The 72,089-nt window shown below is 38.9% G+C and overlaps 4 protein-coding genes across 5 annotated transcripts in view; all 4 read left to right on the top strand.

Moving 5' to 3' along the window:
• Positions 1–41,831: 41,831 nt before the first annotated feature.
• Positions 41,832–42,365, top strand: LOC129238263 (uncharacterized). The gene has a single exon (XM_054873305.1). The coding sequence runs from the start codon at positions 41,832–41,834 to the stop codon at positions 42,363–42,365; it is 534 nt and encodes a 177-aa protein (XP_054729280.1).
• A 26-nt stretch (positions 42,366–42,391) lies between these two features.
• On the top strand, positions 42,392–44,356 carry LOC129238251 (uncharacterized). Its single transcript, XM_054873294.1, has 3 exons — positions 42,392–42,722; positions 42,840–43,811; positions 43,902–44,356. Exons 1-3 carry the CDS (start codon positions 42,392–42,394, stop codon positions 44,354–44,356), a joined length of 1,758 nt encoding a protein of 585 aa, XP_054729269.1.
• Positions 44,357–55,787: 11,431 nt separating this feature from the next.
• LOC129253434 (serine protease gd-like) lies at positions 55,788–64,757 on the top strand. Its single transcript, XM_054891804.1, has 4 exons — positions 55,788–55,994; positions 56,069–56,222; positions 56,333–56,939; positions 64,284–64,757. Exons 1-4 carry the CDS (start codon positions 55,794–55,796, stop codon positions 64,696–64,698), a joined length of 1,377 nt encoding a protein of 458 aa, XP_054747779.1. The 5' UTR covers positions 55,788–55,793; the 3' UTR covers positions 64,699–64,757.
• Positions 64,758–69,953: 5,196 nt separating this feature from the next.
• LOC129253433 (serine protease gd-like) overlaps positions 69,954–72,089 on the top strand; it is a 5,331-nt gene continuing 3,195 nt past the window's right edge. The window contains exons 1-2 of one of the 2 annotated variants that reach the window (XM_054891802.1): positions 69,954–70,581; positions 71,059–71,224. In XM_054891802.1, the coding sequence (XP_054747777.1) occupies positions 70,372–70,581; positions 71,059–71,224 (376 nt within the window). In that variant the 5' untranslated portion in view covers positions 69,954–70,371. The remainder of the gene's footprint in view (positions 70,582–71,058; positions 71,225–72,089) is intronic. The other variant, XM_054891803.1, reaches the window with a different exon arrangement.

Below are 72,089 nucleotides of genomic sequence, written 5' to 3'. Positions count from 1 at the left end.
ATCTTATCAATTAGTGTGCCTTGAAAACTCTGTATCTGTAATCAAAAGCCTCAAATTTTGGAACCTCAGAATACATTTGAGACTTATTTCGTAATTTTTTATTCGTAATCACAATAAACTTACGACTTAAACAACTTACTTAAAAGCTAACGAAACTTCGACGACGCGGTATCGAAAAATTGCCTTACACATCGCTCCGGCCTAATTACTATATATTTTATGAATAGGCACATGAAAGCAAATTAAGTCGTTCAAAAATACAGATGAATACATACATATCGTTCAATTCCTGTAGAAGTGTCAAAATCCACAATAATTATTTTTAGATAAATATGCATAAATGGTCACCAGCTCTTCGTTTATGATGTGAAAAAATTCATGGCGATATCTATTAGCGGCATCTTATTAGGGGAAAGTGTATCTTCACTTTGACTTAGGGAGGCATGGTAAATTGAGATAGTAACTTTGAAAACGCCCTCCTCGACATTTTGGCTGTTTTTATTTATGATGATATATATGAACATACGCGCACTCAAAAAAAACAGAAAGTCAATCGTTATGTTGTGCATATGAATGTTGTTTGTAAATACATAAAAATATACATATATACCTATTTGCATTCATATTTTTAATGGTAATTGTTGATCCCGATATTTCGTGATTTTTTTAATCGTCTCAAGGCAAGATTTTTGTAAATTCAGTGCAAATTTTTATATACATTTTTTTTTTTATAAAAACTAGTTCAACACACCATTTTACACATTAAACGCGCTTTGCTGAAAACTAAGTACTCATGGGTTTGAATATGGCTATGCCGATTCAATATGGCTACGCCGATTTAAAGAAAATACCTCCCTTTAATGCAGAAATCCTAACCCCGATATAAAGGGTGGTTACATTTCAAGGGCCGATGTTGAATGTAAACCACACCTAAACGTCAAGCTTTTTCTTCATTTCATTTAATACTTTTCAATTTCAGACTAACTCAGTTAGAACCATGGTGCAAGAAGAAACCAACCAAAGGTGCAAGAAGAAAAATGTTTGGATTTCACCGACACATATACAATTACATTTTTATACATTGCATTTGCACATTCCAGGCTTGAATACGTTCTTTGTCTAGTGCAAAAATTTTGGGTGGGATATTTCCTGGATGGATTGTTTACTCTTTTTGTTTCCTTGTTCACTCCTCTCAGGAATATAGGGCCTCTACAAGACTCTTTCATCGTACACGTTTCCGTGCTTTTGCACCGTCATCAACCTTCTCCAAGTGTGTTTGGTCGACCGCGACCCCTGCTCCCTTGCGGGTTCCAGTCCAGTGCCATTCTCGTGATGCTATCTGCTGGTTTTCTCAATGTGTGACCTATCTATCGGCACTTTCTGCATTTGATTTACCATTAAATGGGTTCCTCGTTTATTAATCTCCACATTGCCTCGTTACTGATTGTGTTTGGCCAGAATATTCCGCTGATGATGCGGAAGCATTTGCTGATGAAGGATTGTAGACTCTGTGTGATGGTGTAAGAGACCAGCCATGTTTCGCTTCCCCACAACAATGCGGACTTTACGTATGAGCCGAATATACGTAGTTTAGGCGCCTGAAGATTTGCGAACTCCCCCATACTGTATGCCCGAATGCCACCCAGCTTTGTCTACCTTGCAGTTGACATCTTCATCTTTTTCACCATCTGCCGTGATGATACAGCCGAGGTAGCAGAAGATTTCGACGAGTTTCACCGGGCATCCGTCAACCAATATCTATCTACCTTACGTTGTTGTGGTTAACTCTCATGGCCTTGGTCTTGGCGATGTTGACCTCCAGTCCGACAGTGCGTGCCAGTGCAACTAGTTTGTCCGCCTTCGCTTGCATGTCAGAGAGTTTGTGAGAGAGGAGGCAGATGTCATCGGCTAAGTCCAGGTCCTAAAGATGTCTGTTGAAACTTCGTACGATGTATTTTTTGTACATGACGTTATCAAGGACGATGGCGAAGAGAAGGGGCGACAGGGGATAACCTTGCCTTACTCCAGCGTTGGTAGTGAATGGATAGCTGATATCGTTTTTGTGAAGTACTGCCAGTTCAGAGTTCTCGTAGAGGGCTTTGATGCGGCGTATTATCTTGGCAGGAACTCCCTTTCTACTCAGTGTCAGTCATACTGCGTCTCGTTTGTTTACTCTAATTACTATTAATTTTAAACAGTATTCTACTATTCCTTCAGCGGGATAGGGAGTTTAAAATTTGCAAAGAGGAGACCAAAACCCAAACAAGCGCCACCAGTGCCATATGGAAGCTCAACTGGTACGAGCTCTCAGTGAAGGCTTAAATGCAGTGCGACGGGGTAGAAGAGTCCTCGGGGTTCGATCCGAACTGTTCTTTGGACGGTCCTTCGGGGAGTTTCGTTATGGCTGTGGTTCAATACCTAAATGCGGGTAGAGTCGTTCTGGTTCAGTATGGGTTGTCATTGCAATCTGGTGCCGGAACCCAAGTCTTAGATTGGACTCGTGCCCTACCAAGGTGGTTCGTGTTTTCACTACCAATAGGCACCATAAATCGTGTGACTGATGATCAACATATTTCATCCGCTGTGCTTTTTAGTACTGTCGGGTGAGGCCGTCGCCGGCAGGTGTCCAGGTGAAACATATCAGATGTTACATCAACTTTCTTCCAATGAGTTTTATTCTATTGTACAGTTTTCTTTAAATTTATCTTAAAATATATTAATAAATTATTCGTCACTCGTATCAACTAATACCGGGATTTTCGGTACTTTTCGGCACACTGAGGTAAGCAACCTCAATATATACAAATGTGCGTTACTAATATGGAAATGTGCATAAATCATATAACCACGCCATCTACACATGCATACGTACATTCGTGCGAATGTATGCGCACAAAACAGTTATGTATGCTAAATTCGCATGATGACAATATAATAAATCGATTTGCATTGCTAACGAATGCATGCATTTTGGGTTGAAAAAAGGTGCCTCCCAGCCTTCTTCAACAAAAAGAAAACATGATAGGAAAAAATTATGTGTTTGCGTAGTCCATACATACTCATTCATATTCTGGCCTTGTGGTGTTCAGCTGGCGGCGTTGGATGCGTTGAAAAGGTTAACAAGATCAACAGACAGATGATAAATGAAATTCGTACGCGAATATGTCGGCGCTGTTTGCTCTTCTACAAAAAAGTTTCTTCAAGCTTCGTTTACTTTTTGTTGTTCACATACGAATATATGTATGTGCATATGTATTCATGCATATGAAAAGCATATAAACAAATTTATATATTTTTAAAATTCAATTCAGTCTTTTGATTTAAATTTAAAGGTAAAAGTATTGACTGAAAATTGCTGCTGATTTAATAAAATATTTACGTACGGATTACTTATGTTGATATATACATAAAAAATATACATATATAAGTAAGTACACGTGTATGCTGATTTATTGAAAACGTTTTATATTTGAAAATCGTGAGGATAGTTACAGAAGCTTGGGAGAGTTTTAAAGGGTGATTTCTTAGCTATTATCTTTTTAAACAGTTGGTTTAAATAGCTGACGCACGTTTCGTGTTTTGTTTCACTGTCAAACATCTTCAGTTTGGTCTATAATTTAACCACGAATCGTCTTACAAACAACCAACGCTTGCAAATCATTGAATTTTATTATAAAAATGCGTCTTCTGTTAAGAAAGTTTATCGCGCGCTTCTTCCATTTTATGGTCAGTGTAATCGACCCACTGAAGCGGCTATTCCAGCTATTGTGACTAAATTTAAAACCAAATTTACATTATTGGACACCAAACCACCAACACGCTTACGTAGAGTGCGACCTGAAGAAAATATCGTAGCTGTATCGGCCAGTGTTAATGATGACCATCAATTCGTCCATATCGATTCGTCGCCGTTCGCAGCAATTGGGCCTCCGTTACTCAACAACGTGGAAAATTTTGCGAAAGGATTTAGGTGTGAAGACTTTCAAAATACAGGTGGTGCAAGAATTGAAGCCGAACGACCTACCGCAACGCAGAATTTTTGGTGAATGGGCTCTGGGAAAGTTGGCCGAAGATTCACTTTTTTATCGAAAAATTGTGTTCAGCGAGGAAGCTCATTTTTGGATCAATGAGTATGTAAATAAGCAGAATTGTCGATTTTGGAGTGAAGATCAGCCAGAAGAATTGCAAGAGCTACCAATGTATCCAGAAAAGGTCACAGTTTGGTGCGGTTTATGGGCTGGAGGTATCATTGGGCCGTACTTCTTCAAAGATGTTGCGAATCGCAACGTAACTGTGAATGGTGAGCGCTACCGTGAAATGAACATGTGGTTTCAGCAAGACGGTGCCACATGCCACACAGCACGAGTAACAATGAACTGGTTGAGAGGCGAGTTCGGTGAACATTTTATTTCACGTTCGGGACCTGTCAATTGGTCACCCAGATCGTGCTATATAACGCCTTTAGATTATTTTTTGTGGGGCTATGTTAAAGCTCATGTCTATTCAGACAAGCCTGCTTCAATTAACGTATTGTAAGACAACATTAAAGTATTTATGTGTGAGATACCGGCCGAAACATTGGAAAGAGTACGCCAAAATTGGGCTACCCGGATGGATCATTTGAAGCGCAGTCGCGGTCAACATTTGCATAAAATAATCTTCAAACATTAAATTATGTGGACAGTCCACACTATCGATTTAAATAAAAATTTTATGCATTTTTCTGAATTTTACGTGTGTTTTTTTTGAAAAAGATTGCTATAGCTCTTAAAAAATCACCCTTTAGAAGTAAACTAGGCGGTTTAAGTACTTTTTGAAAGAGCCCTTTTCCGCCAGAGACTTAATAATTTGAAAGTTCATCCTTCAAGTTTTCTTTTATATGACTTTTTAAAGCGCTCCGAGATGTAAATTCTTCCTCTGGGCCAGCTATTATCGCTAGGCGTCTGCCATAACCGAATCACTTGGTGCGTGACTACCATTCGCTAGAGCACGGTTTCAGAACCCACTGTGTGCATGAACCGTTAAATGAAAGAAACAGTTTTTTCTAATAGAGACCACCCCTCGGCAGGAAATGGCAGACCTCCAAGTATTTTTCATGACAGAGGATTGCACGCGGAGGATACCTTCGACCTCGTTTTTATGAATCCTGCCAAAGATAGCTAAAGACCTCTGGTAGAACTTATTCCTCGAACACTTGTTTCCAGGCTTTAGCCCTACGGCTATGGCGGATGTTGTAGCCACAGCTTTGCCCTCAACTGTCTCTTGGCTAGATACTAAGAGCACATCCTCTAGGCGAGACCCGATCATTCTCCGTTCGTCCTTGCCCGTACGTTTTGTCCATTTGTCCATCTGTTTGTTTAGTGCGTCTATCCGTTTGTCCTGTCTGTCCTGCCCTACCCATGAAGCTGCGTATGTTGTCATGCGCGGGGATCAACGAGGATTAAGCGGAAATATCCCTTCGAGAATGGCAGCGCCCACACCATGGCAAGGCCACTGTTACAACATGAAGTGGATGGAATCAGGAGGGCTCGGTTTGAAGATAACCTTATTTAATTTCCCGGCTACCCACGTAAAGCGCGGTCCTCGCCTTCTTCCAAATATACTTACTTTCTCTGTTTCTAAAAACAAAAAAAAAAAAAAAATAAAAAATTATCATTCCTCAAACCCAAAAACTTATCCTTTCCATCCATACTCCCGCACAAAAGTCCGCGCATTATTTACATTGTGGCTGCTAAAACAAGCAAAAATTAAACGCACAGTTACACATTGCATCAGTGGCGCCAACGATAGGAAGCGGACAATCGCGCTAATAGCGCATACACACCAAATTTAGCGAAGTCCTTAACGAATTGTGCATTTCTTCTGACAGAAAAATGTGAAACACAGATGGCACTCATAGCAGTAAGAAGGCGTTTTTCCTAAGCAACGACAGGTGGACATTCCCACTATTTAGGACTGATAACGGCAAGCTAATCATCTACCCGGTCACGAATCAAATAGATTAATGAAACTAATGCAAGACACGTCTTATTGAAGCCCTATGCTGCCGAGAGAAGAGAACAAAGAAACAAAAAATCTCCCGGCTGCCAAACCTACCTCATAATTTTTGCTTCGGTAGGAATCAAAAGCACACAATCCTTTACTATTTTTTATATCTTTGGGCCAATCACTGATAGTTCTGTGACAAACGTCTAATGTCGAAGTGGACACATGTTGGGATGTGTTTATATGGACTGTAGTAGTCATGCCAGCTTCTTATAATTTCAGATGTGGAGAAAAATGGAGAGTTCGAACTGTAAGACTCATACTAGCAGCCGACAACGAGACATGGGTACTTAAAACATCGAACAAATGCTGAGGTTTGAAAGAAAGATACTGATTTTGTTCACATGATCCCATTCCGCAAGATTACGGAGCATTTCGGATAAGATACAACTACGAGCTCGACGCATTGGTTCATAATGGAAACGCTACACGCTTTATAGAAAGTCAACGAATCAAATGGCTCCTGAGCAATAGCCCCAAATGGAGAGCTGCCAGTATAGCGAACCATAAACAACCAATTGGATTGAGAGATCGAGAGAGGCAAAATAAACGCTGGGTTGATGAGGCCATAGCCGATCTGCCGAAATGCGGATTATATACAATACTAGAAAGGCGAAGTAGGGGATCGATCAAAGTGGAGAAACGTAGTTGTGTTTTGTAGTGCTAATGATGATGATGACGCAGTAAAAATGACTCCCTATTCAATATAATTAAAGACATTTTGAACATCCAAGTAAAAAATTACACAGTCGAGCTTAGTCTTTCTTCGGTACGATGTGTCAACATACGAGACAAAAGTAATTGATATACTATAGTTCTCCTTGTTGTAGCTTCTGTTCCTGTTGTTTTTTGTTTTTTTTTTTTGTTTGTTTGGTGGGTGAGATAGGGTTCAAAATGTCTTCGCATTTACAGTGACCATCGTCTACTGCGTCTAATGTGGCCACTAAAACGATCCTTACTCTCCTTCTGGGGAGACACCCGTCTCGGGACTGCTTTCTGTATTACTTCGGGAGGGCCCAGAATGGCATTCATAAGGGACCAATTCTATTCACCCACGTCTGGGTGCACAATATTTGTAGCCAGTTTTCATGCTATAGGCTCGTCTTCTTGTGTCTCTATCTGTCCGGCTTCACTTTGTTGCACTGCGCCGAGGTCAATCTTTTTTTCCGTAGTACGATCTCGATGTATTTCTTTACCGCGTTCCAGCTGTCCTCGCGTTCGACCACTTTGCTGATTATGTTGCTCGGTGCGATGTCATCAATCTGCTCCCTCAGAGCATTTCTTTCCGCGGGCCATCTGTTACAACTTAAAAACGTGTATTCAGCGTCATCGCTCAGTGCTTCGCAGTATATGCACTTGGAATCGTTACTTTGCCCATGCGGTATAGGTATATCCGGAAGTATCCGTGGCCCGAGAGGAACTGAGTTAAGAAATATATTAGTTCATTTCGCCAAAGTGTCTTTGGGTCCATTTGCCTATTAATGGAATGAGTTCCGCCATCTATCTGCCACTCGGTTCAGTGTCCCATCGGCTTTGCCACCGCAGCATGGTTTGGCATCTGCGTTCAGAGAAGCTAGTGATGACGTGTTTCTTCTTGGAGTTCCACGTATCCATTCGTTCACGGACCATGAGGATATCTGCCCACTGATAACGAAAATTTCTGCGCCTGACACAGTGCGGTAGGCTGAGGCAACTCTGAGGGCCGCCGTTCGTTACATAGCCTTCAGTGCTTTGCGCTTGGCTTTGCAGTTTAGTACATGTCCCCATACTTCGCTGCCGTACTCGAGAATTGAGATTGTGGCCGCCATAATTAGCTTCCTATTATTAATGTACTTAGCATACCCGTGATCTTTGCTGCTTTGGTAGCCGCATGCCGTATCTGGGCCCAGAAAGTAAGCCTGAAGTCAAGTTGATTACCTAAGTATTCCACTACTTTTGGGATCGCCAAGGACGTGTCGCCTATTTGCATGCTGACCTCGAGTGGCATGCGACATCCTGTCATAAGGATGACTGCGGTTTTATGTTTGGCGATTTCCAGGCCGTGGTCCTCAAGCCATAAAAAAAAAAAAATAAATAATTGGCGCGTACACTTCTGTTAGGTGTTTGGCCGAGCTCCTCCTCCTATTTGTGGTGTGCGTCTCGATGTTGTTCCACAGATGGAGGGACCTACAGTTTCAAGCCGACTCCGAACGGCAGATATTTTTATGAGGAGCTTTTTCATGGCAGAAATACACTCGGAGGTTTGCCATTGCCTGCCGAGGGGCGACCGCTATTAGAAAAATGTTTTTATTAATTTTGCTTTCACCGAGATTCGAACCAACGACCTCTCAGTGAATTCCGAATGGTGATCACGCACCAACCCATTCGGCTACGGCGGCCGCCTATTTATAACTTGGTTCAGCTTCCTTCAAGCGTCCTTAGTGTCCCGAGCTGGTATGACCGCCGCTATATCGTCCGCGTATAGATGTATCTTCTGGCATTTCTATGCTCAATATCTCGTTGTTCCAGAGATCGGGGCTGAGAATAGATCTTTGAGCCAGACGTTAGCGCTTTTGTTTTCTGGCTATTTGGTGTGTTGTACAGCAGTTCATGCAGTTCTGTTTCGATTTCGTACCACACACTTTGGCATTAATCCTGCTTAGCCGTTGGTGAGTGATCACATTTGGCTTAATCTTGACCCGTTTTGTATTGATTCGTGGCGTAACCGTCTAAGTGTTTTTGCCTACTCCCAATTAATTTTGATTCTCACAAATGCTCGGAAGTTTACCATAGTGGAGGAAAGTGTGTGCGCAATAAAAACGAGTTGTTGAAATTCCGAAACAAAAATCGCATTTGCGTTCATAAATCTCAAAAAGTGCAAGTTGTGCCGAAATGAATAATGGCTTATTAAATTTCATTTTTCAAGTATGCGAAAATAAAAAAGCTTAAGGCGTATCTACGAATTTTTTAGCGCAAAAAATATATTCGCACTCGATCAACTCGCTTTGTGTTAGTATCAGCATTGTAAGAAAACTCGTTTAGTCATACAAAAAATGTAAGAAATTTTTTTCACCCATCTCCAAAAATTCATCGCCCCGCAACATTTATGCATTGCTTTTAACTGGAGCAGCTTTTGGCTAGTAAATCTGCCAAATGAAGCGGTAAATTTAATCCCATTCTAGGCATTACAAAGAAACTGCCACTAAGCACCCAGCACTTGAGCAACCAACTAACGCGCGTTTCTATTGAAAACCACTTAATTTATGCGAGCGTGCATTGTTCGCACTGTCAAATCACTGCCATTGAAAAATTCTCGGATATTTTATTTGGTAATTAACTACTAACAGAGAAATTCCTAGAAATTCGCACACGGCATGCGAAAATTCAAAGCGACAGCATAAATTGCTGCAACTCAGCAGCGTGCGCACTCACACATACACACGCGCCTATACAACAACATGCAGAATTGCATGGACCACCATGAAGTGGGCACTGATTCAATATTCCAGTCCACCAGCTTATGTCAGCGACATGCACGCAGAATTGTGGCGGAAGTGTAGTGGTTATGGAAGCTCGACATAGCAACAGACGCACACAAGCATAAATTGTGATTTGAAACGCGCAAGCGGCTTTCATGATTCTTGTTGTTGTTGGTCTTGTTGCTGTTGTGCTTAGTATAAGTAGCCATCCATTAAGATTGCGACCAAATTTGCTAATTGCAGCTGGCTACATATGGCCATCAGTGCTTTGCTGTTGCATGCAGATGTTTGCACAAATCAGGAGGGAAGGGCGTGGCGCTAGAGCAATCGAGTTATTATGACTAAGCTGGTGGATGTGTAATCAGTCACCTTGTGACGTTTCTAAAGCGTCGGATCTATCAAAATGTCTGGCTTGCACTAATTTCGCTTTAAAACTTTTGAAGGAAATTAATATTGCCAAATCAAGGCACAAAGTGCGGCACAGAGACCACAAATCTGAAAATTACGGTGAATGGCGAATATACGACTTTGGAATTTCAATTAATCACTGAAATGTCATAAGAATTGGGTGTGAATTCCATAAACACGAAATACAGTGCGTTAAATAACTAAAGCTCCGTTCTCTTATTCAGAGCTGAACTGTGGCGGTAAATGCGGTAAAGGTAAATCACCGATGCAAGTCCTTATCATCGGTACATCGAACGGCAGCTCTGAGCGTTGTGCCCGCCTATTGCACAGTATCAGGGCCGATAGGCTTACTATGTAGCTTTTGAGAGGAAAAAGTTATGGGCATTAAAGAAAGAGAGAATGGAAGAAAGAGTTTGCAAACCTGCAGCGCGCGAAGTAAGGGATGAAACTCAAGACCGCTGGATTAACGAAATACGCAGCTGATGGGCGGCTAGGCTAAAAAAAAGAAGTCGCTGCATGGTACAGCAAGAACTTCGATGAAGTACATTTTTATACAACCCAAAAGCTTTCGGACCATGGAAGTAATGCGAAAGTGGTTCCAGAGTGGGCGTCGGTTCCAAACAGGGGGAGTTTCTGAGTCTCCTGTTGTGATGGCTGCTTTGAAAATGCATTAGGCATTTTAATTAATCATCCACAAAAAGCTAGAGCTCGGTTATTTTATTTAGTTATTTATTTGTCTCTGTCTCCATTTTATGCTATCTCTTTGTCTCTGTTACTGATCCCATGACTATCTATCCTTTTACTTTTCAGAGCTTTGAATACAATTCTTCAAAATAGGACCCTTGAGCGTCAATACACCGCTGGTAGCGGTCCTTTCACTGCAGGAAACATTTTTTAAACTCATCCGCCGGAGTCGCGCTCAATTCGGCTGTCACAGTTTTTGGGATCGCCTCGATGGAGTCGAAACGCCTCCCCTTCAGCTTTCTTTTCAGGTGCGGGAACAAGAAGAAGTCCGGAGGGGACAGGTCTGGGCTGTACGGAGGGTGAGGAAGTACCGGAACCCCCATCTTGGCCAATGCAGAGGTGCAGAGGAAGGCGGTGTGCGCCAGCGCATTGTCGTGCTAAAGGGGCCAATTGTTGACGAGGTCGGGCCGAACCCGGGCGACGCGGTTTTTCATCCGAAAGAGCACTTCTTTGTAAAATGCCGCGTTTACAGTGCTTCCTGGAGGTATAAACTCCTTGTGGACGATGCGTCGAGAGTCGAAGAAGATGACAGGATGGTTTTGACCTTGGATTTCGACATGCGCGCCTTCTTGGGTCGTGGCGACGTTGCTCCAACGATCGCCGCATTTTCGCTACTGCAAAATCCTAACACACTTTTAAAACAGCTTTCACGCGCGGAGCGATGTTGACTGCACTGCTGTTGCCAGCGAACTGGGACCGGTTTCAAGTGGAAGGGGAAGGTTCAACGATCATTTTCCGCCACCAGCTGATTCGGTTGATCGCTTGGCAGACGCTCCGCGCGGGAAGGCTCATTACTTTTCAATCAACCCTGTAGGCTTTTTAGCCTGAGTATGAGTATGACTTCCCAAATCCCTTGGTTCTTCTTGGCTCGACTTTTTCAAATTTCAATTTCTATGGTTACATGAACCTTACCTTGAGTCCCAACAGCGGAGATGGCTGAGGTCAGAAGGATTGGTAAGGCGGAGGAGTATTCTGATCTTCTTATGGGTGTCAATTTTGTGCTGCTACTGCTTATTGGCAATCCATGCCTGCGCTGGGGTCTTTAACGTAGTAATTGATGGTGAAGGAACCCACCTGGGGTCAACGGCATTAGTCTTTAGCCCGATTAGGGTCACCAGTTGCGGCGCTTGGATGCCTTGAAGATGGATGTTCCATCCCCAGGATACGGAGGTAGGGTCGACGTCCTGACCTTCTGATTAAATCTATTCCCAAAGAAACACCAACTAAATATATTTACTTATATTTATTTCAAGTCTTGAACTACAAAATATTCTAACAGGCCATACAGCTAACTTTAATCAAGTGTGAACCAATCTTAAAATTAGGACAAATATGATCTGAAAGTACCGGGAATGTTTAAATAAAACAAAACAGAGTTAAATTTAAGGCACATTTATTTTATCTCCTTCAAAATATGACCCGTCTGAAGCAACACACATATGCCAACGTTTAACCCAGCCCTCCATGCAACCCTGGCAGGCCGAAGAAGAGATGGCCTTCAGCTCCTTCACCGCATTTTCTTTGATCTCCTCTTTCCACGAAGTGGTAACTTCAACTTGGGAAACAAAAAGGAGTCGCACGCGGCCATATCAGGTGAATTCGGTGCTTGTACGATGGTACTTACTTGGTGTTTGGGTCAAATAATTCAGGACAACTTTTGCTTTTGTTATCATCATGCAAAATCCACGAATTGTTTGCCCACATTTCCGGCTGGCCAGGCAGACACTAATGATCCGATGGCGCTAAAAAGTGACAGATGTGTGTCTTACAGTCCTACCAACATAAGAAATATAGACCGGTTCCCACGTGCGCGGTTCGTCAAATAATATAATAGTTAAAAATGACTGCTTATTTGTTTGCTGTCTTTCCGGTATATACTCCCAGACCGTTCATCTAAAGGAGGTTTTTATGTGGATATCGCTGGATACCGCTGAAGTTTAGATATTTGTATTAATTACCCGATTTAGCGCATTTTCCAAATTCATTTCACTTCTTGTAAATATGAAAATAAATATCCCTAAAAAGAAGAGAGTCGCAAGAATAGAACTCACAAAATGGCATTGGAGTCCAAATATTAAAATAAATTTGCATGTTGAGCTGAGCTACTGTGCACGCGATCGAGATTTAATCCATAAACCGTTTCCATCTAAGTAACAGATTAATGGGAACGCAGCACTTATTACACATACAAAAAAGTCAGAAGTTTCATGGAGCGCGTTTCTTTAAAGCATTTTTATATTTCATGAAAGCTTTCTTCTTCTTCTTAGCGTCATAGTTCTTGGCAAACCATTGCTTTCTTCACAGCTGCTTGCCACCGATCTCGATTTAAAGCCACTTCCCTCCAACATTGCGCGCTCATTTTCCTAAAAGCAGATTCCACATCTTCTAGCCACCTTTTCCTCGGGCGTCGCCTTTTTATTTCTGCAACTGGGCGCAGATCTAGTGCCTTTCTCGTTGATCGCTCCCTTGGTACTTTAGGCTGTGTAGGGTTCGTGACAATTATTTTTTAAACTGATATTAGGGCGTCAGCCTAATGGTCAGTCCCTTTCGGAGGGCTCACCCTTTCTTAAATCCTAGTGCGTCCATCGAGGTTTCAGTTTTCGGAGAAACTGGTTACTTCATCTCTGCATTCGGTATTACCACTTGAAGGCGAAAGGAGTAGATTGACTACGAGAGGGGAGAGGTTTTATATCTTGCGAAATAGAAAATTTTACTTTTTACTTGTATGATCAGTCACAAGTGGCCCGCTCTTTATTGGGAGGTTCGAACAATTGATTGTTTTTTCCTATTTCTATCTGTGACTCTTTCTTGGACTTCAGATTATACTAGATAGCTTCAGAAAGAATAATGTTTTTCCAAATTTTATATCAACTGTTTTAATACAACTCAAAATCTTAAGACTTTTACAACTTCCAAAGAGCTTCCGTTTTTTAAGGGGTTAGGGGTAGTCAGAGGTGCGAAAAAATGATGGTTTCAACAATTTTTGTTTTTGCTACTCAATTGTTTTATTTTACAAAAATAAAACCGTAGCATAAATATATCATATTTCGACTTTAGCAAAATTTCAAAACAAAAAATTAATAATTATTAAAGTTATCGCTGTTTGTGTGGAGCCCGTTTCTCCAGAAATCCCTTGCGGTGATCATCACAAGTCCTTGGAGATTCATCCGAAATCAATCGGACAAGAGAAATTAGTCATTAATAGATAGTCTTGTGCCTGATCGAAGATTTTTTTCAAAACTAAAAATACGGCGTCCTGAGGAAATAATTTTCAGATTTTCGAGAAAAAACCGACAATTGATTAAAAAAAAATTTTAATTTTGAAAAAAAAAATCCTTAGATCAGGTTTGAGTTTTTTATGTTTTTCAAAGACAATATACATTTTATTGAAATCTACCAAACGGTTTTTAAGTTACAGTAATCACCAGTTCAAAAAACATAGTTTTGAGAAAAACGCATTTAAAGTTTTGCTATCGAGCGCCCGAGCGCCCTTTGTTAATTTTTGAATAACTCGAAAAGTATTTATCGGATTCACTTCAAATTTTCAAAAAATATTTCTAAGATACTATACTTTAAGAAAATGCAAAAACAAAAATTCAATTTTTTGAAAATTCGACTACCCCTAAACGCTTAATTGCAAATGCTCATGTAAAATCCCTCCAATTAGGTTCTTTCTAATCTGTAGCTGTTCTGATATCTATCTGAATTTGATTCTTCGAACGTCCATTAAAATTTTTTCGAATTTGTGAACATTTTTTTCGGTCGCCATGGGTGATCTGGACGGCGGTCATCTTCACTGATCTCCCTTTCTTGCTGAAAGCCCCGATTGAAATTTTTGAATTTGTTTTTTATTTTAATTTTTTTGATTTTTGTTTTTGTATTTTAAATAAAGTAGCAGAGGTCTTCAAAAATTTATAAAATTTTCTTTAACAGAAATGCTCTGCATATCTGCATATTCAGCAAGGAGTTTAATCACCGTTAGGTGATGAAAAATTCCATAATTAATAGTTTTCTGGACAAAGTGTAGCCCATAATTGCTATGGAAATAACAGTTATTATACTAAATTAAAAAAATGGCGCAATATTTACACTAACAACAAGTCTTGCTATGAGTTTTACCAGCAACGCGATAACGAGCCGCCTCAATATGCACCTACATCTGAATTGAACTACATAAAATGTGATACAGTTTCATATTCATAAATAACTTTCTAACAAAATACCCAAAATTCAGTTAAGACAATTTAAAACACAATTTTATTCCTGAATGCACAAAAAACTCATATAAATAACTCTCCAAAATAAACTTCTATTTTTAAGTGCGTTTATGTGTACCCATAAAGCCAGCACGGCGTGGGCGTAGAGTATATGAAATAAAAATAATAATAAATCAATAAGAGCAGCAAAATTGTTATGAATTTTGTTAGCACTCAACACCCTCGGATGCTCGCCAACACAATCCAGTTGTTACATTTTTACCCAAATCTTGTTTAGCTTTCAACAGCAGCACCAAAGCGTGAGAGGCCCTTCACGTATAAGCCACATACGTGTCTGCGTGTATAAAAGGATACTAGGGATGCGAATCCCACTATACCGGAATTTATGTATTTTTTAGTCCCGAAAATTTCAGGACTGCAAAAACAGAGACTCAGAAATAAATAAATTTTGGTATTATTCGCCAATAATGTGAGGATTTTCGGGATTTGTAATTTCTAGCGAAGCACACGAATTTTTTTGTATCCATTTTTTTAACACATTAAGCAATATTTTTAATTAAAACGAACGAGAAAAAATATTTATGTAAGGCATGCAGTGGGGCAATCATTTACTAATTTTATGATAAATAATAATATAGACCAATTTTTGATGATTTGAGGTCTGTTATAGCCTTCGAAGCTGGGCTGTGCAAGAGGCTTCGAGTGTTGTGTGATGTCATATATTTTCTTATTTTTTCGATGAATTTGTGCATTTGTGATATAAATAATAAGGGAAGCTTTGAGACTATTCTGAGGGGTTTCGATTGGAATGTTTGTAGTATTTCGATGTGGGAGTTAGCTGCAGTGCCCCAAAATTGATTGCCAGATGTCGGTTTCAAGATAGCTGAGTAAAGTGAGAGCTTAACGGGTGGGCAAGTTTTTCGATTTAGTGTAAAAGTGAAGATTTTGGCTTTATGCGCCACTCTTTCAATCAATGAGTTAAATTATCAAGTTCTTTCTGTAGTTTTTGGGGGGCTACATGAGTGTGGGAGTCAATTGTGAGTACGGCAGTGCTATCCGCGAACATTCCAACTATTGTTTCTTCAGAAGCTAGTAGATCGTATGTGTATACACGTATAGGATGGGACCCATGATACTGCTTTGGGGTACACCAACTGAACTTTGACGTAGTTCAGACTGCTCATCGCCTTGTGTGACAAAGAAATATCGATTTTCCAGGTAGGACTTAATAAATATGTAATAATTCATTGAAAGAGTGTATCTTATTTCATAGAGTTAGCCGTCATGCCAAACGCGGTCAAAGGCTTGAGATATATCGAGCAAAGCCGCTGTGTAATACGTTTTTTGTTCAAATGCTTTTTGTATGCTGTTTGTGTAAACTGAGTCTATGGATTTGTTCGAAGGCACTTTGTTTTGTCCTCAAACCGAATTGGTGATTTGGGATTTTATTTCGGTATTCAATTACAGGAACCATTTTTTCGAAAAAAGGGATTCCATTACTTTAGGGGCAATAGATCGTAGGCTAATGGGCCGGTTTGGTTCGACATATTCAGCGTTTTTTCCTGGCTTGTGGAACATTTTTACCTCCGCTATTTTCCCTATGAATTGCAGATAGAAAAATCACTTTTCGTGGCAAAAAAAGTAACGCTGACACCGGGATATTCTGTAAAAAATCCCAGAAGAACTTATTTGTCAAAATCTGAAAGATCAGGCGAAGGATTTAAAGCAGCTAAAGATATTGTGACTTCTTTGTTAATGATGATGAACGATGAATGGATTTTGAGGTTGCAACAGCCCTACCAAAGAAAAGGAGAATTCTAGCTTTACAAAGCTCAGAATAAAATTAAAAGCTGATTTTGATTTCTGTTTTTTAAGTTGTAGTTGTTGGAAAGATTATTGATGTTTGAAGGTTATTTTTTATTGAATATTTCACAGAATATTCTTAATATTTTTGTTTTTCTTTGAAAGAAATATTGTTAATTAACGTATACGTTTTAGTTTTGAAAATTGTATTGAATTGAAATTGACATTTTTCATGATCATAATGAACACATCCTCGACTTTCCTTGTTTCAGGTTTTCAGGTTTGTTGAACATATCCGTCAACTTTGAATGAACTCTGTTCCAAGATGCCGTGTAAATCAAAAGAAGAGTGTACCTACATACGAGGTGTGTTCAGAAAATAAGGTGAATTTTCATTTTTCTCTAAAAATATTTTCTTATTAATCAATTTATCTCCTTCAAAGTAGTCCTCTCAGATATAATATACTTCTGCCAGCGTTTTTTCCAATATCGAAGCGATTCGGTTCTTGTCACCTACATCGACAAAAAACGCCGTCCTTATATGGGTCTCTTCAATCTTGGGAACAGGAAAAAGTAACAGGGGGAGTAGTCTAGTGAATACGGTGGCTGAGGTATGATAGCGGTGTTGTTTTTGGTTAAATAATCTCTCACAAGCAAAGATGAGTAGCAGGTGCATTATCATGATGCAAAAGCCATGACTTTTTTTTAATTTCCGGGCGTTTTTTTTTTGCATTGCTTTACGCATAACTTCAAGGCAATACTCCTTATTTACCGTGGACCTTGTTATAAGAACTTCTGATGAACTACGACATGGTAACCGAAGAAAACAGCTAGCAAACCTTGACATTTTATCGAACTTGGGGTGCTTTTTTGGTGGTGGCTGCCGTGGACTCTTCTATTGGGGCGATTGAGTCAACCGATATGCCAACATCCTCAACAACTTCTCTAAATGCGATTTGACGATTCTCCATAACAATTTTTTTCACTTTCTCAACATTTGAACGGTTGATGATGTGATGGGGCGTCCAGAGCGATCATCGTCATTAAAATCTTCCCGACCTTCTGTGAAAAGCTTGTACCACTTCTAAATATTTTTTTGACTGTCAACATTTAAAGTGTTTTTGAGCACTTAATTCGTCTTTTTACACAAAATTTGATGCAACTTCTTTCATCAATTTTTTTCAATAGCAGAAAATCACCGAACACGTAAAACACTTGTCTTATTTGTGCCTCTCAAAAACAAACTAAACCTGCTAATTGCTAAAACAATGAACATATCTACCCGTAACCGAGACGAGCGTACCAACATTTGGAAGTTAACCTTTTTACACACCTCGTATAAGATTTCTTATACTTGTGTTAGGGAAGCTTGCCCAAAAAACTTGATCATTTTTTTCGAGTTTAGATCTTACAAAATAATGAAAATATAAATCCCTGATGAGATCCCGAAAATCCTGATGCAAAACCAAACAAAAAAATATGCATCGCTAATGTATACATATGTGGATTATATTTTGCTGGCCGCATGGTGACGTGGAAAATTTGAAAAATTTTCACTTCAATTGATGTTCATTCAAAAATATCTGCAACGACAGGCAATTAAGTAGACGCGGCGGGTGTGTGGCAGATGAAAGGGACAATTTGATTAAAGAGGTGTAGGGAAAAGTTGCTACTTAAATAAAGGTGAACCCACCTTCGTTTGTATTTGATGACCTATTTTGGTTGTGGCTTGCCTGGGCTGATGCCCCTTTACTTCAAATTTAGTTTATTTTTTGGCAAAGGATGAAAACGATTTTTTCATGACAGCCAAGACTTAGTTTAAGCACTAACCAAAACTTATCCATAATTGTTAATAAAATAATTATATATATGATCAAAGAATAATATTTTCTCCTCACTTTCTGTTTGCGAAGAGCGAGAAGCTGCAATTTTAGGAGAATTTAGTAAAGTAAAGAGAAGATTTTCTCTAGTAATAATTACAGCCAATTTGAAGCTCCAAATGAAGTCAGGTTTACAACTAATGCATGGGCTGAAAAGTCGCAGGCCTAACAAAGGAAGCCCGTTTGTTTTTGTAGCTTTATTCATCAATGAATAGAATATTATGAAATTTTAACAGCTGTATTTTTAAGGTTTGTACTAACTTACAAAGTGTTGAATGCAATAAAACTAGTGTCATCTATGTGCTAGGCCCGGGACTTTTCAGCTCGTGTGCTACTTCTCATATTTCTACCACCACCAGTAAGCATAGATTGTGTAAATCATTTTGAACCAACAGTAACCTCAACTTGCCTCTTTAAAGGTTAACTACCTATGGGACAAAATATGATGACGCTTTCGGCAGATAAAAGTCATCCAACTTTGTTTGTTGTGTATCCAAAAAGATCTTTTGACATTTAACTTTTTCACTTACTTATCCACTTAATAGAATAATAATAATGACAAACAAGCCTGAAAGCTTATAATGATTTCACTTCAAAATGTGGTTCCACTTCCTGTTAATTTTCAGCTCATTAACCGAGTAAGAGCGAGGTACTACTTCTCTGTTTATTTCATCCATTAAACTATAGGGACACTTAAGTGACACATAAAAGGCCGAGACATCTAAACTTAGTTTTGCATTGTAGATTACGGTTCTATTATATATTCCGTTTTTCCGAATCCCAAAATATTTCAATTTTAATATTTCATTTTCCATGAACCGATTTATCGATTATTTGCGAATGGAAAAAAAAACCGCAGTCACTGTAATAGGAATTGACTCTGTGCTTGAGGATTTTAGTTGGTCTGATGAAAAAAAAAAAATATAATAATTTTTCACATCAAATTCGAAAAAAAGAGACATAAAATACAAAAAAAGAATTTGAAACAAAAATTTAGTAAAAATACGTTAAAAACGATCAAAGTTAGGCATATTTAATTGTTGCTCATTGAAAATTGTCAGCACTCAAAAATAATGAAGAGCGACGTTTTTCGCTTAAAAATAATTCTTAATAAAAGACAATACGAAAATATAATCGAGTTATTTTGAGTAAATTACCTGATTGAGGAAATCGGCCCACAAATTAAATTTTTCGGAATACCTTGACATATAAATATATTTTTACGAAACATTTCTGTGACAGCATCCATTGGCAAGTCAACTTTTTCAAAATCCTTTCGTTCTAAGGAGGTAAAATATATTCTGAGTATGAACACAAATGGATTAAAAAGAAGATATTTAGAGCATTTTAACTCCAACAGATGTAACGATGTTTTCCGTTACATAAATAACATCCTTTAACTCCGAGTGAAGCGTAGGGCCTTCTCGGGGTATTTTTATCTTGCCCCAATGAGGAGGTTTCGTAAGTCCAAAGATACAGTGTGGTGCTCTCAGGGGCTCAATTGTAGTCAAACTCTGAAAATGAGCCCAGCAAACACTGTTTTCGCATTTTCACGAATGGCTCCAGGACCGAGCACGGTTCCAACTCTGGTATTTATGAGACAAAACTACACTTTGCTCTTGGAACGTACGCATCTATGTTTCAAGCGGAGGTGTATGCTGTTCGAGAAGCGATGATGTTGTGGAAAGCTGATGGAGAGGCAGATATGTATGTGTCTGCAGCGACAGCAAATCTGCGCTCATGGCCTTAGACAGTAATTCAACTGCTTCAGGCGAGTTGAGCACTGTAAATCCAGGTTCAACTGTGTCAGCAGATAGAATATGCTGATGTTAATATGGGTACCGGGACACATGGGTATCGCGGGGTAAGGATACACCTGACTCTTTAGCTCGGATAGGCTCTGGGGATCTGTCATGTCCAACCGACTGTCGCAGATCGTCCTGTTATTAAGCTGGCTGGGCTTCTGACGAGCCACTTTTTATGGGAAAAGCATATGGAAAAGGAAAGCATCTCACTTTGCTCAGAATGAGGAGAGAAAGATGAGATGGCGGACCACATTCTATGCGTCTGCCCGGTCTTCACTCGAATCAGGCTTGAGGCGTTTGGCACTGATGTGTTAAGAAGTGACCATCTTGTCTCCTTGGCTACTCAGCTTTCTTCGGAGGTCGATGTTTAGAGAGTATTAAAAGGGGAACTCGAATGCCGCACAATAGACTTAACGCTGTCTGACTTACTGTAGCAGTCAGCATATCTACTAGTATGGCATCTGAAGCCAGTAAGGTCGATGGTGAGCACCGTAACTAAAACCAATCTTCCTAGTAGCGTCGGACCACAGGTTAGTGGAGTCTACAGCGGGCGTACGGCTTGCACTAAACGGCTCACGATATAAGCGTGTTATTAGGCTCTACCCATGTGCGCATATAATTAAAGATAGCAGACCTACCATTGCACTAGAAAACCTTTGCTAATCTCCTATCTTTTAGAAGGAACCTGAACAGAAACTAAAAACAAAGTAAAGAAGAAAAATAATCCGAAAGCGACGTTGACGATAATATTTAGCATGAAGTAGGTTGTCCGAACCTTATACGATGTAGGTAAACTAGAACTAGGAATGGTACCATAAGCAACCGCACATGTGCCGGTTATGAACTAAATTGGAATTAAATTATATTTTTTTAGAAGATATTTGCCCCAGTGCCAATATATTTACCTAGTAGAATGGGTACCTTGCAATGGCTTTTGCAGGAGTTGTGGAGATGAAGAAGAAATTGAGTCGGTACAACACCTCCTTTGTTAATGTCCAGTACTTCAAAGAAGCCGTGCCAAATTTCTTGGCGATTATTTCATTGAAGATCTGAGGCATTTACAAAAGATCTCAACGGAGGGACTAGTTACTTTCTTAAAAAGATCTAAGTGGCTTAGGCAATTTAGTTAGGGGATGGAAATTAAGTTTAGGTATCACAATGGGCCTTAGGGCCACCGAGTGTCTTGTCTAAGACAAGCAACCTGGCTAACCTGCTCCAGTGCCAACTACGGTAATAATTTTTTCCAAAGTCCATAATTTTTTCTCTTTGGTGGTTAATATACTTGTGCTTATATATTCCGAGTGTGAAATAAATAGCACCATAAATATCTGTTTACGACATATCTCGACTTTAGTGCCAAGCAGAGAGTTCGAAAAAACTAGCAAAACCTTTTCCAAAGTGTTCAGAAAAATTTATTAAAATTTAATCGCAATCACATGAATGGTCTCGAGGACAACATGTATAATAATTTATATATGTATGTGTCTTATATACAGTATTATATGATAGTATTCACTCTATTTTTTTCTGTTCACTAATATATCTCCCTTTTCACAAAAGCGAAAATCCTTTTAGACAAACACTTTGCTAGTGATTTCAAATTTAGCACCGAAATTCTGTTATTAATATACATAAAACCTAGCAATAAACTTCCACACATTCATATACATTCGCTATATAAATACACGCTCACATTGACTGAAATAGAGTTGTTAATGTTATATAGCTTGTAAAAGCACCTCGACAGTCTTTTACTGAAGTTTTTACTAACACTTCCGACAGCATATTTCAAAATATTGGCATGTTTCTTCCGCTTCATTCCACCCAACACCCACGAAACAGTTATCGAGCTCGACATTAAAAACAAATCTTACCAAAGTATAAAGTCTATAAATATGTTTAATATTTTTGCTGAGAAACTTCCGCTGTCGGAAGCAATTCATGCATTTTCATGGCGAACGTGGCGTATGAGCAACCATTCGTGTGCTTAGTAGTTTAAATTCGATTTGAAATTGACGTACACGTCAAAGCAGAAATGTAATCAAATTTGTGCGCTAAAAAAGGCGACGACTGTGTATCTGCTGCGCTCGTCCGTTTAATGGCGTACTTTTATTGGTAAAAAAAATTTAAAAATAAATCAATGATTTGTATGTACTCGTTTATATGTAGCAGTGCTTTAAATGCAAATTGTATATATACATACATAAATATATTTTTATTTATAGTAAGCACGCAAACTATTTTTGTTTTGAATGAAATTTACGGCGCATATAACTTTTCATATCTATTCATGTTTTTGTCTGCTTTATAATTCACAGTTATATATTTATTTCAGTGAAACTACAGGGTGGCTGATGAAAGCCGCTACCAAAAAAAAATTTAATAACTTTTTTTCTTTTTAAGTTATCTGTTCCATTTTTGTTTTAATTTGCAGATTGATCTTAGAAAATTATTTAAATGGATAACTGGGACACGCAAACAAGAATTTGGATAGTCCGCCGCTATCACGCACTGGAGTCCGTAGTTTTGGTACAGAGAGAGTACAGGCGGATGTTTGGCGGCGATCCCCCGAGCAGATGGACCATAATGAGACTGGTGAATAATTTTGCTGAGCAAGAAGGCCTTATTATCGAAACCCACCAGTTCGGACGGATGAAACGATCGCTGCTGTAGCTGCAGCTATACAAAGCAATCCAAGGGTTTCAACAAGAAGCTTATCTGCTCAACTTGGTGTCAGCCGACAGTCTTTGCAAACAATAATGCACAAAGATTTAGACTTATTTCCCTACAAAATTCAAATTAATTTTTTTAATTTTTTTGAGTAAAAATATATTGAGAGAAAATTTGGTAAAATTTTAAATAATTTAAAAAAAGAAAATGTTTCTTAACTTAGTAAAAGTTTATATAATTTTTTAAAATGTTCAGTAAAAATATATTGAGTGAGCCCTACATTTCAGATATTAGTAGGAAGAAGAGATTTGAGTTCGCCAAACACTAAATAAATGATTTTATTGATGAATTGATGATAAATGGGAAAAACATCTGTATTTAAACATTTTGAAGAATAATTTGCAAGGTAGTTCCGTTAAATTTGAACTGGATGCCAAAACACTTATCTTATCTGGTGCAAGAATGGCTTATTTACCAGCCAGCAGCTAAAACTCCACCTCAATCACCGGCTCTGGACTCAATTGAGCATGTCTGGAAGCTCTTAGAAAGGAGAATCGGAAATCACAAAATAGCATCAAAGGCGTCATTAAAGACAGCTTTAAGTGTTGAGTGGGAGAAAATTGCAGCTAATAAAACCAAGGTATTGGTACAGAGTATGCATCGAAGTTTGGAAACAGTTATTAAAGCTAAAGGCGACCCAACAAAGTACTGATTACTCCTTTTTCCTATTATTTTTTAAAATAAAATATTCGTCATATGGCTATGTACGAATAATATTCTTGCATAAAATTGTGCCTTATTTCGTTATTGCCTTAAGTTCTCTAATTCCAGAAATGAAATTGGAAGCTTTTGTTTCTTAAATATTGAATAAAGATATTACTTTTTATGAATATATTAAAATTTTGTTCTTTTGTATAAATCGTGCTAAGTATCAGGTGTCCGTTTAAAAACTGTGAGTGTACGAATAAATTGTGTGACCACTGTAGCATATCAACAGTCAGAGTTGTGGTAATTGTTGAAAATGTTCTAAAGTACAACGATAACCTCTTCTTCTTCTGTATTACATATTTTATATCTCTTTGTTTCGTAAGTACATTGCCAAAACATATTGTATTAATTTATATTATTTACAATTTCTTTATAAAAATCTCTATTTTGATTTAAAATTTATTAAAATTTTATTTAAATATTTGGAATTTTGAGTAAAACTATATTGAGTGAAAAAGTATTAAAGTTTTAAAAATTTTCTGTAATATTATACTGAGGGAAAATTTAGTCAAATTTTATATAATTAAAAAAAAGAATTTTAATATTGAGTGAAAAGGTATCAAATTTTTTACAATTTTCAGTAAAAATATATTGAGTAAAAATTTGGTAAATTTTTAAATTGTTTTTTTTTTTTTTTTAATTTAGTAAATTTTATATAATTTTTTTAAGATTTTAGTAAAAATATGTTAAGTGAGAATTTATTAAAATTTTATTTAAATATTTGGAATTTCCAGTAAAATTATATTGAGGAAAAATTCAGAAAGTTTTATATAAATTTTTTGGAATTTTCAATAAAACTGTATTGAGTGAAAATATTGAGTTAAATTTAAGTCAAATTTTACTTAAATTTTCTGGAACTTTCAGTAAAAATATTGTAACTGAGAAAAAATTTAGAATTTTAGAAAATTTAATTTTAGTTGAGTGAAAATTTAGTAAGATTTTATTTCAATTTTGTTTAAATTTTCAGTAAAAATATATTGAGTGAAAATTTAGTAAAATTTAATATACGATAATTAAGAACAACTATATTTTTATAAACTTTACAGTTTTATATAATTTTCTAAACTTTTCAGTAAAAATTTATTGAGTGGAGTATTAATGATGTATTAAATTTTCGGTAATATTACATTGAGCGAAAATATAATAAAATTTAATATAATTAAACAATTTTTTTTTTTTGAATTTTTCGGAATCTTCAATAAAAACTATATTGAGTAAAATTTTGTTTTTATTTGAGTAAAAATATATTGAGTGAAAATTTACCAAAATTTAATTAATTAATTATTAATTTAATTTTCAGCGACATTGAGTGAAAATTTATAGTTTTCTCAGCTTTCAATTAAATGCATACACAATATTCACTTTAGTACTTGACATTTTGTTGTTGTAATAAACACTTTGCTGAACAAGTCATATTATATAAGACGTGGCAACAAATCGAGATTATGAAAATGGTTACCAGCTTCTTAACCACAACCGAACACCAAACCACACCGTTACAGTCACATTCACAACTACTCATACATCTACCGTCTATACACATACTTGTGTGGGTACTTCACATACGCGTGCAAGGATTTGTGGTAGCTTTTTCGATTAAAATGTCAACTGCACATCTGTCCAATAATCGTGAGGTGAGTGGGTGTTAACAGCAACTGAGAAAGGAAAATTCGATCATTTTAAGTGAAAAGTAAATTTTGAAGGTGAAATGCGAACTAACTTTTAGTCTTTTTAAAAGCTTGATTTCAAATGGCACCACAATATGTTTAATCCTTGGCAAAAAACTTTCATGGATGCTCATGAAAGAGTAGAGAAAGCTGCTACGGCGCTTTATTCATGCAAAAAAACCGTAGACTTATAATCGAGCTTAGCCCTCAAATTAGTTCACTGGCTACATGCAGCTATTGGCAGACCCATTCTGGAACACGGAGTTCTGATAGGTTGGCCAACACTTGATAAGAAAATGACAATCAAGAGGCTAAATAATATTCAAAGGGCAGCAACCGTCAGGATAGTTGGGGCGCTCAAAACAACGCCAACTTCAAAGCGGCACTAAGATTGGGGGAATCATCGATGCACATGACAGACAATCTGTGCACTCGAGCATACTTAGGATGTTTCCTGGTATTCCCAACCCCACCGACGTTTGTGACTCGGTGAATATATAACAGGCCTTATACAAAACCATTATGCAATGAAAACGGGGTGAAATCATTGAGAAACGCCCCCCTTATCTGGAGGTATTACCTGGCAAATGGTGACTTAACAAGGAATGCCATTGATTGGAACCCTAAAGGATGCCGTAGACGTGGAAGATCAGCGAATACCTGGAGACAACTGCTGGAGTCAGAATCCCGCGCCAAGCATCCTAGCTGGAATGTAGTTAAGATATTGGCGCAGAACAGATCCGGAAGAAAGAATGGAAGAAATTCGTTTTGGCCCGATATTCGCCCTATGTTCCACACTGGAACTTTAGAAATTTGTAATGATGATGATATACAACTACAGTGATGACCCAAAACTCAATGATCAAGATCAATGGGTGTGTATATTCGGAAATCTTGGCAATCTCAGAAAGCCTTTTAGTGCAAAATAAAAGCGTAGCCATTTACTCCGATGATCAGGCAGCTCTGAATTCGCTCCTATCACGTAAACACTCGCTTAAGCCAAGTAAAAGAGTATTACAAATTATTAAAAATCCTTGCACAGTATTTTTCTATTAATCTACTCTGGGTGTCAGAACATAGCAGCATTAAAGGCAACTGTAAGGAATATGAGTTATCTAGATTGGGCTTCTCGCTCCAAATTAGTCAGGACATAGCCAACATACCCATGTCCTTGGCGGCATCTAGACTTTTAGTAAACAGAAACCCCATTACTGTTGCTAATTCTAACTGAAAACAGTTAAACACCTGCGCTATCAATAGGGTAAAGTGCCCCGAATGGGGCGTGGGTCGCACTAAAAGTTTATTTAAATTAAGAAGGAAGGAACCTAAGAATCGTAGTAGGTGCTCTATCTGGGAATTGTCTATTAGGAAGACATGTCAGTAGATTAGTATCACCAGGCAATGACTATTGTAGCAGCTGTCATGATATATGTAGATAGGAGAGGAAGAGTCAGGTGAACACCTTCTATGCGGATGCATGACTCTTTGTAGAAAACGGTTGAGATTGCTCGGTCTCGCTTTTCGGAACAACATTGCAGATGTTGCGTATCTGAAACTAGCTAGCATAGCCAGCTTTTTAAAGGCCGCACAGTGGCTTAGAGAGGACCTAGTAGAGGAAGAATAGGATAGTTTCGGTACTAACTGGTCTAGGTGCGTCGAAGGATAGCCTCTTCACTTAACCTAATTGATATGCCAGTAAGCATTTCCCAAACCTTTTCAAAGGTGTGCGAGTAGCTCTTGGCAAGACAAATTTCATAATTTGTACATTCAGTAGGAAGTTGCTTCGCCGTTAGATTGGATCACTTGAGTGCGTCATAGCTTTGATTCTGCCATCTTTTCTCGCCTATGAAACCTTTCATACGAGAAAATGCAAAAGGGTGGCACCCTGTGTAGAAGTTCACGCAAGTAGAGCAAGTCTCTGATCGTTATTCACCCAGCACGATTCTTCTGCATACGGTTCAAGCAGCTCACAACTGCCGGGCTGTGTAGCTTCTGAATACCCGCGTACGAGCTAGCTAATGTGAGAAAGCGAAATAGCCAAGATTATATGGTTGAGCACTGGGTTTAGGATGCGCCACGTAAAAATTCTTCCCCAATGAAAACACAAGCAAAGTTTTGAATGGGAGCTCCTTACTCTGATAAAGACTATGACAAACGAGCTACGGATTATGCTTTGAAGGCATGCACCTGGACTGTCACGACCTTTAATAGAGAAAGTGGCTCTGTCCGGCTGGTTGATGTTCTTGTAAAAGTAAAGACTGACATTACTGTCATCCTAGCGAGTTTTGGAGGGGAAAAGCAAGAAGATCATTAGACCTTGTGACTCTTACTACAGTTGTCATGTAAAGTAGTGCAAATTCGGTGTTGGATTTGCTGTGGGAGAGAGGCTTCGCCGCAAAGTACTGTCGTTAGCTCTGGTGGACGGGCGTCTCGCAATAATCTGCATTAAAGTGAGATTATTCAGCATCTCGCTCAACTGCGTCCACGCATCGATGTAAGAAAAGGACGATGCCATGAAAGACTCATTCTATGAGCGCATCGTAGATTCCTGTGAAACGCTGCTACGGCCACATGATAAAAATCGAGCTTAGCGACTCCAATATCAGGGTGGGCAGGGAAAGTATTTCTGGTCCCATAGTCGGAAAATTCAGTATACTCAACTCATCCGTGTACGGAATTTGATATTCAGGAGTACAAATCCGACCGTTTTTGCTGCCGGATCAGCCATCTTGATACAGTTCTCTGTGTATTCTCGACACCATTGGGAAGGTATTCGATAGACTATTAAACGAAAGATTACGAGGGTATTGGGAGTACCGCAAGGATCTGTCCTTGGATCAACCCAATGGAGCGCTATGCATGATGACATTCATAAAATCGAAATGCCCATCTGAAATGAAAACTGTCAATATTAGTTCGTGGCCACGATATAGAATCCCAGAAGTCAATAAAATATATTGGCAGGTACATTTATCCCAGACTAACAATCAGGGAACATCTTACAGCTGTTAGTGTAAAGGCGACAAAGGTTAACAACGCACTTATAGGCATGCTACCGAACATAGGAGGCCAGCAGAAAAATGTTTTCCACTGTGACAGTCTCCATAATGCTGTACGTCTCTTAAATCTAGGCTGGAGCAAAAAAGTGTCATTTTTAAGAAATACTGCAGGTAGAACAAGTGCGTTGTGGACCGCATGCGCCTATAGAACGGTGTCGGGCGATGAAATCTGCGTTATGGCTAGGTTGTACTGCTCGCAAGGTACGAAGGCGACAGAGGAACTCAAACGCTCTACCTCGATAGCTAACTGGCAATCAGAATGGGACCAGTCATCAAAAGGCCGGCGGACGCATAGGTTGATCCCACGGATTAGCGAGTGGATCTGTCGAAAACTCCGAGACGTTGATTTCTTCCTAACGCAGCTATTATTTACTCAATATATTTTTACGGATGCTTCCAAAAATATCTACATCGCCTAAACTCGGCTGCTAGTCCTTATTGTCCAGAATGCTTGGACGAAGAGGGGACGGTCGAACATGTGGCTTTTTATTGCAGCAGATTCGTTAAGGAACGCGATGACCTTGCAAGAACAACTGGTGTGTTTCTGATGGACAATAACCTCGTTCCACAAATGCTTGAGTCGAATGAAAAATGGAGAGCGATACCAGCTTTTGCAACATGAATTATCGTGGATCTTCGCAACATTGATTGGAGGCGAAGGAATGATGCGAGGCGAACGTAGCAGCAACCACAACTGTCGCATTGATAAAATGATGCAAAACGAACAGCAGATGAATATAACTGACGTTTGAGCTTATTGCTCATGACGGCCTCCAGACCAAAACGGTATCCCTGTAGGATGAACCGTCGGACTTGAGGTGCTTTTAGTGGTGTAAAGCCTCACACTGACTAAGGTTTTCGATTGCTTTTACAACTCGTTAAAAAAAGGCTCGAGGCTGTTTCTGTTTCTGTTTTAGTTTCTGTTTTAGTTTCTGTTTCTGTTTCTGTTTTAGATGCACGTACAATCCAAGGACTCAACATCGACTCGGAAATTATCTTTATAACAAATGCTGGCTGGGATATGCCTCATATATAGGGTGAGCCATGTAAAATTTGCTTTTTGAAGCGGCTATAAAAAAAAAACTAATCAATACTTTTTCAAACTTTTTTTTTATTTTGAAGATTGAACATCGTCATTTATGAATAAAGAATAATATCGTTCAAATGACTGCCACGACTGGCTTTACAGTAGGCCATTCGATCAACCCAATTTTTAAGCAGATTTTCGATTGTTTGGGCTCCAATTTCTTGAATGTTAACTTCGATTTCGTGTTTTAAAGCATCAATCGTCTCTGGCCCACCCTGTATCTTTGGTGGGTAAATACGTACTCTGAATGCCGCGAAAAAAAGAACACAGGTAAATAATCAACGCGTTTTTAATCACAGGATTCTAAGTTATAAAGTGTGGTTATGTTTTAAGGGCCAGTATTGATTTTGAATAAAATACAATTTTTTTAAAAAATTATTGCCATTTCTCTTTATTATGATAATACTGGTATGATTCAATTACACGTAGAATAAAATATTGGCCAAATGGCCGCAACGGCCTAGGCGGCATACCTCATCCGATGGTCCACATTTTCGATGACGCTGAGGCATAATTGAGGTTCTATGCCGCTAATGTGCCGAACTATCTCATCCTTTACACCTTTTTTTTTCAAATAACCCCAAATAAAAAAGTCCAACGGTGTCAAATCACATGATCTTGGCGGTCAATTGACATCGCCGCGACGTGAGATTATTCGGCCATGAAATGTTTCGCGCAAAAGAGCCATTGTTTCGTTAGCTGTGTGATAAGTGGCACCGTCCTATTGAAACCACATATCGTCCACATCCATATCTTCTAATTCCGGCCATAAAAAGTTCGTTATCATCTCACGATAGCGAACACTATTCACAGTAACTGCCTGACCGGCCTCATTTCGGAAAAAATACGGTCCAATGATGCCGCTCCAAACAGTCACTATTTGTGGGTGCATTGGTTTTTCGGCAATCTCTGGATTATCATTCGCCCAAATGCGGCAATTCTTCTAATTGACGAATCCACTGAGGTGAAAATGTGCCCCATCACTGAAGATGATTTTCTTCGAAAATAGGTCATTCACTGTTGCCATTTCCTGCCACCATTCTGACCATTGACGACGCTTGAAATGATCAAGAGGCTTTAGTTCTTGAGTCAATTGCACCTTGTAAGCGTGTAAATGCAAGTCTTTATGCATAATGTTCATCAACGACGAGCGACGAGGTGCAATTGTTGGGATTGACGACGAGTTGAGGTGGACGGCTCTTCAACCACACTATCGCGAACAGCAGCAATATTTTCTGCAGTACGAGCTATACGAGCATGCACTGGTGTTTTCACATCTCCTACAGACCCGGTTTGCTCAAACTTTTCCACAATTTTTCCGATTGTACGCAGATGTTAAGCGAAAATGCAGAAAAAAGCTTGACGTTTAGGTGTGGTTCACATTCAACATCGGCCTTTGAAATTTAACCACCCTTTATAATCGAACTCTCCGAAAATACAATCCAAAATAAAAAACAAATCATAAGAGCATTTATTTACTCAACACAAATACTAAACACAAAGTTGGAACATTGTTAGCTCTACATACAAATAAATACACAAATTAAGTCATCCCAATTTCTTAGGGAATGTAGCAGCAAACTATTTTTGGACTTGAGAGTGCACAGTGCAAACATGCAAGGGCGAAATAGAATAAAGAATTCAGCCAGCAGCAAGTGTGCCAAGATATTTAAAAATATGTGCTAAGCTTCCTCTTTAATGGCGTTCATAAAGTTTCCAAGGTTGCAGCTTTTCCAGACTAACAAAACTAGCCACTTTAGTGACACGTGTCCGCAAAGTCCGGCGTGTAAAAAAATAATTTAAGTTACTCAACTTAAATCATATCCTGTAAGTCTCACCAAAATTATATCAGTGGCTGCTAAGAAACTACGAACCAATTTAGGAAGATTTTCCTCAAAGTTTTTCTTTTGTTTTAAAAGAGTGAAAGTGTGCGCTGGAAAATGAAAAAGTTTTTTATTGTAAATTCTTATTAAAAGTTTCTTTAGTTGGTAGTAATAGTAAATATAAAGCGCATTAGTCTGGGTCGAAACAAAAAGTTGCTAAAGTACACCACTGGAAATTTAAAGTTTGTGGTGAAAGGAAAAAAAATATAATAAAATATATAAAAAAAATTTTGGTTTTTGTCCTTCTAAAAATCGCCGAAGCTTTTTCTATTTATTAAAAATTGGTTATTCGTTTGTTTTAGACTTGTGAATTTCCATAACTTATTCTTATGTCCTTTTGAGCTCCGCAATAGTTTTCATATACAAGGTGGCGCAAAATTAATCACCCTATAATTTTTGCAAATGGCGTCTTTCGTGAATCATATTTGACACTTGCGAACTAGCCAGTTGCTGCATACAAATACACAGCCAGTGGATCACGTAAAGGTCAAAATAAAGATTTTCATCACTCAAAATAGTTTTTTATTTAGTACAAAAGTTAGGTTAGGTTAGGTTAGCCAGGTTGCTTGTCTAAGGCACTCGGTGGCCTCAAGGGACATTGTGATACCTGCATTTAATTTCCATACCCTAATTTGCTTAGTGAATTGGATTAGTTCGCTGCTGGCCCACAGAATCCTCTCGGTGCGAGCAGAGGAAGATCTGTTGGTGTCATCCGGGGCTAATAGAGTATCATCCAGGGTTCCCCCCAAGGCGGTGTGCTGCCTCCATTGCTCTGGTGTATGGTGATTGATCCTCTGCTCACCACCCTAAACGTCTCGGGAGGCTACGCACAAGCACATGCGGACGAAGTTGCTTTTTTGGTAACAGATCCTTCGCTTATGAACAGCTGCAGGAAAGTGCAGAAAACTCTGGATATGATTGACACTTGGTCCTATGCGAATGGGTTATCGGCAAATCCCACCAAGACTGGCATTTACCAGAAGGAGGAAGCTTGATGGACTCATTCTGCCTAAGCTAAAAGGAGTCACAATCCAGCTATCAAAAGAAGTCAAATACCTTGGAGTAATCTTCGATAGTAAACTCCTCTGGAAATCGCACATTGAAACAAAAACTTCCAAAGCACTGACAGCTTTCTGGCAGTGCAGGGCTGTTTTCAAAAACGAGGGGTCTTTCTCCTAGCAAGGTCCTATGGATCTACACGGCTATGATAATACCTATTATCACCTATGGATCAGTGATCTGAATGAGTAGACTCTCTATCGTGGGAGTTAGGATGACGTTATCGAGACTACAACGCGCTGTGGCCATGTGTTGCGTCGGAGATTTTTCTATTACTTCAGGCCCGGCGTTAGATGCTCTGATTAGTCTACCACCCATATTGTTTTCATCCAAGGAGAGGCCTTGAAGGCCACCTTAAACACAATGGAAATTGGCACGGCCCCTGTCCAGCATTGGTCAAGAGAGTAGGCATGGACTTTGATTGAAACGATCCTCGCCATGCCCCTTGACTCCAATCCATCCAAAGGCGTGCTTGAAAAGAGATACAGTGTGGTGCTGCCAGAAGTTTAACTGTGGTCAAACTCTGAAAATGAGCCCGGCAAACCCTGTTTTCGCATTTTCACGGATGGCTACAGGTACGAACACGGCTCTTGCTCTGGGATCTACGTGGAAACCAGCGGGACAAAACTGCACTTTGCTCCTGGAATGCATGCATCTGTGTTTCAAACGGAGGTATGTGCTGTTCAAGAAGCGATGAACTTTGTTGTGGAAAACAGAGGGAGAGGCAGATCTATATGTGTCTGCAGCGACAACCCAGCTGCGTTCATGGCCTTAGACAGCCCCCCAACCACATCAAGGGTAGTTGAATCCTGGCTGAACTATGTCGGTAGACATAATAGCCTGAATCTAACATGGGTTCCGGGACACGTGGATATCGCGGATAACGAGATCTCTGACTCTTTAGCCAGAATGGGCCCTGAACCCTTTCTGCCACTCTCTTCTGCAGCCATCAAAGCCATCGGTTAACTAACGAGTTACTCTAACCCACAACTGAGTTTGACAGGCTGAGAGAGGCTGCAGATTGACATAACTGATGTTACCAATCATGTCCAACCGATTATCCCTGCCCTCCTGTCATTAAGCAGAAGGGAGTGCAGACAGCTGGTTGGACTGATTAGGTGCCACTTTCTATGGACAAAGCACATAGAAAAGGTGGGCGTCTCAGACAGTGCACTCTGCCCAGCATGTGGAGAGGAGAATGAGTGCATCTGCCCCGCCTTCGCACGAATAAAGCTTCAAGTCTTTGGCACTTATGTGTTAAGAAGCGACCACCTTGGCTCCTTAGCCCCATAAGATCTTCTCAGATTTCTTCGGAGGTCGAGTAGATTTAAAGAAAATTAAAAAGGGAATCCGATCGCAGTACAATAGATATAATTGTGTCATTTTTGGCCAACCAATTATTTATTGTTAATACAAGGTGGCGCAAAAGTAACCTTGCGATGTTTTTTGGCTGTAATTTAAAAAAAAATATTAAAAACTTTGATTCTTCCTGTGGATTATTTTTATTTGGTCTTTTAGTTTTTATTACATCAAGTCGAGAATATGATGTCATGTAAATGGCCGCCGCCCCAGTTGATTGCCATTTGAGCCCTTTTTATGGCATTTTCCATCACTTTGACCAAAACTTCCGGCGATAGGTCCTCACATTCTTGACGGATATTGTCTTTAAGAGCTGCAAGAGTCTGGGGCTAGTTGACATAAACCCGCGACTTCAAAAAGCCCCACAAGAAGAAGTCTGGAGCGGTCAACTCAGGTGATCTTGGTGGCCAGTGCAAATCGCCAAAACGGGAGGTTAGGCGCCCGGGAAATGCATCCTTCAGCATATCGGTTGTGGCACGTGCAGTGTGTGAACTTGCGTCGTCCTGTTGGAACCATATGTTTTCCAATCCCAATTCTTCAAGTTGCGGCAAAAAGAACTTGTTGATCATTGCTCTGTAGCGCTCACCATTCACAGTAACCGTTTGGCCCGCGACGTCTTCGAAGAAAAAAGGTCCGAAGACTCCTCCAGCGAAAACAGCACATCATACAGTGACTTTGAGCGGGTGTAATGGCTCTTCGTGGGTTACATGCGGATTTTCAGTGCCCCAGAAGCGTAAATCTTTCTTATTTACGTACCCGCTAAGATGGAAATGAGCCTCATCACTCATGATTATTATTGATGAAAAATCATCTTCCTCTTGGTGGTGATTAAGGATGGCTTGAGCGTATGTTAGACGCGATTGGCGGTCAGCAGCTAACAGCTGATGCACCGTCTGGACTTTGTACGGAAACATCTTCAAATCTTGTACCAAAATTCGCTGTAAAGACCGTCGACTGATACCCATTTGCGTGGCACGTCGTCTGGTCGATGTCGACGGCGCTTCCATGACATCCTCGGCAACAGCAGCAATATTCTCTGCAGAACGGCTACTCCGGGGTCTGCCACGCCTGGCAGCATCTCGCTTTGTGCCAGTCTCTTCGAGGCGAGCGGCTAAACGTCGTAGTGTTTCACCAGTAGGCTTTGGACGACGAGGAAATCTGCGACGAAATTCACGTTGTGCCAAAGTCACCGACCGATTATTGGTCAAATAAATAGTCAGCAATATTCCGCGTTCTGGAGCAGTGTAGCGTAACATTGTTTATTAACGTGTATTTCGCATGTGCTTACTACACAAATGTCAAAATTTATAGCATTTTCTGATAGGAGGATTACTTTAGCGCTAAATTTGTATTATTCTCAAGCGAATTTTAAAGTTAATAATACAGTCCATCTGTGATAAATTCCTTGCTTCCAAATTATGGAAGAATATATTTATCGTTACTTAAACTCTCGTAGTAGAGAATCATCAACAGTCTGTAAGTGAACCATTATTACATAAGACTTAAATAAATAAATAAATGCACGACTTTTTCATTTTTGCTAAAAAAAATATATAATTTTTGTATTTAAGATACATAAATCAGATAACAAATAATCAAGTTAGAATAAAAAATCCATTTCGGCAAAATCCTCTCAACATAATTTGAAATGCAGGTATGGCCTTTTCGGCTGTTTTCCTTTTAATGGCGGCCGACCCGGTCTAATGTACATGGGCATATATGAATTTATTTTCACTTTAGAGTGTATACCATGAAGTTTCTTAGTAGTGACTCGTGTTTCAGAACCAATCAGAACACATCAGGACACATCAACAGTACAATGGCATCTCAAGTTCTGCTCCTAACTACATAAACTGAAAGTTTCTCGGTAGTTACTTTGCTTGCTTAAAGGTGTACGTAAGAGGGGCGCACTTGAATTGAATATAAATACAAATACAAGTATATGGGAATTTTCATTTAAATGAGCATCTTTGCAGCACAACATTCACTGGCACACAAATATGAATAAACAACTGGTTGTCATTTAAAAGTAACTAGAAATTATGGCAAACTCCTAACTAAATGCTCCGCAGAATTGAGACTCTCAAAAATGATTGGTTAAACTATCAGGACTGTGTGTGAATGCATTCCAATAGGAGCAGAATGGAACAGTTATTGCTCAAATATACGACAATCTTTACTATTCATGTTGGTGCTTGTCTGCAATCAGGTGGTTGAGGAAGGAAGGTGAGTACCTTCGAATGTGTATCCTTAAAAACTTTCGAAAAAAAATTTTTGAATATGTGGGATGGTGAAATCATGAAAGGTTTCATTAAAGGTGGTGGTACTACTAGCGAAGAAAAATAAATGAGCTGCTGCTACAAACATGAAAATATGTTAAAAGTATCCTTAAAAACTTATTTGGAAGTAATTTATAAATAAATTTCAATGACAAATATCTACGAAAGGTTAAGGGATCTCAGGTGTGTAGAGTTTATCTAAATAAATCTAGTAACTATGTAAGTAACGGTTCTTTATTGGCGTCGATACGTTTTTAAGTGCAACATTGAAATAGCAGTGCCTTCAGGCTTTTAAGGTTAAAGAGGGCGGCTGCCGTAGCCAAATGGGTTGGTGCGTGATTACCATTCGGAATTCACAGAGAGATCGTTGGTTCGAATCTCGGTGAAAGCAAAATTAATAAAAACATTTTTCTAATAGCGGTCGCCCCTCGGCAGGCAATGGCAAACCTCCGAGTGTATTTCTGCCATGCAAAAGCTCCATTTGTGGAACAACATCAAGACCCACACCACAAGTAGGTGGAGGGGCTCGCCCAAATACCCAAAAAGGGTGTACGTGCCAATTATATATATATGTATATATAGAGGGAATATTAATGTAGCTTTGCGCAGACAAAAGTACATTTTTTGTATTTATTAATAATTTTTTAATTTTGGATATCATTTGAAAAATACGAAGAGTAAAAAAGCACCGGGCTACGACCTAAGAAATGGTAAAATACTAAAAGAACTACCTGATGTAGCAATCACATATATACGACAAATATTCAACAGCATATTAAGGGCACAATGCTTCCCACGCCTCTGGAAAGTTGCACAAATATTGGCAATCCCCAAACCAGGTAAAAATGCATCAGAAACGATATCATATCGGCCCATCAGTCGCTTACGAATTCTTTCAAACGTGTTTGAAAAAATATTCTTAGATTAGACAAAATTCTGATAGAGAAAATATAATACCAAGTCATCATTTTGGATTTAGACGACAGCATTCAACTGTGCAGTAAGTCCACAGAGTTATAAACGAAATATTAAATGATATGGATAATAAAAGGTTCAAAGGTTCTGCATAGCTGTCTACCTGGATATTGCAAAAGCTTTCGACAGGGTGTGGCATAAAGGGCTACTGCCCAAGATAAGCGAAATATTACCAAGGAGTCACTTTACCATTCTTAAAAGTTATCTGGAAAACCGTCATTTTTTTTATAAAGTTCGAAGATGATACCTGATATTTACAGCAGATATACCGATCCCAACAACAAAAAATTGCATGATAGCCACATTTGCGGATGACACGGTTTTAATGGCATCAGACAAAATAGAAAACAAAGCGACTGACATTCTTCAACAAACAATAAATGACACTGCGTCATGGCTCTATGAATGGGGTATACAGGGTTGCCCATATTCGACGGATCCATCTGGCAACCCTGTATATTTTGACAGAGACATCAGATCGCTTAATGACATACTGCGTTGGAAGCACCAGTCCAAGCAGATTTTTACCATTTCACGCCACGCGAGCGCTCCCAAATTGTTGAAATTTTCATTCAACAAAAGAAGTCAATTGTGAAAACTTAACGTGCGTATAAAAAATTAAATAATGTGAAAAGTGCGCCTTCTAAGAACACCATTAAACGTTTGTACGAAAGGTTTTCAACTGGTGATACTCTTTCTAATCCAAAGAGGCCAAATCAAAACCGACCAAGGCGCTCGGATGAGAATATTGATATTGTACGGGCCAGTGTTGAGACGTCGCCAAGGACATCCCAAAATCGCCGTTCGCAACAGTTGGGCATTGCTCGGACCACTTTACAACGAATTATCCGCATTGATTTGCATTTATTCCCGTATAAGATTCAATTAACGCAAAGATTGTTGCCTGCGGACAAGCCTCGTCGATTGGAATAGGCCCAAAGAGTCATCAAAATGGCTAAAGATGACGAGCAATTTTGGAACAAAATCATCATGTCCGATCAGGCTCATTACTTATTGAATGGGACGGTAAACAAGCAAAATTGCGGTATTTACGCCACCGAAAATCCTCATGAAATTCAAGAGGTACCTCGAGGTATGACGAAAAGGTCACTGTTTGGTGTGGCGTTAGTGCGAAAACGATTATTCGGCCGTTTTTCTTCGAAAAGGAAGTTGGTCAAGCTGTTACCGTCAATCAGGAACGTTATCGCGATATGATAACCACTTTTGTGATGCCAATTATTCGTCGAAAGCGTATAAGGCAGTTCTGGTTTCAACAAGACGGCGCTCCACTACACACACAGTTAGCACCACAATCGATTTTATGAAGAAATTGTTTCCTCGTCGTTTGATGTCGAAAAATGGCGATTTTGACTGGCCACCGCGTTCGCCCTATTTAACGCCACCTGACTTCTTCTTGTGGGGATATTTAAAATCAAAGGTTTATATAATAATAATAAGCCAAAGACCATAAAAGAACTCAAGAACAACATCCGTGAGGAAATAGCCGCTATTCCAGCCGAAATGTTAGCTAAAACTATGGAAAATGCTGCAAAACGGGCACAATACGCCGTACGGGCTCAAGGCGGCCATTTGAGAGATATCATATTCAAAAAGTGATGTCAGCAAATCTACTTGAACCAAATAAAATTATTATTATCGTCATTATCAAAAAAATTGTGTTTTTCTTTGATTTAAAAAAAAAAACACATGGGTCCGTCGAATATGGGCAACCCTGTAGAAGTCAACAAAGATAAAACGGTACAAGTAATATATACACAAACACAAACTAACAATAAAAACAATGAAATAAATATTCTTCCTAGTGCAAAGTACCTTGACATAACTATATCGAAAACAAACGAAATGAAATGAAAATTAAATTCAGACAACTATGATGGCTGTTGGCTAAAAATTCTAAACTGAGCCTTAACAACCCATTAACCCATTTGGAAATATGGCATCGAAATCTGGGGCACAGCAAAAAAACCCAATATCACAAAAATTCAAAGGACGCAATCTAAAATACTTCTAACAAAAGCAGCGACCTCAATATCGACACAATAGATGACACAATTAGAAAATACAGCATCAAGCATATACCGGGTTGCCCATATTCGACGGACCCATGACTCTTTGGGCCCATTGCAATCGACGAGGCTTGTCCGCAGGAAACAATCTTTGCGTCAATTGAATCTTATACGGGAATAAATGCAAATCAGTGCGGATAATTCGTTGTAAAGTGGTCCGAGCAATGCCCAACTGTTGCGAACGGCGATTTTGGGATGCCCTTGGCGACGTCTCAACACTGGCCCATACAAGAGCAATATTTTCATCCGATCGCCTTGGTCGTTTTTCATTTGGCCTCTTTGGATTAGAAAGAGCATCACCAGTCGAAAACCTTTCGTAAATTTTTACACGCACGTTGAGTTTTCACAATTGACTTCTTTTGTTGAATGTAAATTTCAACAATTTGGGAGCGCTCGCGTGGCGTGAAATGGTAAAAATCTGCTTGGACTGGTGCTTCCAACGCAGTATGTCATTAAGCGATCTGACGTCTCTGTCAAAAGATACAGGGTTGCCAGATAGGTCCGTCGAATATAAATAAATAAATGACCAAATACGCAAACTACCACAATCGGAGAAATTGGGAAAAAGAAGATTAAAACGATTAACTCCAACAGAACTCTCAACATAACAAAACAAAAAAATAAAAAAAATAAAAAAAAAAAATAATAAATATAACACTTAGAAAATAATATAATGTAGCATAATCTAAAGCAAAATTGAATGTTTATCTAGCATTGGTAAGAGAACAAAGAATTCCAATACTACTTTAGAAATAATTACTTATTGTTTAAATTTAACAGATTTTAATTTAAAAAGGGAAATAATAAAAAAAAAGTCACCATCCGCTTCAAAAATGGGTCAAGTTCGTTCCGTGTTAGCAGAGAATCGCAAGCGGTGATTCGGTCCAAGAGATTTTTTTGCGTCAACACGTGTGGCACCGAAACATCCAGCTTTTTTTGGAATCCAATCTTCTGCAAATGGCTTCAAACGGTTTTGTGGTCTACACCTAGTTCCTGACTAATCGAGCGAATGCTCACATGCCGGTCTCTTTGGATCAACGATTTTATCAGTCTCTACGACGATTGGTCTTCCAGTACGGGGTGCATTTTCGACCTCTACTACACCAGAACGAAATCGATCGAACCAACGCTGTGCTATGCGAATCGTTACAGTATCAGGCCCATAAACTTCACAAATTTTTGCCGCCGCCTTCGTTGTATTTTTACCTCTAAGGTAGTAAAAACGTTAAATATGACGAATTTATTGCTTGGTGGACTCCAGCTTTGACGCGCTATAACTTAAGACGATCACAACACTGTCAAAGAGATACTTGTAGTACAGATTATCGTATTTAAATCGCCGTTTAGTGTGACCCGATACAATAAGTACAACGCAAGATATCGCACTTGTTACGTTAAAGCGTAACAACTCAAAAAGAAAAGGAAAAGAGTTACCACTCAAAAATTTGTTATTTTAGCGCAACTACTAAACAAATAAGAATGAAACAACCGTTATATTGTTTTTAATGATATTTTCGTGCAATTACATATTTTTTCCCTTGTAATACCTGTATTATTAATATTTACGGAAACAGTTTTTCGTCTCTACTGAAAATGTTCAGATTTTGAGTTGTTACGCTTTAACGTAACAAGTGCGATATGTTTAAATGTCGCGCTCAATTGACAAAATACGACATTACTTTTTCTCCAACCCAATATATTTTTTATGTTTTGACAACGAAAGCAGATTTAAAAATGAAGCGCAGATGGAAGATCTTACACAGAAATACAAAATATTCTTTCATGTTCAGCAAAAATGATTTCAAATGCAAACAAAGAAAAAAGAGGAGCAAAATGAAAAGTTTTCGCGCAAGACAATCACAGAACTGTAAGGTGCTCCAAAGACAGTCCCATGAAGTCAGCTATAAAAATTAGAAAAGAGGTGAACTTCAATGTTTCTGACATGACTGTACGTAAACATCTACTGAAAACTGGAAATAATGCAGAATGGTATGTTCTCGTATTGCACAGAGGAATTCCCAATAAAATAAGTCTAGAAGCAAGATAATAATCCAAACACATGAGGATTGGTTTCAGGCAAATGAAATTGTGGTTATGGAATAGGTACATTGAGGACCCAATATGAAGTTAAAGCTAGAACCATTTCGTTTTGTACTGACATCCTTTAATAGATGCATCTTGATACGTAATAAGGGTTATGGTGTTTATAAGAGATTTTTAGCACAAATTCTGTCATAAAAACAATTTACAATGACTTCTTCATCGAGTTTCAATTTCTCTGACATAAGCGATTCTTGCGAATTCAATCTTTAAAGACATTAAGACTCTTCGGAGCCGCGGATGGTCTGCCCTAATGCACCTGCAAATGAACATTAGCATACAAGCACATATGTACGTACATACAGATGTGTGCACATACATATTTTTCTAATGTATCACTATGTTGTGCCGGTACATAGAAATTTATGTAATTATCATGTTTTTTATTTCTGTTATTCCTTGGAATCCGTTCTTCGTTGTTATGCATAAATATGTCACACAGCAAGTACGCTGCCTCTCAACATTGCTCCACGTTCAGGATGAACTCCAGTGAAGCCCAATCAATCGTCGTGAACGCCAATAGTTCACGTCTACCATTATTAACGCTGCCTAAATTTTGTGGGGCCTACACTGAGTGGACAAATTTCTATTCGATGTTCACGTCAATTATCGACAAGGACAGCGACCTCACAAACATCGACAAACTACAACATTTGTGTTCCTGTTTGAGTGGCGCTGCCCTCGACACCATGCGCTCACTGGAAATAAGCAATGATAATTATAAAACTGCTTTAGAACTTTTGCAGAAGCGTTTCGATAACAAACGTCTTATATTTCAGGCACACGTCAGGGAGATATTTGGGCTGAGCAAGGTGGATTCAAACGTAGGCATGCTCCGAAAGCTGACAGACAAGGTCACTTCACAAATTCGTGCATTACAGTCGCTCACATCTAACGAGAAAATTGCAGACTGCATCATCGTACAAATGATTCTCCAGAAACTTGACAAAACGACGCAGGCTAAATGGGAGGAAACCTCTCGATCAGCGAGCTGCCATCCTGGGATCAATTGACTGCATTCTTGGAAAGGCGCTGCCGAATGCTTGAGAATGTTGAGCATGCTGTTCAAGCACAGACTGGTCAGGCGTTAAGGCATAGCAAAAACGACAGTATTAGTCAAAGGAAAACCTTCGTCGCCTCCAAAGGCTCAACACGTGTTTGTGTATTTTGTGGATCACCCGAGCATGCTATTTATAGTTGTCAACTTTTCGCAAATTTAGATCCGAACTCGCGCCTGGGGGAAGTTAAGCAGCTTGCACTTTGTCTTAACTGCCTCAAGGCTGGCCATCAAATGCGGGCAAATCCGGATCGTGCCGCACCTGTCAGTCGAAACACCACACGCTCCTGCATTTTAACCGGTCAACTGCTTCGTTAACCGATAGTCAAGCCGATGCTTCATCGGTGGCCACAATTCGATCCAGTGCTATGACTGCATCGATATCTGCTTCGCTTAATGCCCCCGTGTCTCCTTCTGATGCTACTCCTAGCTACTGCCGTCATTCTTGTAAAAAATCGTGCTGGAATCTTCGTGTCCTGTCGCGCTCTTTTGGATTCTGGTTCCCAGTTGCACTTCGTCACAACTCGCTTCGCAAATCAACTTCAGCTATTCAAAACAAAAGCTTCTGCTACAGTATCTGAAATTGGAGATGCCAACTTCCCAACGGAAGGCTACTCACTCGACCTCGTACTTAAGTCTCGGATTTCAGATTTTTCAACAAGCATCACTGCCCTTCTTGTGAAAACCATCACCGACAATCAACCTGGCTGCTCCGTGAGCACCAACGAGTGGAATGTTCCGTCGAACATACCACTAGCCGATCCTGGGTTCAACTTACCACAGCGTATTGATCTGCTCATCGGAGCAGGACTGTTCTTCGATCTACTTTGTGTGGGTCAGATACGCTTAGGATCTGGTTTACCACTACTTCAGAAAACTCGTCTCGGATGGGTGCTATCTGGAGGTGGGCAACAAACTCCAAACCTGTCATCATTCGTCGTGAGGCAGAAATCCTCCAGTGGTCTCATTCCCAGCACTCGGCTGGACTATTTAGTACGTCGTTTTTGGGAGATCGAGCATATTTTCGAACCGATCTCTAAGGCCTCCCAAGAAGATCTTGACTGCGAAGCCCACTTCCAGGGAAATTATTTTCGATTGCCATCAGGTGAATACTCTGTTCGTCTGCCCATAAAACGCAGCATGGATCTCCTAGGAGACTCCTATTTACAAGCTCGTCAACGCTTTCAAGGTCTGGAACGAAAATTCGCCCGTAACCCTGATCTAAAGGCAGAATACAGTAGGTTTATTAAGGAATATCTGGACCTCAACCACATGTCGCTGGTTTCCAATGAGGTTGTAGAACAATGCAAGTACTTCCTGCCACATCATTGCGTTATCAAGGATGACAGTAGTACAACAAAATTGAGGGTGGTTTTTGATGGATCTGCAACCACTACCTCAGGTTTTTCGTTAAATGACCTACTCATGGCAGGCCCAACTATTCAACCGAAGCTTTTTCATATTCTTATTAGATTTCCTACTTTTCCTATAGCTCTTACTGCAGACATCTGTAAGATGTATAGGTGTGTTCGCGTCACTTCACCGGACAACATGCTCCAATGTATTTTGTGGCGAGAATTTCCACAAGGAGACTTTCGCAACCACAAGCTCGACATGGTGACGTATGGAACTAAGCCTGCAGCGTTTCTAGCCATCCGAGCCATGCACCAACTCGCAGCAGACGAATCCGCGACTTATCCCATTGGAGCAGAAGCGGTACTTCGCGACTTCTATGTAGATGACCTGATAACTGGGGGCGATTCAATGGCAGAAGTACTCAACATTAAACTGCAAACAACTAGCCTTCTTACCCGAGGAAGCTTCAAGTTACGCAAATGGTGCTCTAATAGTCCTGAGATCCTTCGTGATATTCCTGACGTAGACAAGGAAAAGTTTCTTAAGTTTGACGATGGCAGTGACATCACCAAAGCACTGGGGCTTGTCTGAGACCCGCACAAGGACTAATTGCTATTTTCATTTGTACCACAAAGAGAATTTGGAAAAAACTCCAAACGCTCTGCTTTGTCTACACTAGCTCGGTGTTACGATCCCCTTGGACTAATGGGGCCCACACTGACCAAGGCGAAGATTCTTCTGCAACGAATGTGGAGAGATAAGCTCGAGTAGGATGAGAGTCTGCCACAATCGTTAGACACTGCTTGGTCTGCTTTTTGCACTGGATTTGCTGACATGCTGTATTTATCATTTCCTCGTTACGTTTTTCAGTCTGAAGCTATTAGAGAAATCCATGCATTTTGCGATGCAAGCCTTGAAGCTTATGGGACTTGTGTTTACACGCGATCAACCAAGGACAACAACATACAAGTTCACCTATTATGTTCAAAGGCCCGTGTCTCTCCACTAAAGACCGTCCCCATACCCAAGCTGGAACTCTGTGCAGCAACATTGCTCGCACAGCTAATGGGTGAGTTTACAAAAATGAAACTTTTTAATTGTTCATTTCATTGTTGGTCAGATTCCTCCACTGTCCTTTCGTGGCTGCGAGAAGAACCGTCAAGGTTTAACGTTTTTGTCGCCAATCGGGTTTCCACCATACATCAACTGACAGAGGGTATGCAATGGCACTATGTTCCTACAGCAATGAACCCGGCTGACATTTTATCGAAGGGAGCTACACCCCGGGAACTTCTAGGATCGAAACTTTGGATGCACGGCCCACCCTTTTTGCTAGAAGCGGAGGGCAACTGGCCACGCATGTGCTCACCACAACCAAAACTTCCCGAAATTCGACAAAGGGTTTTGCTTTCTGCAAATAACCATAAAGACATTTCCCTTTCTTTCAAATACATTAACTCATTCAGAACAATGCAGCGAATTTTTGGGTATGTCAGCAAATTTATTAACATCAAAAAATCGCCAAGGTCATCGCAACTTAAGGCTGAAGACATTCATCATTGAACTCAACTTCTTATTCGCATAGTACAAAGAGCGCAATTGTGGCCGGAGTACACTGTATTGCAAGCCAATAAATGCGTCCCTAATTCGAGCAGCGTTATCGCCATTCCTTGATGACTTCGGAATTATTAGAGTCGGTGGACGATTAAAAAATTCGATGCTTAGCTTTTCATCGCGCCATCCATGCATTCTACCGAAGGATCATCCACTGACGTACGCAATAATCACCTATTTTCATCGTAAGCATCACCATGCAGGTCCTAAAGCTTTACTCGCCTTTATTCGTATGCAGTTTTGGCCAATAGGTGGCAGGAAAACAACAGCTCGCGTTCTACAAAAATGCATTATCTGCCTCAAATCAAGACCGAAACTCGTCGAGCACATAATGGCTGATCTGCCCAAGGAACGCATTCAGGCTTCGCGGCCCTTCATAGTCACCGGTGCGGATTACTGCGGCCCGTTTTATTACAAGCCTGAAGTGCGCAACAAATCGCCACAAAAATGTTATGTTAGCGTGTTCATATGCTTCGCTACAAAAGCAAAAGCAAACATTTCTATTTTTCCGCTAGCTCATCAACTCTTGGGTTTAATGAATTGCGTACATTGGTATGTGAAATCTCTGCAGTGATTAATTCGCGTCCTCTTACCCCTCTTTCAGAAAATCCAGAGGATTTGGATGTCCTAACACCAGGGCATTTTTTGATTGGTGGTCCTCTGACAGCTCTTCCTGAACCGGATCTCACGGCGCTAAATTACTCGCGACTTGATCGATGGCAACGTGTAACATATATACAACAAGTCTTTTGGAGGCGGTGGACTCAAGAGTATCTCACTCTTCTCCAGCAACGCGCAAAATGGCTTACGCCTCAAGCCAATATTCAAGTCAATGATGTCGTGTGCATAAAGGAAGAAAATTCACCGCCCTTGAAGTGGCCTCTAGCACGAGTAATTGAAGTTATCCCTGGAGCAGATGGTGTCGTACGAGTGGCACTTTTGCGAACATCTAGTGGCATAAAGCGTCGAGCCGTAAACAAACTGTGTGTTCTCCCGGTAAAGGATTCTGTTGAAAGCCGTGACCTTTCAACGGGGGGGAGGATGTTCGGAGCCGCGGATGGTCTGCCTAATGCACCTGCAAATGAACATTAGCATACAAGCACATATGTACGTACATACAGATGTGTGCACATACATATTTTTCTTATGGTATGTATCACTATGTTGTGCCGGTACATAGAAATTTATGTAATTATCATTTTTTTATTTCTGTTATTCCTTGGAATCCGTTCATCGTTGTTATGCATAAATATGTCACACAGCAAGTAATTAGGCAGTCTTGTACAAACATTTGAGAATAAATAGTCAAATAAAAAAGGCAAAGGAATCGTTTTTCTTTTAACATAACGCTACTAAAAAGGCTTAGCTAGCTTTAACAAAGACTTTAACTGCTAGGCACAGCCAAAGTCTTCCTAGTTGCCTATTATTTAGGTCATTTGTAATGAATTTAATTACACAAGACGGCGCAAAAAAAAAAAAATATCGGCAATTGTTCATTTAAAAAGCGCGCATTACACAGATATCTAATTTTTTTTTGCTGGAATGTTGGTAGAACTATCCGCTATAGCATCGCAGAGTTTGAGCGTCATCTGTCAATTGGCTTGTTTTCGGCATTGAATTATATCAGTCAACCACAGGTGTGCTCTACGATTTTCACTATGGATAAAAATATCGAACAAAGTATTTGTGTTACATTTTGTGTTTTCAATGGGAGTTCGTGTGCCGAATCATTGAAAATGTTGCAGAAAGCCCATGACGAGTGTGCTTTATCAAAAACACGGGTCTATGAGTGGTATAAGGCTTTTGCAGAGGGCCGAGAAATCGTGGAAGATTTTCCCCGATCTGGTCGCCTATCAACGTTCTCAACGGATGAAAAGGAAGCCGTCAACAGAGTCAAGGAAATGGTGCTGGCAAACCATTATTTAAGTATGAGGAAGGTAGCTCGTGACCTGAGCGTGTTTCACGAATCAATTCGCAACATTTTACACCATCAATTGGGCATGAGACGTGTGACTGCTCAACTCGTTCCAAGAGAGTTGAATTTCTTTCAAAAAATTCATCGGAAGAAAGTGGCTGAAGAGCAAATGAATTCGGATCCAAAGTTTATCCAGCACATCATACCAGGTGATGAGACGTGGGTGTATGAGTGTGACATGCAAACTTAGTTGACTGGCAGCTGAATGGCGCTATTCACATGAGCCAAAACCCAAAACACCACGTCAAAGTCGATAAAAAGGGAAAGTCGTGCTTTGCGTTTTCTTTGATTATCAAGGTATTGTGCACTCTAAAGTCATTGCAAATGGTTCTACAATAAATAACGAATATTATTTGGCAGCTATACGACACTTGAGAGAAAACAGTCCAAAGAAAGAAAACTCATGGATCTTGCACCATGATAACGCACCGTCTAACAAGGCTCATATTTTGAACACTTTTTTGACCAAAAACTCGACAAATATCATCGAACAACCACCGGATGTAGCCCCGTGTGACTTTTTCGTTTTCCCAAAACTTAAATTGCCACTTCGCGGACGCTGCTTTGAGTCGATAGAGGCCATTAAGGAGAATTTGCTGAAGGAGCTGGAGAAGATCTCTTAATCGCGTTTAAAGAGTGCTTTGAACTAATCGCGGGCGTATGTGCTTTGCTTCGAATGGAGCCTATTTTGAAGGCAACAAATTAAATTTTGATGATTAAACATTATTTTGCGTTTTAGTGAACAATTCCCGGTACTTTTTTGAGCATAAGTGAATTCAGATCGTATTCTCTCAAGGTAAGAAGTCTGATGAAGGCTGACATTTGTGAGTATATTTGAGTTTAAAAAAGAAATTCAATTTTATGACTTAGCAGAAAAAGTTGCATAGGTTTTGCTCAGTAATGTAGAATACTCGTATTTTTAATAACATTCCAAATTGGCCGGAAATATTGTGAAAGATGTGTCGAATTGGATCAAGTAATATACAATGAACCCAATTCCATTCAATTCAGGCTAATACAAACATAATCTTTCACACATACATGCACAAAACTTCAATTATTCCCAATTTCATACAATAAATCAGTACTCACACACATACACAATAAATAAGTATGAATGCAAGTATAATGTCAGACATTTTGACACGCATAAAGTCGACTTAAAGGCCAGCTCGAGATGCCGCGCCGCAACGGCACACTTGTATGTGTGTATGTATGTGATATCCACATTTTCAGCGATACTATTGACTGCCAATATACAAATACACATACTCATAAATCGCGTAAAAGCTTCAAATGGAAATGAACAACAACAATAAAGAGAAATCAATTTACGTTTACTTCAAATGCAGGTGGCGTTGATACCCCTAACTTGACATACACAAATATTTACATAGAAATGCGTGTACCAGCCCACACAGGTGAACGTAAGCGAGGTGCCCAACTGCTGTGTGGCAAAGTGGCGCTTTGCATGACTGCGCGTTGCTCCGCGCTGCGTATATTTTCAGGCAGCGCCAATGGAGCATTTTGCGTCTTTGTAAAAGAAGCGATTTTAAATTATTGTTAAACGAAATTCAATTATGTTGCGACAATTTTTGCATAGCTTTGTGTGTTTGTAATTTTCTGAAAACTTCGCCTTGAAAGGTCGCGCGCCATATTTCACAAGATTGATTGGATGAAAAGGAAATGAGGTTTGAATAAACGAAAATTAGAGTATGCTTGAGATTTGGCAAGTGGAGGGGCGTGATTAGCTGAGAAATGCATTTTTACACTGTTGGAAGAAATTACTTTTGACGTACATACTAAGAATTTGCGCACATGCAATTTATATTAGGCTCTGTTCATACGAGATATATTTGCTTATATACATAAATATAATGGGGACAGCCATTCATTGCTAGCTGCTTGGCAGCGCCTCTCCTCCATTTTTTGGCAAGCCTTTTGATGCTATCCAACAAATGTGAGAACTTGGGTTTTGTGCGCTTGGATTAAACGAAAGTAAAATTCAGCTTACTTAGTTTACTTACTTATTTTTTTCTCATTAACGCAATACCACAAATCTTTATATATATATAAAATAAAAAAAATAAAAAAATCGAAATTTTTTCCATATAGAAACTACTCAAGAATGAACAACGAAACCGAGCTCAACCCCAAAAACGTATAGGAAGTATTATCAATTTTTTGAGATTTTTCTGGTAAATACTCCATATTTCACCTTAAACTGATCCCATAAGACCAAATCAACAGCGCAATGGAAAACGTATTTTTTTAAATTTTTTGTAGAGCTTTCTGATGTACATTTTTTTCATTGATGGTTGAGAATGCACTCAGTAATCTTGAAAGTTTCATAGTGGGATTCCCAAAACTTTTTGAAAATAAAGTTTTTATAAGTTTTTCAAAAATAACAAAAAAATATTGTAGTTTATCAGAAATATTTTTAGCACAAATCTACTTTTGAAATTTGAAATTAAGAAAACAAATTTTTTTTTTTCAAAAATCTACTTAAAACAATTTTTTTTGTTTTGAAAAATCTCTTTAAAAAATTTGTTTTTAAATATACTTCTTGATAATTTTGCAGGATTTACTTAAAAAAAAACTTTTTTTTTTTTTGAAAAATCTACTTTAAAATTTTTTTACTCGAAAAAAAACCATTTTTTTTTTTAATAATCTACTTTTAAATTTTGTTCTAAAAAAATTATTAAAAGGTTATGATATTACTCAAATTTTAAATTAGAATTTTTTAAGTACATTTCATTAAAACCAATGTATCTAAAAAAAGTTATGAAAATAATAAGGAAAACCTAGGATTTTTTACAAAAATCTTTTTTTTTCTATATCGAATGTAATTTTGAATGAAAGTTTCAAAAATTTATTAAAACAAATATAATGAAAATACTAATGTGCACTAAATAAAATTCTAATAAATTTTTTGCGGAATAGCCTAACTCAGATTTTTTACTTAGTTTCTTCATTGGCAGTTCAGATTTTTTTTAAGTAGATTTTATCAAGAAAAATTATGACAAACTTTTAACACAAAACTACATTTGAATTTAAAAGGAAAATCGTGAAAAGTAGAACTTTCAAAAAAAATGTTTCTGAAAAAAGTTATTGTAATATATAAAAAAAATTGATATTTCACTTCAAATGTGAAATTTCAGTTTGTTTCAAAAGTAGATTTTATCAAAAACAAAAATGTATCAAATGAATTACGCAAATGTTGAAAAGAACTTAAGATATTTCACTATAAAAACGCTATACCAAAATTTTTGAAAAAGAGCCCAATTCGGATTTTCTTACTTTTTCTTTCCATTGACAGTTGAGATTACGCGCAGTAATAATTCAAAGTTTCATAATAGAATTCCCAAGTTCTGGGTAAATAAAAGAGTAGCTAAAAAATAGTTTTATCAACAAATTTTTAACACAAAATTACTTTTCAAGTTTTAAAAAATTTGTAGATTTTGCAAAAGCAATTTTTTCTAAAAAAAAAGCCGTAACAAATTATGATGAAAGTTCTGAAATTAAACTAAATTTGGAAACTTGAGATCCGGTTCTTTAAAAGTAGTTTTATGAAAAAAAATTATGAAAAACTTTTAACACAAAATTACATTTGAGATTAAAAAAAAAAGATTGATTTTTCAAAAAAAAAAAAACAAAAAATGAAAAGTTATAATGAAAGTCATGAAGTGAAATTTAATTTTGAAATTTGAGTTCTGCTTTTTTATAAGTAACTTTTATAAAAAAAAATTATGAAAAACTTTTAACACAAAATTACATTTGAAATTAAAAAATAGATTGAAAAAAATTTATTAAGTAGATTTTTCAAAACACATTATTTTTTTTTTAAGTTATAAAAGGTATTTGAAATTTTAAATAGGTTTTGCGTAAAGTAGCACCTTAAAAAACTCTATCCAAAATTTTTGAAAAATACCCCAGATCAGATATTTTTAATTTTTTTTTCAGTGATAGTTGAGATTTAGTTTTTTTTAAGTAGATTTACGAAAAAAAAGTGAAAAATTTGTAACAAAAAATTTTAAAAAGTAAATTTCTCAAAATAAAAAAACAAAAATTTCAAAAAAAAGGTTTAAAAATGCATGATATTTCATTTGAAATTTGATATTTGGATTTCTTCTAAATAGATTTCATCGAAAAAAACTGTATCTCAAAAATTATAAAAATGTATAAAAACCTAAAAAAAATTGTCCCCAACTTTTTTCCCGTGGAACGAATTTTTTTTTTAATTTTAATCCTTTTGTATTTGGTTAAGAAGCAATTGCCCAAAATTTTGAGTCGTATGCCCCACGGTTTGAGCGCTACGGAAAGTTGCTTGTGAGCAACTTTGGGCAATCGTGCTATACAAAATAAACTAATTTTTTCATTCGAACAACTTTTAATGATTTTTATTTATTTAAAAAAACTAGGTATGATAAGACAAAAAACAGTGTTTATTGTTATTACAGCAAAGATGGACTTGCATTTAAGGCATTTGGACATTGGGGTTCCTGTCTTGCACAATCTGCAACATCCCTTTTCACTAAATACTACCCAATGCTCCATTTTATCGCAACGCTGTGAGACTGAAGGATTCGGTTGGAGCCTGTAGTTTTTCGACTGTAGGGAAGACACGCTGCTTGATGGGGAGCCCAGGGATACTATCGAGCTAGCTTTTTCAACATACGATGGTCGGTCTTTCCTTTTTCCGAGCGAAATAGTGGCAGTAAGCAACTCATGAGAATTTTCTAGTTGAAATTTTATTAGAGGAATATGCTTTTGCCAGGACAATCGCGGGTCCTGGATTCCAACGTTTGCATATACCAACAGGTTCATTGCTTTCACACGAGGATATAAGTTGAACGGGCTTATTGCCAAACCAATTGACGCATACAATATTATTGTTGATTTCACATTTCGTATCGAAAAATCCCCTTCCACGACTTTTTAACTCAGTATCTGAAAGTAGCTGGAATTGCTTAAATGGTTTTCACGTACAGTTCCTGTTGCAAATATGCCCATTTCTTTCAGCGAGATCAGAAGGCTTACTGACGTAAACTAATTATCGAAATAAAGCTTAAAAGGTTTGTCCTTAGGAAGACCTTTTGCCAAATATAAAACTGTACCCGAAGATAGGCCCAATCCATAAGTGGGACAGGAACCTTTACCAACATCCAACGTAAAGTCGTACACTAATCCAGAGGTTACAGCACGCGTAAACATTTTCAGACCCCATTTATGAGGCTCAGCAGGGTTGTATTGTTTAAATGACGATCGATTTGTAACAAAAATTTAAACTAAAATGTTCATTATCACATTTATGACCTTTGAACACAATGATTTGTTCATCAATGCTTTGATGTTCTTCCTGGGGTAGCTTTCCAAAATTTTCTTTCAGAGTGTCTAGTAAAGGACGTATTTTGTACAACTTGTCATTAGTTCAAATCGCCTTTTTTGGATTGCTTGTATTATTGTTGAAATGTAAACATTGTTTTATTTTTTCAAACTTTCCGCGCGGCATTGAATCTGTTATAGCGGTAAGATTTAAATCTTTTGACAATGCCATTTTGAGTTAAGGCAATTTTAATATCTTCAACAGTGAATTTGGGCTCAATGCCGTGTTCTTGCAGCGCATACAAATCTGTTTGTTGTGTGATCAAATTAAAAACTTGGATATTAAAAAAAGGGCAGAAATATTCTACTGGCGTCATCACATCGTCAACCTTCAAAGTATTTTCTTCCCAACTGGTGTCCGAAGGTATAAATGGACTTTTTCTCCACTTTATTTTCTTGGGGTCAACTTTTTCAAAGCAATTATCAGCCACACAAGATTTCAGCTCACATTCTTCTGCAATCATATTTTCGAGAAGGTCAACCTCTATAGTTTCCCCTCTTTGCACGATCCCTTCCAAATTCTTCTCTAGCACTGCAGAAATGTCATCCATCTCGCCATCACTTTCATCGTCAGAAGAGGCAGCCCAATGAAAGTTAACAATCGTCTCAATATCGTCATCGGGCAATCCTTTCTCTTTCGGTCTCATAATTAGGTACTAAAATATTTATGACCACACTAGCCGAAGGTTGCCCACAGCAACATTGCAACCTTGAAAATTACTCACCTGGTTGATATTTTTAACTAATCAAATATAAATTCAGTTTCATTAAGCTAAATCTTTGCTAAAAAACATGGCGTATAAACTTTTTATAATTTCGCATTATTATAAAAGTTAGTCACCCACTTTAAAAACTCTTTTGAATATCACAACAATATTTTCTGCGCTGCACTTGCTATTTATTCAAGATAACTTTGCTAAATGATCTACAATTGATATTTTTTTGCTCATATTTTGAGTAGATACAGAAAAGTACCGTTATCATTTATAACGAACAGACACAAACAAAACGAACGCTTACGGAAAGCTGTTAAACTGCCGAAGTTTCTCACAGGCAACGTTGCACAGTGCGGCCGATTCCCAAAAAGCTGGCCAAAAGTCGAAAAAAAAGTTTCTAGATAGAGTTTTTTTGTCTTTGGGTTGGCTACACTAATGCCTTGAGTAGTGAAAACCGTTCATAGCAACGTCCTGTACCCTAAGTATCCTCTGTATTTTCAGTCGCAACGTGGCCTTCGTTTGAGCATCGTATTACTGTCGATGAATAGTGAAAGTTGTACACATTTGAAAGATTTTGTAATGGAGTAAATTGAACAAAACCAAATGGAATCATCTTCGGAAGGTTAGTAAAATACGAGAAATCTTTAGTACATATCAATACCTCGACACAAAATTTTTAGCTGCAGCAATACGTAGATACATTTTTTGCAATTTTTTTTATAAAATTTGAGTTTTTAAACTGTATAGTAATACAACGCCGTCATATGCTGCTTTGAAACCTATTAAATGTTACTCAAAAAAGTAATGGTTACTGAATAAAACAAGATTCAGCTGCTACCACTTGCTACCTTGGCTTTTATGCTATTTTTTGTGCACAAGAAATAAATACGAAGAGAGAATGAGAGACAATAGTGAAAGCCTATACTTTCAAGAGGGGATCTGCTTGTAAAAGTAACGTAGGTTTCTATACAAATTTTAAGATTAAATTCGTAATCAGCGACCCCGAAAACATATAAATTTACATGCATCTTGATTATGTTCTAGAATATACGCTATTTCACGTGAGGGGGTGGCCAATAGGGGTGGAAGGGGGTGGATTTTCAAAATTTTAAGATCAAATTCGTAATCAGCGACCCCGACAACCCCCGAGTAAGAAATTTTGAATCAATTACTTAATTTTTTGAGTTTTGGCCAGCTTTTCGGGAATCGGCCGCACTGTGCGTTGGGGTCGAAAGGATTAAAAAGTATATTTAAAAGAAAACAAGTTTCTAAAAAAAGTTATAAAAAGTATTTCAAATCTGATTTTTTTTTTAAATAGTTTTATCGAAAACAAGAATGTATCTAAAAAAATTATGAAAACGTTAAAAAGAACCGAAGATTTATCACTTTAAAAACCTTTAACCAGAATTGGACAAAATAGTCCAGCTCCGATTTTTTTACTTATTTTTTTATTGATAGCTGAGATTTTGTTTTTTGTTAAGTAAATTTTTTTACTTTACAGCTTCTTATTATACTCAAGCCAATTTTCCGAAACTTTTACGAAAATTTCCAAGACACTTGTACCACTTTGCCATGGAGACGCTCTGAAATGCATCGCATTTGCCAAAAAAGATAAGTATTTTTTGTTGTTATTATTTTATAAAAAGTTCCGTTCACTTTGGAATGCACCTTGTAGGGAGCACCTAATGGCACTTGAGCTCCAACTTGTTTACCTACTTGCAGCTGCCGGCTTAAGTGAGCACTTCAACCTGTTGCAGTCAAGCAAAGAGTTCACAATCGCTGTCAGTGGCTGGTCGGGTTCGGGCTCGTAGTTGGATGAGTTGCGTGCCGGTTAATGCAAAGTACGCATAAGATAAAAATAGAATGAATGCAGTTGGGTTGTAATGATAAATAAAAAAAACGTAAACAAAACCGTTAGTGTTTATAAAGTGAACCAAGCCGTGGAAGGAATCAATAAATGCATAAGAAGAATATTGGAAAAAATATAAAAACAGAAAAGTAAACAAAAGGAGTGTTATCTACGGTAGGCGTGCCAAAAAGCAATGCTTCCAAGTAACTTCACTTTTTCACGCAAATAATTCCACTAAAATATCGTTAAAATTACAGCAATATAACAATTTAAATATTATTTGTTACACAATTAAAGGAATGAAATATAATAATTAAAAAAAAATTTAAATTTAAAAGAAAATATAATCAAAATTTTTATAAAATTATTTACGAAATTTCTACCCAGCACCAGTTCCGAAGCTGTCTTATTTATTCTTATCAGCGCCACAATACAGCGTTCGTATAAAATTGCATTTAAAACCACCAGTGAACAACCATAAACGCAGTCATGCAGTCGTATCTGCTGCTAAGTCTTTTATTACTGCCCCGCTTCTCCACTGCTCAATCGCCGGTCGCGTCGCCTTGTGAACAACAATTCAGCTACGTGCGCGAGGGCAATGACTACTTCGGCCAAATAAAATTGGATCGTTTGGAAAGAGGACGCACCGAAATTAAAGTGACATTATCTCAACACAACTTATTAACCTCTGTAAGTAGCTGCTTGGCATATACAAGAATGTATGTATGTAGATTTGTGAAATGTTAATAATTTGCACTTCCCAGAATTACTACGGCACAATCACGCCATATCCGGACGGACAACTGCAAGTGACGAGTGTGCCGGCATTATTTCGCGTGCATTTTCCCAATCCAAAAAATCCACCGCGACTAACAAAACTCAGCATCAATGGCAATGAGATTTGTTCGGGACCAGAGTGTATGTGAATTTCAAAAAAAAAAGGAAACAAAAAAAAAAAACAAGAATACAAGAACACAAAAATTGCACACAGCCCGCAACCTAATTTATATTTGAAATTTTTATTGCAGATGCACCGCCCAGCAGCTGGTTTCAACTCACCTACATCGTGAATGCCTACAGCGGAAGTTTGCGACCACAAGTGGCTACGCCAGCGCCTGCGCCACCAGCACCTGCACCCGCACCTACGCCTAAGCCGGCACCACGTCCCATTCCGACATCCACTTCAGTAGCATCAGCAGCACCTGCACAGCATTCAGCCGCCGCTTCACCACCGAAATTCTCTAATATCTTCCTCACCCAACGCGTACAGCAAAATACCAGTTTTACTTGTGGCACTGAAGGTACTGTCGTTCGTCCATTCTTGCACGGTGGAAGTGAGTTGGTACGCGGCCAATTCCCTTGGATGGCTGCTGTCTACCGCAAGGAGTCAGTGCACAGTTTGTCATATATTTGTGGTGGTACATTGGTGTCGGCGCGCACTGTTGTCTCAGCCGCTCATTGTTTTCATAGCTTGGCAGCCACGCAATTCGTGCTCTTTCTTGGTCGCACCAATTTGGAGAGTTTCAGTGAGGATGGGTTTTTAACGCGTGATGTTGAACGTCTGATTGCCCATCCGGATTATAAAAATTTGCCAGATGCGGATATAGCAGTGTTGCGTATGACACCGATTGGCAGGTGAGTGCAGGGTTTGCGAAACATTTTCCTTTCACGTAGTTCGGGGATATGAATTGAGGTAATATTAAGATTAAGGGTTGGCAGTGAAAGAAATCCTTACACATTTGTGGTTTGGTTCTTTTAATTATCGTTATCATTAATTTTAACTTATTCCAATGAAATCCATTCCATTCCAGGCCAATTCTAACCAGTTCATACCATTTCACTTTCTTTCAACCCATTCCATTTCGTTTCTTTCTATTCAACTCATTTCGTTTCATATGATGTTATTTCATATATTTCATATAAAATTTCTAAGCGGAATTTGTATACCCGCCCACTTGTGCTCAAGAGTATTTTAATTTGTTTCGCATAACGGTTGTATGTAGCAGCGTTATACAAGGTGAAGTCCAAAATAAATGAGACTGAGCTAACATAGAAACCACAAGAGCTTTGTTCTGATAACTTCAAGTTTATTTATTCAAAATAGTCCTCTCTGGCCTCGATACTCGCGAGCTAAAACCTTTTCGAACGGACCGGAATGTCTTTTAGGATGTCGGTACAAGCCTTTTGGATGGCCTCTACGGACGCAAAACGTTTTCCTTTCATGACCAAATGCAATTTCCCGAATAGGTAGAAGTCACAGGCAGCCACATCAGGCGAATACGGTGCGAGATTGATGGTTAAAATGCGATTTCCAGTCAAAAAAACAGTCCCAAGAGTGGATCGATGAGATGGTGCATTATCATGCAACAAGCGCCAGCTTCCTCCTTCGCGGTATTCAGGGCGAATTCGACGAAGGCGACGCAACAAATGCTTCAAAACGCAAAGATAGAAAATTGCACTTACGGTTTGGCCCATTGGCATGAACGCCTTGTGGACAATTCCCTTAGAATCGTAAAAATAAATGAGCATCGACTTGATTTTTGACTCCTGCAAACGCGATTTTTTGGGTGGTGGCTCGTCTGGGGCATTCCATGCGGCACTTTGACGCTTAGTTTGTGGTTCATTTTGGAAACCAACCACGTTTCATCACCAGTTACAATGTTGCAGAGGAAGTTCTCGCCTTTTCTCGCCTCTTTAATAAGGTTTTTCGAATGCTGAATTCTGAGCAGTTTTTGTTCCTTAGTTAACTTGTGCGAAATAAAACGTGCGCAAACCTTTCGTAAGCCCAAATGATTAGTCAAAATGTGATATATCGATGTTTTGGAGATATTCAACTCCGATTCCATGAAATTCATTCACAATAATTTTGGTTTATTTTTGATAAATTTACGAACAATTGCGATTAATTAAAAGTAAGTGAGATTCATATGACGGTATAGAATCGGAGAAATTCAGGGAAGAGCGGGAAATACTTAAGGGGGTATTCTAGTCTAGAAATTTGAAAAAATCGAAATTTTTTTTTCAAAATTCGATAGTTTAAGCATTCAAAAATATCTCTCTAAAAAAATTTTTCAAAATTCGAATTATTTTCGAAGTTAAAACTATTTTAGTGACGCGACAGCTAGACCGGTTTGAGCGGACGGCGAGCTTCAAACGTGTTTTTCTCGAAACTACTTCTTTCGATACGGTCGGCACGATATCTCAAGTTCTAATCAAGCGATTTGCTTGAAGTTTATCATGAATATTCTTTAAATATATCTCTATCGCATGACGCACGAAAATATGTGTAAACAATTCAAGAAGCTTAAAAATTAGGGAAAAATCGATCTGAATTTTTGAGTAGTCGCCATTTTATGAAAAAGAAATTTTTCCGTCTTTTTTTCTGCGTCATACGATAATGACATTCATATTATTTAAGAATTTGTCATCTTTTTTTTCAAATGGCCACAAGGGTAGAAATCGTACCGACGAGGACACTGCCTTTTGTTTTCCCCTTCCACTGCAAGGACGCATAATTCCATGAAATTTTTTTTGTTTTTTTTTTTTTAATTCATTTTGAATGCTCTTAATATATAAATAAACAAATGATAAAAAAATGGATAGTTAAAATATCAATGGTTTTTTTTTTACTCACCATCAAAAAATGCTCGAACTTCGGGCCTCTAGACTAGAATACCCCCTTAAGGAAGATTTTTTGCATGCTTTGAATTCTGTCAATAGAGAATTAGTGGTAAGGTCCTCAAATAAACGCGGCAGATTCTCGTGTAGAACGAACAAATGCTGTAAAAGTAACTTAAAAGTATAAGGGTCTAAAAAGCTCAAGCTAATCCTTCTTTTAAAGCCAAGAATGGAGAAGCTTTTTCTTGTTCGAATTGTATGTAAGTAGCGGTCTTGGCAATCTCATCCACAATTTCGTTTCCTGCAATGCCCTAATATCCGGGTACCCAATAGATGTATAATACCGTCTGTCTACGGCTAGCCTCTCTATGGCTTACCTGGTCCGAAGAACGTTTTTAGATGATATTTCATATTATGAAACTTCTCTGTCAACGTATTTATTTATTTTGTAGTAACTTGATGCCTTTGCGAATGCTATTTCTGCAGCCTTTCCTACCGCAAAGACTTCTGCTTGAAAAATACTGCAATGGACAGGGAGCTTAATTGGCCGCCTGATGTCCAGCTCTGCGCAATAAATGCCTGCATCTACTTCGTCCATCATTTTCGAGCCCTCAGTAAATATATTAAGCGTATTGGGGCTAGGTTTCATGCCTCTTTCCCACCCATTTTTTCTAATGTTGTTCGAAATCTCTTCACCCAACTGTATTTCGGAGTCATATAGTCCATATTGGTCCAACAACTCACACCTATTGAGCTATGTCCGAATATTTTACAGGTAAATTCATCCGTTACGTTAAGTCTTGCGGCAAATCTAGATGCTAGACCGTCAGCCGCAATGTCAATTGTTGGTCAGTTGAGTATTCTTCCAAGTACTGGAGTGGTTTTAATTGCCCCTTGCACTTTGTGTAAATCCGCCAAGTTTGAAATAATAGAATATATTTTTATATCATCTGCATAAAGAAGGAAATTGGCAAAAGAAAAACCACTACGAATATCATTGATAAATAAAACAAAAAGCAAGGAACCTAATATACTACCCTGAGATACACCAGAGAACGCAGAAAAAGGAACAAACAAGGCACCATCAATAGACACTACACAACGTCTATTACATAAAGAAGATCGCAGCCAATCTAGAAAAACTGAGTGAAAGCCCTGAAATAAAAGTTTATCTAATAAACGTGGATGCGATACGTTATCGAACGCCTTTGAAACGTCAGTATAGTTACAATTCATTTGTTGCCCTGCTGAAAAAGCTGCAGTGTTCAGTGAAAATTGTAAACTGTAGAGTTGCCACAAGGCCATGCTGGCATGGTGATACGATACTTTTGGTTGCAAAATATATATTATATATTTTTTTTAGTTTTTTTGAAAATATTTTGAAATAATTTAGTTACTCACGAGAGCTTTGAGATTGGTCTGTAATTGCTGACGTCATTTTTTTACCACTTTTAAAAATTGGAGTGACAATTGTCATTTGCCAGTCGTCGATAAACACACCAGAGGCTAACGATTCGTTGAAAATTAATTTGAGAGGCAAAGCAAGAGTTGAATAATGTTTGCAAAGCGTAACTGAGAGATCATCAGCATCCATTTTTGTTGAGGGTTTTAGGGCTAAAATATACTTCTCAACATCTTTCAATGACAGGTTTAATCACCCAAAGGTAAGAGACGAGGTAGCATCCACAGGACTGACCCAATGTGGCCAGTTTCATCACTTACAAAATTTGCTTTAAAAAAATCAGCGAATAGTTTTACTACTTCAGAAGATGCCAATTTATCATGCAAAAGAACTGCAGATGAAACACTAGAACTAGATTTCTTTGAATTGATGTATTGCCAAAAAAAGTGCGTGTAGCGTAGTACACATAATAGAAGATAAACTTTCAAGGCAGACAAAGAAAGAAGGAGAGACCCGAGAGAGAATGAGAGAGAGAGAGAGAGAGAAAGAGAGAGAGAGAGAGAGAGAAAGAATATATATCTAAATAAATTCACAACATTTGCAGAGAATACAAATAGAGAAAATTTACAAAAAACAGAGAAGGGTTGACCATTATCAGTAAACGCCGGACACAAACCGTGGCAACAACGGGCACTACTCCGAGCATTTATCACACGCACAAATGCGGCGATTCCACGACCGCAGCAACGGCACAAATTACCGCAAGACAGTACCAATAAATCCGACGCCGGAATGGATAGCACTTTAAAGTACGCACAAGCACTTGCCAAGAAACCGAAATAAGCGCCAAAAATTGGCAACAAAAAAGCCAAAAAAATTGGAACCAAAAAACGCCCCAAACAGTAGGCACTAAGGAAATATAACGCCAAAAAGTAGGCATCAAAAATATATTTTCTACAAGTTTGCACCAACAAACAAGCTCCAAAAAGTAGGCAGTGTTATTTCTCACTAGAAATTAGCAAGCCCCAGGAAAAACTCAGGAAAATAGCCTAAAGTGTATCTAAGATATATTTAAGGTATAGCTCTCTCTCTTCTTTTCCTCTACGTTACATATTTTTTCTCTTTCATGGAACGAAAATGCCCAAAACGTTGCATGGCCTTGAAATTTTACTCTCCATTCTCGCTCGTCCATCGACGCCTAAAAAGTTTCACTTTAAAAACTTCGGACTGGATTGAATATTGTTTTCCGCACTTAAAATGTTATTACTTATTACATAGAAATTTATTTAAACAATTAAATTTTTTTAAGCTGATATGTACATTGCAAAAACATCCTCTTTTTTGTTTATTTTGAACTTTTTGAAGAATTTGTTACGCTTATTCTTAAATCTCTTAAGCTCGCATGTGAACCAAGGAGGCTGGCACTGTCTTTTTAATTAAATGGATATTTATGCCATCAGCTGCCTGTTAGTTGGCTCAATGAGAGACCAAAGTATTGTTTACAGGCGCGCGAAAAGACTTTGCTCTCGGCAAAAAAAAAAAAAAATAGAAAATCAGTAATGGATTTCAAACGTAGAAGTGTGATTGCATTATATTTGGCTGGAAAATTACAACCAGCGATTTTTCGTGAGCTCGCGCACCTTAAATTAAATAAAGTTTTTATTTATTGCACCATTACTCGTTACAATGACGCTGGTAGAATCGCGAAAGGTAATGGAGGAGGTCATCAAAAGACTACAACGTCACGTGAAAGGGTTCAAAAAGTGAAGAAGCGGCTTAAGCGAAATCTCCGACGAAATCCCCAATCAAATGGCAAAAGAACTGAAAATATCTGATCGGAGCATCCGCCGCATACTGAAAAACGATCTAAAAGTCAAGAATTACAAGATCCAAAAGGCACATGATCTCACACCAAAGCAGCAACAAGTCAGACTTGAGAGAGCGAAAGAGTTGCCTCGCTTGGCCGAAAGCGGTCAATTTCCGAACATTGCGTTTCCTGACGAGAAAATTTATCGAATTGAGCAATGTGTAAACTCCAAAAACGATAGGGTTTAATTAACCGAACGAAAATTTAAGTCATCGATTGGCCACCAGGAAGCACCACCCACCATAGGTAATGGTTTGGGCCGCTGTAACCGCAGATGGGCGCTCAATAATCGTTTTCATCGAGCCTGGCGTCATGGTGAATGCGAAATATTATCGGGAAGGTATTCTAGAGATTGCTTTGAGGCTGTGGGCAGACAAAAATTTCGGTGGCAGCCCATGGACGTTTCAACAGGACTCGACACCGCCTCACAAAGCTCGAGTGAAGCAAGGAGGGCTAAAAAAAAAAAGTTCCGAACTTCATAACGTGCACACAATGGCTCTGAAATTCTCCATAAGCGAATCCGATTGATTATTCTCTTTGAGCCATTTTGGAGAGCAAATTCCGAACTAAAAGATTCACCAGTCTCGAGGCGCTGAAAAAAGCGATTGTTCGCAAGTGGGCCAAAATACCACACATTCGGGCACACAATTCGTTTCTGGACCGTCTCAAGGCCATAGGTAGGTAGGTCAAATGGCAAGAGTACCCCAGGTGTACTTCAAGTAGCACTTACGTGCCGTTTTGATACCATAATGTGGACCATTACCTGCGCAAAGAAAAGTTATGGGAAGAGAAAACCTTCTATAGCCATCCAGTGCTATTGATGTAGTGGAGGAGAGAAAAGGGATCTAGGCTGGAGAATATCTTCAAGTCACCCCCGAAGGGCACGCTAAGGAATCTCAAGCGCCTAGCCGCCAAAACCGGATGTTCAACAGTCTCTTTCTCTGCAGGATCCCCACAGCTTCTGCAATAGGGGTTGTACGGAATTCCAAGCTTCTCCGCATGCGTACTGCTCACTCAGTGAGCAGTGAACACCGCAATGAGTTTGGAAATTCAATGGCGGGGGATTCCCATCACCTTAAACGTTCTGTTTCTGTCATATTGAGGCCATAGTGATTTCGAAATAGCACACGATGAGACAGACCTCCATCCGTCTTGTGCTTTTTTTAGAAAGAAATTGTGTAGCTTTCCTTTAACAACGGCCAAGGGGACACCGATGTCTGAGAAAGGGACAGCTGGAACCGATTCGGCTTACCCCTTCCTGGCAAGATCATCGGCAATTTCATTTCCCTCTATATTCCTGTGCCCAGGAACCCAGGTAAGGATATGTTTCCTGCTCGATCGAGATGTTTGAGTTTCTCCTTACAGGAGTTCACCAGAAAAGAGCTGCAATACGGCGACGACAGTGCCTTGATCGCAGCTTTACTATCGGAAAAAATATTTCTGTCTCCCTCCCAACAGCAAAGACCTCTGCTTAAAAAACGCTGCTTGTTTCCGGCAGTTTAAAGGAGACCGAAATGTTAGCCGTCAGTGAAAACAGAGGTACCTTTACCCGTGCCGACTCTCCCCTCTTTCCAGTCTTGTCTGCTCGGAAAGATAGCCCTAGCACAACCCTCAAAACACAGTTTGCGGATGGAGAGGTCGGTGCGAAGGTCATAGTCAAGGCAAAAGGTGGTCATATCGAGCAAAAGTAAATTGCTTTCTAATTTTGTATTATTTTCACACATTTTTTTTTGCTTTGAATTGAATAAAAGTAATTTTCCAAACTAAATTTATGGCCTTTTTAATTGGTTGCACTTCGAGTGCCGGACCCCGTAGCCTTCTGACGTCGTTTGTGTTTGCCATTTCGAATTCCGTCTGATCGTTTGTCATTCGTGTTTTAGACAGGCATTGAAGAAATAAATTTTTACTTAGTTTTTTTAAAAACTCATTTAGTAGTTTTGGTGCTGTTGCACTGTAAATTTAACATAAATATAATAATTATCCAATACTTCAATAGTGGGATTTATAAGTGCACATTTTTAACTTGCAAAAATTATTTATTTTATTTTTTTTAAAAACATCTCCTTCTCTTTCTTTGCTTCACTTCGCACAGCTTCAACGATTTTATTCGACCCATTTGCCTGTGGACGGAATCAACGCAAATCTCACGTGTGGTCGGCCTATCGGGCACTGTAGCTGGTTGGGGCTCGAATGAGAATGGCCAACTGGTCTCACCGATAGCCAAGAAAGCGGATGTGGAAATTGTGAGCGAAGTGGACTGCCTACGTTCGTCTGCGGTCTTCTCCAAGCTAGTGAGCAATCGAACATTTTGCGCGGGCAATCGCAATGGCGTTGGACCTTGTTTGGGCGATTCGGGTAGCGGCTTGATATTGAACCGCAACAATCGTTGGATGTTGCGTGGCATTGTGTCGTTCGGACAGACCAAACGTGGCCAATGTAATTTGAACGAATATGTGGTGTATGTGGATGTGGCGCAACACTTGAATTGGTTGGAAGATAATATATAATGGATTATATGAATAAATTCCTACTATTACATACATGTTTGTATGTACATATAAGCAAAACAATTTGTGTATGTGTGTGTATGTATGTGAAAGTATATTATTTCATAGATATAATTTAGTCAGTGCTTAAATGACTGGAATGCATTTAGCTAATTTACGCTGTCACTATTGCAATTAATAATAGTTTTAAATTATGATATTAACAAGCCGGTGAGATGTCAGTGTTTGTTGTTGGTATATTAATGAAAATCAAAACAGAGATAATTACTCAATTAATAAGCATACTTTGAAATAAAGGGTGTTTTCACAAGTACTTAAGAATTTTTGGGAAGAAAGGTAGTGAGCGAAGTTTTCTACTAATATGATAAATGTTGGTCTCCTTGCGGCGGGTATGAGACTTAAGTAGTGGTTGGTCCCCTAAATAATGGGGACCAACTCAACACGAACTAAGAGGGAAGCTCCATATGGGGATTGGCTAGCCATCTATCCGCTTTACGGCGAAATTGGGGGCCATCCAATCAGCATGCAAAGATGAAGATCCCTTGTTATTCCTAAATCCCCGGCATCCCATTTTTTCCTCTCGTTGCCCACCCACTGAGGCCACTGCGCTTGCCTTGTCGAGCAGGTGGTTGTAAATCTTATATTTTGTATTATTCAATATCATCCATATACAATTTTTAATAAACGATTTCTCCCATACTCGCACATAATAATGTCTTATCTATGAAAGCTGCTTAGTGTCGATTTACACACAGCGACATCTGGAAGAGAGACACTGGCAACATTGTTTTCGTCTACATGCGAAAACCGATCGTAAACAATTTTTTAAATATTTCAATGAAGACGGCAAACTGGATTGGCCAAAAAAAAATATTTTTTTTACATTTATTTTTTTAACATTTTTGTACTTGAATAAAAAAAATTAAATTAAAAATACTTCATAAATAAATACTTACCTCAAAATTGAGTTGAGTAAAGTTTTTTAAATCGTACCGACTTTACTAGCAAAAGTCATCCTGTATTTCCTAAGCCGCGTTCTGATGTTTGTCTTCGTTGTCAGAGCCAATACGGGACACAAAATCCCCTCTCTTTTCTGCATCCGTCCTTCTCCTACCAATAAAATATTTACCTTCCAAATGTTACCCTGTGTAAATTGGCATTTAGGATAGTGGCACGGCTGTTTGGTTGGCGCCAAATGATCCAAAGATTTTCTCTTCATCGCTAATTGTTATATCGGAATATACTAAAATAGCAGCGAGTGCCAAATGCAGTTGAACCTAACTTCCCTTTTTATATATTTTGTTTTTTGCATTTGTGTATTTTTTTTTTCTCAGAAATAAAAAAGCTCACCTCCTTTTTAAAAAGTTTTCCTTTTCTCTTTAAATTTTTCACAATAACACCAATGCTGGCTCCACAACTAAAGGCCACCTTGTAAATCTTCTGTATCTTCCTAAAGTGAAATTCCCTTGAGGTACAACTTTTATTTGCGAAATAAAATGGTCACAGGGATACGACCTGCTCCGCGCGCGCCTTCTACAATTCTGTACACCAAGCGAGCATAGGGTTTCCTTCACCTGGTCTTTCCAACGGAGCCATGGTCTTCCTCTGCGTCGGCTCCCTTGGACTTCGCCCTCGAACACCTTCTTTGCTGGAGCTTCTTCATCCACACGCACGAAATGCCCTAGCCAACGCAGGCGTTGGATGGCGAAAGCAATAAGCCATAAAGCAACACCTGTATGATGAGCGTCTTGTAAAGTGTCAGTTTGGTCATGCGAGAGAAGGCTCGACTACTCAATTGCTTACATAGCCCATAGTAACACCTATTAGCAACAGTGATTCTCCGTTTGATCTCCAGGCTGATATCGTTGTTGCTGTTCACGGCGGTGCCAAGGTAAATAAATTCAGGCACAACTTCGAAGGTATAGTTGTTCGCAATGATGTGCGTTCCTACACGCCTTGTGTTCCGCGTTGTAGACAGCATATACTTCGTTTTACCCTCGTTCACCGCCAGACCCATTCGTGATGATTCCTTTTCGATAGCCGAAAACGCAGCGGTGACATCTCGCTTACAGCGTCCGATAATGTCAATGTCATCGGCGTACGCAAGGAGCTGGACACATTTGTAGAAAATAGTGCCATTACGATGAACACCTGCTTTTCGGAGCACCCCTTCCATCACGAAATTGAAGAGGTTGCATGACAGTTGATCGCCTTGTCTGAAACTTCGAACGGTATTGAATGGCTCGGAGAGGTTATTTCCTACCTTGACGGAGCTGGTTGAGTTGCTCAACGTCATTTTGCAAAGCCGTATGAGCTTCGCTGTTATACCGAACTCAGACATGGTGGCGTACAGGCAATCCCTTATCGGGCTATCGAACGCAGCTTTATAGTCAACAAAGAGATGATGGGTGTCGACTTGCTTTTCATGGGTCTCTTCCAGGATTTGGCGTCATGTGAAAATCTAGTCTATGGTGGACTTACCACGTCTGAAGCCGCACTGATAAGGCCCGATCAGTGTGTTGGCAAACGGCTTAAGTCTTCCACATAGGACGCTAGACAGAACCTTTAAGCGATGGTTAGAAGACTGATGCCCCGGTAGTTGGTGCAGATCGTCGGGTCACCCTTCTTCAGTACAGGACAAAGAACACTAAGATTCAAATCGTCGGGCATGCTAGCCATATTTTGCAGATGAGCTGATGCATGCTCCCTATCGCCGCCAGTCTTGAACAATTTAGCGGGCAAGCCGTCAGCGCCATCCGCTTTGTTGTTCTTGAGCCGCTGAATGGCAACTCTGACTTCGTCATGACTAGGTGGTGGAACGTCCAAATTATCGTCGATTGGTGGTATCGGGTCATCTTCTACAGGGGCGGAATTGTGTGCGTCATCTCCAGCAAGTAAATTGCAGAAGTGTGGCCCCCCATATACCCAGTGTGGACTGCGTATCCATAACCAGATTTCCGTTTTTATCTCTGCAGGCTGATGCTCCGGTCTTGAAACCTTCTGTCAGACGCTTGACTTGTTGATAGAATTTTCGAGCATCATTCCCAACAAAAAAACACAATAAATACAACAACAACCACACCGAAAAATCAACATCAAAATAACCATAAAACATCAACAAAGACAACAAAAAACACATCATCAAGAGCAACCACACCGATAACACCAACCACAACAACAACAACAACAACAACTACGAAATATCATCAACAAGAGCAATGCTAATAACAAATACAACAACAACATAAATAAAACCACACCACAACTACAACAATAACAACAAAACCAACAACAACAACCGTACCGATCCCACTAACCACAGAAACAACAACCACAAACCATCATCAACAACAACAATGAGAACAACACAAACAACAACAACATACATTAAACCACCACCTCTTATAGCAACAACAACAATAACAACAGCACTGACTACGCCAGCCATAACAACAGCAATAACAGCAACAACAAATTAGAAATATTGTTTGTTTACGTACTCGGTTTGACAACGAAGGCAGATTCCCTCATCAGGACGACAGTGTATTTATGCTGCATTTCTACTCACTTATATTCAACTCTACCCGTGAAGTATAAACGTTTAAGTTTTAACTTGAGCTGACTTGAGAGCAATATATTTTTCCTATTGTGCAACATTTTGTACGAAATTCCCGTTCGCTTTTTGTTTTATTTTACTGCTACTTTCAATAAATCATTTGAAAATCAACCCAAATCAAAAGTCATTTACTACTGTGTCCAAAAAATAAGGTGACATTGTATTTATTTTGAAAATTCTTTATTTATTCTTCCAAATCAATTTCATCCCCTTCAAAGTAATCCCCTCCCGACACAATGCACTTATGCCAACGTTTTTTCCAATTTTCGAAACACTGGTTGTAGTCACTTTCCGGGATGGCCTTCAGTTCCGTCTTCGTTGCGGCTTGAATCTCCTCTATCGTGTCAAAACGGTGTCCCCGGAGCGGTCTTTTGAGCCTGCTGAACAGCCAGAAGTCGCACGGTGCCAGATCAGGTGAATACGGTGGTTGCGGAACGATATGGGTTGAGTTTTTGATGAAATGATCACGAATTACGAGTCCAAAAAATTCAATGTTTTCGGTACTAGTCGAGATTTGACGCGCTTGAGGCCCAAAACATCCTTCAAAATGGTATTGACTGAGCCTTTCGATATGCCAACATCATCAGCAAGGTCTCTAATCGTTAATCGACGGTTTTTCAACACCAAATCTTTGATTTGTTGGACGTGAGCTTCGTCAGTTGAGGTTGATGGTCGCCCAGGACGCTCTTCGTCTTCGACACGTTCACGACCGGCTTGGAACTCACTATACCACTTGTAAACATTTTTTTTAGACATAGCCTCATCACCAAAGGCTTTCTGCACCATCCTCAACGTATCCGAAAATTGATTCCGCAAACAAAATTTAATGCAAATTCTTTGCTCAACAAATTTTGACATTGCAAAAAACGAGAAACTCACTTTTAGCAGCTCACAAAACGACGCGTATCTCAAACAGTAAATGAATATTTCACATGAAATTTGACATAGATGTCACTCACAGTACTACCAACCTAAAAAAAAAAAGAATTCTCCTAATCCTTCAAAGCGCGCAGTTTAAAATCAAATGTCACCTTATTTTTTGGACACAGTAGTATGTACATATTTCAAGCCGAGTTAAGAATTCTATCGCTGTGGAAAAAAATTACACATTTTACTCGAGCAGATCTTTTGAAAATAAGTGAACAGAGTCAAAAAGATTTGTTCGCTGTGGGTAACGCATAATTTGAAAATCGTTCAACAAGTGTATCAAGCCGCTTGCTCCAAAAATTACTTCAGAAGCTTTCAGTCGTTTAGATTTTATCGATAAATACTTGGTACTTTTCGAACAGAAAAGCAAATAAACAAACAAAAAATTATTTCTTTAAAAAAATAAAATAAAAATAATAAATAAATAAAGTGCCAAACTCGTTTGAAAACAATTGTATGTACTCCTTCCCTTTTCAATTCCCTCTTGCTTAGCAGTTGGAATTCTTCATTTTGGTACAACATTTTTTTTGCCCATCTTCACAACAGCCAAGAATCACTGTCACAATCCGTCACAATGTTAGCTCCCGCATCAGTTATCGCCGCCGGCTGAAATTTACCGCCAACGCAGAGCGATCAACAAAATTCGCATTGTTCTTAATTCGAATAAAATAATTTGCTCAGCTCAAACGCGTTGCCATTCGTTTCGCTCAAGCCGTAGTGATCAGTTCCACAGTAAAAGTATCGCAGCAATACGATGGCAACTAAAGAGTTCAACGCGGTATTCCCCGTTTCTTTTCAAGCGCAGTAATCTAATATACTGAACTGTATTTAGTGTTTAGAGATAGTAAAGTGAGAGCGAAACGGACTTCGAACACGAAATAGTTTGAGAGCATTTAATAAATAAATATCAATGTGCACACATACATATGAGAAGAGTAAATCGTAAACTCAGTTTAAATAAAAGAAGCGCCAAGCATAACTTACGCTCAAAATTAAACGCGCGCTGAGCGTCGTGTGGTCGCAGAGTGCTCTGTGTATTGTGCTTGATTTAGTGAGCCGTTTACTTCTATTTGGTTTGCTCACGAAGCTCGTAATACAAAACAAAAAAAAAAAACAAATCATAACTTAACATGCTCTCTGCAAACATCTTTCTCTGCAGCATTTCAATGCTACTGAGCTCAGTAACTGCGCAGCTGCCGCTCCCACCGATAGCATGTCCGCAATTTTTTCAGTATGTGAACGATGGTTACGCTTACTTTGGCAAGATCACATTGCCGCAAGTACCGGTGGGCACGGCAGAGGTGCGTGCGCACTTCACTCAACGTGGACTGCCAACGTCGGTAAGTACGCGCGCATTACTCATTTACAGAAAACCCCGAAAAAAGGTGAAAAACCACAATAAAATCGCTCAATAGTTGCAGTAATTTAGAGTAACGAGTGCACGCAAGATTATTATAACTATGGAGGCGCTAGCTAGAATACTGAAATATCTGCAGTAAACGGGATAATTTAATCACCCCCGCTTTGTAGTTATTGTAGAAAATATATTTCTCTTCGCTATGTGAAAATAATCATAAAATAGCTAATTTATTACATATTTATAAGTAGTAAAAATATTTCATAACTGAGTAATTCACGTAAATCAACCTATTAAATGGAGTAAAGAATGAAATGTGAATATGATTATGGTGTCTTTGGAAACCAGCCTACTTTTAATTAAAATGTTTCCATTTTTTTTGCGTTTCCATTTAGTTATGGTGATCTTGCAACTTAATTTTTCAATACCGTCGCACAAATCACTTTTTGGTATTTTTTAGAATTACTATGGCCGCATAATTCCCTATCCGGACGAAAGCACCGTTGTGAGCAATGTTCTAAATCGACAGCCAGCCACCTTTCGAGTGGATTTCGTAAGCCCCTCTAACCCGCCAAAATTAACCCTGCTATCGCTGGATGGTGTTGAGCTATGTGTGAGCCAGGATTGTGAGTATAAAAACCATAAAAGAGAAAAGGTTCCTATATTACAAATTTAAAAGGAGTAACAAATATAAAAGGCGGCCGCCGTAGCCGAATGGGTTGGTGCGTGACTACCATTCAGAGTTCAGAGAGAGAACGTCGGTTCGAATCTCGGTGAAAGATCAAAATTAAGAAAAAGGTTTTTCTAATAGCGGTCGCCCCTCGGCAGGCAATGGCAAACCTCCGAGTGTATTTCTGCCACGGAAAAGCTTCTCATAAAAAAATATCTGCCATTCGGATTCGGCTTGAAACTGTAGGTCATTCCGTTCGTGGAACAACATCAAGTCGCATACTACAAATTAGGAGGAGGAGCTTGACCAAACATCCAAAGAAGAAGGTGTACGCACCAAATATATATACCTACATAAATATGAAAGCTGGTGTTGAAAGTTCAATCAAGGTTAGTTTACTGGGGCGGCAGTCCTTGGTCGAAAAAAATGCGAGACATTATGGTAACGTAGAACCGACTGCCGTGGGAATGGAAATCCCACCGTAACTCTCTTTACCATGAAGGAGGTCAAACTAAAGCTCAAACGTAAGGTTGACACACCAATACCTACAGTAAACAACCACAACATTTGGGAGTTTTCTTCTAATAGGTTGCTCTCGTTTTCTGCACACACAACCGCTATTGCTACTAAAGACCAAACCTGCAACAAGATCTTCCAATCGCTATCCGGCAGTAGTTGTCACAAAGGCAACGAAATGTTGCTGGCGATATTTGAAGCAATTGGCCGGCTAGTTCTAAATTACGCTGCACCTGTCTGGTCGCCTGGAACTAGTGATTTGCAGTAGACAAAGCTTCAGACATGCCAAAACACTGCTATTAGGA

Source organism: Anastrepha obliqua, chromosome 1 (assembly GCF_027943255.1).
Source record: "Anastrepha obliqua isolate idAnaObli1 chromosome 1, idAnaObli1_1.0, whole genome shotgun sequence".
Lineage (NCBI taxonomy): Eukaryota > Metazoa > Arthropoda > Insecta > Diptera > Tephritidae > Anastrepha > Anastrepha obliqua.
The sequence above is the reverse complement of the archived record's forward strand: the minus strand, read 5'-3'. Positions and strand labels throughout refer to the sequence as shown.

What these genes read in the sequence shown, in the direction of transcription:
- LOC129238263 (XM_054873305.1), top strand. Translation starts at nt 41,832, where the DNA reads ATGAACTCCAGTGAAGCCCAATCAATCGTCGTGAACGCCAATAGTTCA.
- LOC129238251 (XM_054873294.1), top strand. Translation starts at nt 42,392, where the DNA reads ATGCTTGAGAATGTTGAGCATGCTGTTCAAGCACAGACTGGTCAGGCG. An exon ending in TTTAACCGGTCAACTGCTTC is followed by an intron (nt 42,723 to 42,839) that starts GTTAACCGATAG and finishes TGCTACTCCTAG; the next exon opens with CTACTGCCGTCATTCTTGTA. An exon ending in ATCTGCAACCACTACCTCAG is followed by an intron (nt 43,812 to 43,901) that starts GTTTTTCGTTAA and finishes CTTTTCCTATAG; the next exon opens with CTCTTACTGCAGACATCTGT.
- LOC129253434 (XM_054891804.1), top strand. Translation starts at nt 55,794, where the DNA reads ATGCAGTCGTATCTGCTGCTAAGTCTTTTATTACTGCCCCGCTTCTCC. An exon ending in AACACAACTTATTAACCTCT is followed by an intron (nt 55,995 to 56,068) that starts GTAAGTAGCTGC and finishes TGCACTTCCCAG; the next exon opens with AATTACTACGGCACAATCAC. An exon ending in CGTATGACACCGATTGGCAG is followed by an intron (nt 56,940 to 64,283) that starts GTGAGTGCAGGG and finishes CACTTCGCACAG; the next exon opens with CTTCAACGATTTTATTCGAC.